Source organism: Sciurus carolinensis, chromosome 13 (genome assembly GCF_902686445.1).
Source record: "Sciurus carolinensis chromosome 13, mSciCar1.2, whole genome shotgun sequence".
Lineage (NCBI taxonomy): Eukaryota > Metazoa > Chordata > Mammalia > Rodentia > Sciuridae > Sciurus > Sciurus carolinensis.
The window spans coordinates 14,268,224-14,340,312 of record NC_062225.1 but is presented as its reverse complement, the minus strand read 5'-3'; positions in this window follow the sequence as shown (position 1 = coordinate 14,340,312).

Genomic DNA, 72,089 nt, shown 5'->3' with positions numbered 1-72,089 from the left:
AATCGCAGTTACAGTGGCCTCTGAGTGCCTGGGTCACTAAGTATAGTGAAACAATTTCCTGGACCTCCCTGTGTAAGCAGTGCACCCACATAATCCATCATAACCACATAATCATTAGCCCACACAGTCAAAGGAATATTCCCTTCTACACCCTAAAGCCTGTAGTGTGTGCAGTCTTGGCAATTCCTGAGATGCCCTGAAGACATCTTTCCAAGTGTTTCTGTGCAAAGTATTTAGCATCTCTTTAGGAGTTGTAATTTCTTTATCAAGCATGATTTCCAAGGCCCCAGATTAACATGCAATTTTCTGGGCAAACTGCAAGTTTAAAAATCCTTTCTCTCTCTATTTTTGGCTCCCGATTCTCACAGTCAACCTGGATAAAAGCTGCCAGCAGCATCAAGCCATGGTTGGATGTTGTGCTGCCTTGAAATTTTCTTCACCAGATTAATTAGTCTAATTGCCTTTAAATTCAGTCTCACACAGTCTCAGGAAATGGACAAAAATTTAGACAAGTTCTCGGCCAAAATAAAACAAAAGTGACCTCTAGTCCAATTCCAAATACAGTCCTCATTTCTCTCTTAAAACTTCTGAGCACAGTTTGCTTTCCTATCTGCATTCTAGTCTCCTGAGCCCCCACAAGAATTGTTGATTAAGCTCTGCTTACAACATTCTAAAGTTTTTCCAGCCTGCATCGCCAACCTTTTCCAAATACTCCCACAAGCCAGTTCAATGGTTCACATATGGTCATGAAGATGAACCCTTCCAGGGCTCTATCTAGGGCTCAACCTAGTAACTCACCTCCTCCACCCTTGCCACACCTGCCTAGAGTTACCACTAAGTAAGTCCATTAAAACTAGAATGGACTGATTAGGTATGGCTCTCATAATCCAATCATTTACCTCTGAATATTCCTGCACTCAGGATATTTTGGAGGACACCTTATATCCAAACCATAGCACCTGGTATCCCTGGTATCTCATCTGTGGAAAGGTCACAAAAGTCTGCCTCTTCAGGATAACTTATAGTCTTCTTATTGACATGGAAGAAATTTTTGTGCATACATTTCTCCTGCAAATAACAGATCATTTGCTGAGGAATGTATCATATTCTATTGAATTAAGTCAGGCAGGGTCAGAGTGATCTCAGGTAAATTACTCATCAAAAGAAAGCATGTGGGGGTCAGTACAACAGCTTTTTTATTGCTGTGTCCAAAAGACCTAACAAAAACAATTTTGAAGGAGGAGTAGTTTATTCGGTGCTCATGGTTTCAGAAGTCTCAGTCCATGGATGGCCAACTCCATTCCTTGGGGCCAAAGATGAGGCAGAACATCATGGAGGAAGAGTGTGGTGGAGGAAAGTAGCTCAAGACATGGTACCAGGAAGCAGAAGAAAACTCCCCTCACCACAGACAAAACGTAAACCCAAAAGGCATGCCTCCAATGACCCATGTCTTCCTGCCACACCCTACCTGCCTATAGTTACCACTCGGTTAATCTCTATGAGGGGATTAATACACTGATTAGGATCTCATAACCTAATCGTTGCATCTCTAAACTTTCTTGCTTTGTTTCAAACATGAACTTTCGGGGGACACCTCACATCTAAACCATAACATCCTTGTCCACAGGACTATCCCTGCAACCTCCTGTTCTCACTGTTCATGACTCTCTGCCACCCATCATTATGCTCTATTGACACAAATGTCCTAAAGCTCTAAAAAAAAATCTGACACTCTGAATATAATGCCATAAATCATGATTGTTGTCTTAATGTATTGTAGAGGTAACTAAATTGTCTTACTCAGTTCTCAATAATAATACCATATATATTGCATATATTATTTGCAGTCATTTTAGATAATGTGAGCTATGTCTCTGTGGCTAATAAGAGACAATCCTGCTTAATTCATCTTCCATTGAGACAAATTTAAACATTTTCATATAGAATATGGGTGAGACTGACTATTTTAAATGGGTTTCCTTAGTTGTATTATTGACACTGTGACTTAGTTTTTCAATTACTTTTATATATGTGTGTGTGTTCTTACCTGATGAAATGACATTAATTCTTGTAACCTGTGTTCAAGATTTTTGCAGTTCTGTAAAATGTACCTGTAATGTCAACCTGATTGGATTAAGAGATGGAAAAGATTAAGAGGTTTCTGGGTGTGTCATGAGGGCGTGTCTAGGAATAATTGGCATGTGAGATGGCGAACTGAAGTGGAGACCCTCCCTAAGTGTGGGCAGTACTATCCAACAGGTTAGAGGCTTAATGAAATAAAAATTGGAAGAACAAAGAAGCAGCAGCAGATGCACACCTGATTCTTCTTAAACAGGTTCCTGATTGCTGCTGCAATAGCCTGAGGACCTCAGACTCACTCCTTCACTGTTCCAAAGTGGACTCTGCCAGTGATCCTCCGGCGAGTTTACAGAAGCCTTCAGTCTCAGACTGGAGTAGTGAAGCCAGAATTAAGGACAGGCAGTTAGTGTAGAAATAGGGGATCGGGTCAAATTGAGGAAATGAAGCCATGAAGCCATCTGCCTCTGGAAGTTGGAGACTGCCCCTGGAAGAATGGAATGTCAAGGATCTCCGGAGCCCGGAGCCCATTGATCACCAAATTTACCTGCCTTTATCAAGGACTGCAAGCAAGGAGCTGCTAATTAATGCCCCCTGGGCCCTTGCCTGCCTGAATCCCCTTGGCCCTCCCCCTGCCCATGGCTTCTCACTTAATGCAAAACCAGGCCTAGTCACTTAGGCAAGGAAGGAGAGATAAGGGGGAGAGAACTGGAGAACAAAAGATACTTTAACCTATAAAAGATGTAGGGTGCGCTCACTTCTGGGAATTTTAGAACATCAGCCATGTCTCCCTTCTTCCTGCCGGGAGAAGTCTGTATTATTACCTTTAAATAAAACCTGCTTCATATGCTTGCCTTGGCGTGCTTCTCTAGTGTTCAATCTGCAACATTAGAAGGAGCAGAACTGTCACCGGTAAACGGCAGTATCAGTAGCATCGTTGATCCCTCTTGTTCTGAGGCTTTAGCATCTTGGACTGCACAGCTCCTGGTTTCTCCAAGTCTCCAGCCTGCAGATGGCCATTGCAGACTATCCAGCTTCTGGTTCATAAACCAATCTAATAAATCCCCTTTTGTTATAACCATACCTCTTGTTGGTTCTATTTCTCCAGAGAATCCCAATCCAGTACCCAAGTTCTAAAGCTGCTGTGGAATGTAAGTTAAACTTCATATGCACATGATAATTAATTTCGATTTACATAATAAGGACTTTGACAGTCACTCTCCAATGCAGATCTGATAGGATTGCTCTTTATAGGCAAGTTACTTTTCTTTGGACAAAGATAATAAAACTACAGAGATTATATTTATTTGTTCAAATACATTAAACAGACTGGATGATTTTGTTCTTATTAGTGTATTTTATCTTTCTGGCCTAAGAGCTAATCTTTCCAAAAATCTTCTGTTGTTTAAAATTAACCAAAGCGGGGGGTCTTCTGATGCTGACTCAAACTGTTTATCACTTCCCTTCAAAATGGGAAAATCCCAGATGAAAGAACTAGACAAAGGACTCACAACATGGAAGCAAATACATTTGGAAAATAATTAGCAGTTTCTTCAGAAGAAATCATTCAGAGACGGGGAAGAAAATCACATAGAGTCACTTGTCAAACCCCACCAAAAATAGAAACTGCTGGGAGGTTATGGAAAGAGAGTTCTTAAGCAAACTAATGTTGAAATCCTTCCCCTGGGCAGGGCTACTAAATATTTCAGAATTTGTCTCCTGGAATAAGCTTCTGACCTCTTATGTTCGAGTTCTGCAAATCGATCCAACCATAAACTATAAACCAGATGACACACAAGCCCCAGTTCCCTCAAGACCGAGGAGATGAGCTAAAGGTATGGGGAGTGGATTGAAAGAGGCTGACTTTGGAGAGGTCTTCTCTGAAATTAAGAACAACTTCCTCATGCTGAGAGTGGAGACTGAAGCATTACAAACACTTCAGGGTGTCGAGGAAGCTGAGGGTGGAGATTTCCCGCCTCAGACCTGTCTAACACGGGCCAAGTCTAAAAGCAGATAATCAAAAAGCAGGCACATTTCCTGGCTCTAGGCTCACTTCACTGCCTCTTTCCTATCTCTTCTTCTTTAAAAACGATGCTCACCTTCAGAGATCGCAAAGATGGAAATTTTGAAACAATAAGCTTCTTCTATCTTCCTTCAAAAGTAGATTTGAATAAAACCTATTTTCTGACCAATTTGACTTTGAATATTTCTGGAGCATTCAGAACTGTAGCCCACCCTCTACTCCCTGGGCAGTACTGGTGCCACCTAGTAACAGTGTATGGAGAAAAAGTCCTACAATCCCACAAACATGGTGACAGTAGTGTTGTGCTGATTATTGAGTGACAGAATAGGAGAAACTGAACTCATTTTTTTCCTACATCTTCAGAGAGATCTTTGATTTGTTTAGGGAGTGTTTTAGTTGGTTTTTTTGTTACTGTGACCAAAAGACTCGAAAAGAACAATTTCAGAGGAGAAAAAGGTATTTTTTGCTCATGGTTTCAGAGGTCTCAGTCCATAGACAACTGGTTCCATTGCTCTGGGTCTAAGGTGCAGCAGAACATCATGGCAGAAGAGGAGGGCAGCTCAGGACGGCCACCAAGAAGCAGAGAGATAGCCTCACTATCATATACACCCTAAAGGCACACCCCCAGGGACTCACCTCCCCTAGCCACACCCTACTTGCCTATAGTCACCACCCAGTTCATCCCTATCAGGGATTAATGCACTGATAAGGTTAAGACTTTCATAACCCAGTAACTTCACCTCTAAACCTTCTTGCATCATCTCACACATGAGCTTTTAGAGGATGCCTCTTATCTAAACCTCAAGGAATCTTCCACCTGCCTCCTATACAGTGGGCTTTCCTGGACATAAATCAGGTTGTTGATTTCTTCCTTGCTTATATTTTTGAGGCAAGAATAGAAAGTATGAGCATGCTGATATTATAGTAGTTGGGTATAATTACATTTCAAATGTCTTCCAAAATTTACATTATGATTTGGTTTGAAAACAAAAAGATTTGGGTACATAAGATGGCATGACAACAGAATATAAATGAATATTAGTGAAGCAAATGTTCACCAGAAGGAAATCCGTACATTTTTAGTCAGTCTCAAAGGCAACATCTAAGCCCTGAGAAAGGACAATTTCCTCAAGTCAATGATGCTGAGTTACATCCTGCGTATGTGATACATAGAAAAGAATTGCTGAGCAAATGTTGAGTGCATTCACTGAGGCAGGAGAAATGTCTAAATCTCTCCAGCTGGAAAAAAGACTTCAACGGAATAAGAGGGTGGATGAAGGCAAATTCATGAACTATATAGGGCTACTTTCATGTATTGTGTCATGGTTGTGGTAGACAGCATTTTCTTTCTATTATGAAGTTTCACAATCAATTTGAAATATTTCCTTGACTGATTTCTCCTTTTCTTCCTGAACTACACAGTAGTTCACCCTTACCTACAAGAAGATAAGTGCCAAGATTCCCAAGGAATTCCTGAAAATGTGAATATTAATGAATCAACATACACTGCGCTTTTCCTATACATATACACCTATGATTAACTTTTACATTTCCACTTCCTTATAGATTCTCTTTGATGTATTTGAGTTGCCAATATTACTACTCTTGCACTTTGGAGTCATTATTGAGTAAAATAAGAGCTACTAGAATTAAAAAAAAATAAATAAAAACTCCCATCGCAGGTGATCTAATAACCAAGATGACCACTAAGCGACTAACAGGTGGGTAGTGTATACAGCATGGATTTTATTTAGGTCTTTGTCTTTGTATGTTGACAGCCCTGCCCTAAGGTATGTCACCCATAACCATGGCTTTGAACACCTTGCTGTCATTCCCAGGTCACTTCCAGACTGACATGGGGGAGGGAGAATAGATGGCACCACCATATATCTCACTCTTCAGAGCTCCCGGTGGGACCAGGCTAAGACCAGATGTCAGTGGAACCCACATCTCTGTCCAGCTTCTTCCTCTGTCCTCTTGCTTCCCTTGTTTGCTTAACTTGTCTGAGAATACCCCCTACATAAATAATTTTCACAAGAATCCCAACCTCAGGCTCTGGGCTCTGCCTCTAAGGAAGCAGAAGTCATCTATGCACTCAGCTCCTCAGGTTCTATCTGCAGCCTGCACCTCCCCACAGAATGTTCTCATCGACATTTCTGCTCAGGTTCATTTAAGCTTACCACTACTAAGACGGAGCTCCTTATCGTTTTTGCTTTACTCACACAGTTCTTCCTGGAACTCTTCACCTCCTCCCTACATGAGACCTTATTAAGTCATTTGCTTTGTCTGAAAGCCTTGATGCCACCTTGGACTCCTCTCTTTCCCTCCACCTCACATCCTGCCAGCTCCTCCTTATCTACAGTTTAGCCCCCTCTCTCCATCGCTCCAGGCCATCGACATCTCTTGTCTGTATTATTATCACAGCCTCCTAACCTTCCTTCCTGCTTCCAGTCTTGACTCTCTTCATTTTCCATACAGAAGACCGGGTATGTTCAAAGTCCGATCCTGTCACTCTTCTACTCACAAGCCCCGTAGGCTGCTTATTTTGGAGAGGCTGTCCACCATGGGTCCTGACATCCTTGTTTATGCTTGCATAGTGTGCTAAACTGAGAGTAAGCAGCTTCTGTAGCTGGTCATATGAGCCACAGAGTTGATCAAGGAGACCAAGGAGTGACTACTGTAACAGCTCCCATTGTTCTGCCCTAGAATGTTTGCTGCTTGCTCAGAAAATGCTGAGCTCTTGGCCATCAGTTCTTTCCCTATAACACAACCTACCTCACGTTCACACATCCATGATGGGCCCTTGTGTAACCTCCCTGGAACTTAGAGTATAAGGAACTAGACTTAGACCAATGTGAAGAGCTGGCTATTGCTTTGCCATGTTTATCTCTGGCCCAGGCGTCTTATGTCTTCTGCCTGCATAAATGAAACAGCAGATGTACTTGTTAGCTAGCAAGTAGGGCAAAGTTCCAGACTCTACACCATTCTTGACACCCATCATATTCAAAGCAAAATCTACTACTGTGCATGATCCCACAACCTGCTCCCCTCTGCTCCTTTCTCCTGCTCTTCCACTTGTCCACACTGAGACAGACACATTGGCCTCCTCCCTTCCCTTCCCATGTAGTTAGCACTCTCTGGCCTCAGAATATTTACAGTTTCTGTTCCCTCTAAATTAGCCCCCTTTCCTAGACATCAGCATGGCCAACTTCCTATAGTCCTTCATACCTTTTCTGAAATACTACATTTCCAAAGGCCTACCCCCTGACCCACCCTGCTAAAATCTGTAAGCTTGAACTCTTATCTCCTTCCTTGCTTTCCTTTTCTCGTTGGTATTTATAATCAGCAAACTTCTTCCTATACAAGTTTACTTATTTAATTGTTCCTGATCCAGTCTCTTTCCACACAACATAAGCTCCAGAAAGTTGCAATTTCATGTACTTCATTCACTGATGTTTCCTCAATAGCTAGACAAGTGCCTGGCTTATAGTAAAATCTCAATATCTCAATAAATGTGTTAAATGAATGAATTTTTGACAAACAATTTTCTAATTTACACATGACAGACTGAAAATTCTTCATCTGAAATGCTTGAACAAGAAGCAATTCAGTTTTTGTCTCCTTTTTTGGATTTTGGAATACTTGCTCATACAGAAGGATGTATAGAGGAGATAAAACCCAAGCAAAACCAAAATTTATTTATATTTTATGCACACCTTACACACAGTTTGAAGATAATTTAATACAACATTTTAATGTGTCTGTTTTAACTGTGACCCATCCCATGAGGTCAGATAAAATTTTTCTTTTGGTTCTGTGTTTTGTGTGTGCATGTGCGCTTGCATGCACGTGTGCGTGTGTGTTTGCGTGTTGATGAAGACTAAGTCCAGGACCTCACGCATGCTAAGCAAGCACTCTGCAGCTGTGCTATTCCAAGACCTAGAAAAGCTTTTTTTTTTTTTTTTTTTTTTTTAATTCTGAGTTGCAGTCTGGCTATGTTGCTCAGGCTGGCCTTAAACTCCTGGGTTCAACCAGGATCCTCCTGCCTCAGCCTCCTGAGGTGCTGGGACTACAGATATGTACCACAATGCCTGACTATGAAATTTTCTACTTGTGGCATCTTGTAGGTACTCAAATTTTTTTTTTTTTAATTTTAGAGCATTTCAATATTTTATTTTTCTTTTAGTGATGCTCAAACTTTATTAACTATGTGGTCACTTTCTGAGGCCTATGAAGCAATAGGACACATATAATCAAAGCAAACACAGTGTTTTCTGTGTGGAATTTACCATCGTATCAATAAATTAGACATTTACCAAACAATCCCACATATGAAAAACCATAAATTGTAAAAAGTTCAGTGAAGAAAAAGTGGAGGAAGTCAACAAGCTGTATTAAATAAGTCCTTCCGCAGTACGAAATGGTTGAAGGAAAGCACCAGCCCAGTCGAGATTTACATTTCTCAACCTATTTTCAGCCAAGTGCAACCACATGACCAGTTCTCACCACAACAGTATCAACGGAATTGATGTATGTCCTCCTGGTTTGGGATTTTGAAAACAGAAATGTGTCTTTTCTACTCTCCATCTGCCATCTGAAACCAGGAAATGCAAGATTCCGGGAGATGGAGGAGGGACCCAATGGAAAGTGCCAGCATTCTTGAGGGCAGCCACATATTAACCAGGAGCACTGGCATGTGGGACAGTAACACACATGAAAAATAAATGTCTGTGATGTCAAGTCTCTGGACATGAGAGCTTATTCACTACAGGAGCTATTCTTAACCTATATAATACACAGTGAGGGAGACCTGCAGGCAAAGTGGGAAGACTTTCCCACTGGGTAAGGCCTTTAAAGATGTCTGCTTCCAGAAAGAAGCAGTAGGGCTTGGGATGTAGCTCAGTGGTAGAGCACTTGCCTAGCATGTGCAAGGCCCTGAGTTCAATTCCCAGTACCACAACAAATTAATTACTTCCCTTACAGAAAGATGGGGTAGACTCTCATTTCCCTAAGTCTTCCTCTAATGACAATACATATAAGACAGAAATGAAAATATTCTGAAAGGTGGAGCAGAAAATCCAGGCCAGCCAGGGACAGTGAGACCCAAGGAACAACATAGTAGCAAGTTCATTGGGTTTTCTTTCATCCTCATATATTCTGAACTAGATGCTAAAAAAGTCAGCAATCCAGAAAATTCAATGAAGACAAGGTATCCAAAGACTTCACTCTCTATCCAAAGGATGATAAAGGGGGAAGTTCAGGAAGACAGGAAATGTTTAGCCCATAACAGCTTGACTCACACCAATGCCCCCCAAATCCTTACAGCCGCAGCCCCAGATCCCTCAGCAAAGACAAAGTGGAGAGCCTGGACTTGCCCAATGACTGCCTATAGTGACGTGCTGCTCACCTCCCAGGACAGAGGTACCAGAAAAGTCTGAGTCGTGAGTCAGGACTTTCCACCCTGCTAGGTAGCAAGGGGCTCCCCATCTCCAAGTCAGTGGAAACTACACAGGGAGGAGTACTGAGAACCCACATTCTGCAAGATGGCATCAGAGATGGTTTGACTGGAGAGGTAGGACTTTCACCACTAACCAGTAGTAATGAGGCCACTGTAGCATATGTTGGCTGAGACCATATGAGAAACAGCGATGAGCCACACCAGTCTCATCCAGCCAAGGTGGAATCAAGGCAAAGTGAGTTCCTGAAACCCCACCCATCCAGAAGTAATGGGGTGCCCTCCTCATCTTGGGAGTGTCCATGAAGGCCGAGTAGGAAACATGGACTTCCAACCCCATCTGGCAGTAAAGAATTAATACCCCACTTCCCCTGTCAGGGGAATGTCAGAGGAAACCTGCTTTAAAAGAAGATTAAAGTTTGAAAGACGATAAAGTAGTGGCACATGCCCGTAATCCCAGCAACTCAGGAGGCTGAAACAGGAGAATTGCAAGTTCAAGACCAGTCTCAGCAAATTAGCAAGGCCCAAAACAGCTTACCCAGACCCTGTCTCAAAATTTTTCAAAAAGGAATAGGGATGTGGCTCAGTGGTTAAGCATCCCTGGGTTCAATCCTCAGATATGTATATATATACACACACATATAAATTTGAAATAACTAAAAGGATAGTGGTAAAAACCAGAAGAATATTTAAGAGACTTCAATACCTCTCTCTCAACAATCAACAGAACAACTGCACAGAAAATCAGGAAGATAAAAGATCTCAACAAAATCACCAAGCAAGAGTACCTACTTGACATTTACAAAATGCAACAACAAAATAAGCACTCTTTTCAAATGCCTATGAAAAGGGATATATATACATATCCTGGATCATAAAACAAACCTCAACAAATTTAAAATAACTAAAATCATGATGCAGTCTCTTTTTTGACCATGATGAAATCAAATTAAAAATGAATAGTATAAAGATGGTAGGAAAACCTTCAAACACCTAGAAACTAAACAACAATCTTCTAAATAACTTGAGTCAAAGAGAAAGTCTCAAGGGAAATAAAAACTATATTAAACAAAATGAAAATGGAAAGAAATATGACAAAATTTGTAGGATGGTGTTAAAGTGGTTTTGAAAGGAAATTATATACACTAATCATATCCATTAGAAAAAAAGGAAAAATTAAAAAATCAGTAATCTAGCCTCCCATCTTTAAAACCTAGAAAAAGAAAAATTAACACAAAGCAAGTATAAGAAAGAAAATAACAAAGAAGAGAGAAGAATTAAACTATATTAGTACATAAAAGCAGAAGGGATGCATACCTATAATCCCAGCAACGTGGGAACCTGAGGCAGGAGGATCACAGGTTCAAAGCCAGACTTGACAAGTTTATATCATCTCAAAATCAATCAATCAATCAATAAGACTGGAGTTGTAGCTCAGTGGTAGAGCCTCCCTGGGTTTAATCCTCAGGACATAAATACATACATAAAAGCATACATGCATACATATAATAAAGATGTCAAACCAACAGTTGAACTTTTGAAATGGTTAAAAAAAAGTCAACCAACCTCTAGCAAGACTGAAAAAAGGGGAAAAAAGAGAAGACACAATTGCCAATATCAGACACTGCAGAGAACAAAAGTATAAGAAGAGAATAAAACGCAAAAATCTATAAACATAAATTCTACAACATAGAAGAAATAGACCAATTATTTGAGAAGTATAAACTAGAACAACTTCCTCAATACAAAATAATTTTGATAGTCTTGTAATGATTAATAAAATTAAATTTGTAACTTAAAGCCACTGAGAAAGAAATACCAAGACCCAGATGTCTTCATTGAAAAATTCCACCAAATGTTTAAAGAATTAAAATTAATCATATACAATGTCTCCAGAAAAGAGAAAATAGTACTTTCCAGTTCATTTTAAGTAAGCATTATCTTGATGCAAAAATCAGACAAAAGTTATGTTTACCCTCACCACTTTTACTCACTCACCATAGTACTGGAAATAAGACAAGAAAATAAAAGGCATACAGATAGGAAAGGAGAAAATAAAACTACCCCATTATGCAGATAACATAACAGTCAATGTAGAAAAATCCAAGAAATCTGCAAAAACTGATAGAACTAAAAAGTGAGTTCAGCAAGATCTCAGGGTACAAGATTAACAAAAAATCAATTGTATTTATATATTAGCAGTGAACATGTGGAAACATAAATTTAAAATACTACTTATTATTGTTCAAAAATACTTTAACTCCCTGTCTAACAAACACATACATGCATACTGAAACTTTTTTGCTAAAAATAAATTTGGTGAGACATAACATGTTCATGAATTGGAAAATTTAATGTAGCAGGAATGCCAGGAATTAAGAGGTAGCTCTATGATAAAGCACTAATCTAGAGTGTATGATGCCCCAGGTTCAATCCCTAGCAACACACACACACACACACAGAGAGAAAAATAATAAGGAATAGCAATTCTTTTCAAATTACTGCAATTTCTATCAGAATCTCAGCAAGATTTTCTATAAATATAGATAAAATTCTTCTAAAATTTTATATAGAAAGATAAACTAGAATAGCTAAGTCAATTTGGAAAAAATAAAATTGGGAGGAATTATTATCCTCAACTGCAAGAGTTACTAAAAGCAATAATAATCAACATTGGGTGGTACTGGCTGAAGAAACAAACATATAGATCAATGGCACAGAACTGGAAATCCAGAAATAGCCTCATGTAATATGGTCAACTGATTTTTGACAAATGCATAAATGCAGTTCAGTAGAGGAAGGACAGTCATTTCAACAAGTCATGCCATATGTACACTCATAAGGACTAAAATGAACCTTAATGTAAATCTTATTTCTTACATAAAATTAATTCAATAAAACTTCTATAAGATCACAAGAGAGAAATCTTAGGGACCTAGACCTTGATAAAGAGTTCTTAGACATGGCACAAAAATCACAATTTTTAAAAACTGAATTAATTTTCAATAAAATCCAAATCTTTTGTTTCACAAAAAGCCAGTTAATGAAAAGGAAAGAGGAAATAGCTGCAAACCACATATCTACAAAAGGACTTATACCTATGATATATAAAGTCTATAAATTAATTTAAAAATTAAATTAGAAATGTGCAAAAGACATAAGGAAACATTTCACTAAGATGTAGAAATGGCAAATGATCTCGTGAAAATAATGTTCAACATCTAGCCATTAGGGAATTGCAAATGAAGACTGTCTTGGTACATTTTTGCTGCTATAACAGAATGCCACAAACTGGGTAATTTATAAATAATAAAAACAATGCTGAAATATCCTCTGCACCTATTAGAATAACTCAAATAAAGAGAGTGAACATACCAAATGCTGGCAGTGATGTGGAGAAACTGGATCTACCATACTTTGCGGGTGATAACTGTAAAATGGTACAACGATCCTGGCTTGGTAGTAAAAATTAAATATACCCTTACCATACAATCCAAACATTATGCACCTTGGCATTTTTTCCTAAAAACTGAAAGCTTACATTCCCACAAAATCCTTGTGAGAAGGTTCGTAGCAACTTTAGGGAAGATCCAAAATGGTATAGTTAGGCTTCCAGTAGGCTATGTTTTTAGTATGTAGCCAAGGTCATGGACACCCTGATTCTGCATATGTACTCAAGGTCATAAACGTTTGCTTGTGAGCATGCACCCACTTATGTAATCAGCAATGTGCCTTATTTGTCTGGACTGCAAAGTAAAAAAAAAAAAAAAAAAAGCCTACGGAAAAGGTTCATGGGCTAATGGAACTGGCTGGGGGCTAAAGCTGGAACTGAGGACTGATAGGGGCTATTGCTGTCTCTGAACAAAGAATGGCTATCACCCCAACCCTGCTTTGCATTTTCTTTCAACTGCTAGAACCCTGAACCTTGCTACCCAGGCCTAAGTCACAGCAGTGGCAGAACAGCAGCTTTATTTGTGAAATCCTAATACAGTAAACAATTTAAATGTATTAAAATAAATGAATTGTTAGACAAACAAAACCTCAACAATATAAAGAAACAAACTATTGATACATGCAAGAACAAATGAATCTTCGGGTCACTGGGTTGAGTGATAAAAAGTCAACACCAAAAGTTACATACTCCGATTTTATTTCTGAAATACTCTAAAATGACAAAATTGTAGAGAGCATAGATCAGTAGTTGCCAGGGTTGGGGGTGGGGAGTGAGAGAGTAGGGAGAGTGGTGGGATTATAAATATACAACAAGCAGCCTTAGATAGTTCTGTATCTCCATCATGGTAATCACTTGATTCTGTTATAAAATGACAGAGAATTAAGCACACGCACTGTACCAACATCAAGTTCCTGGTTGGGTACTGTACTATCAGATTCAATGCTGTTGCATAAGCTCTAACCTTTGGGGAAATCTGGGTGAAGTGTAAGCACACAGAACATCTCAATACTACCTCTGAGATATCCTGTGAAGCTATAATTATTTAAAACTATAATTACTAAAAACTTTTGTGCAAGAAAAACACAAAATATTCATATTAGATACCCTTTGGTAAGTTTGGGGGTTGGATCCTGCATATATGTTAACTTTGCAATAGCCTAAAATACATGTATGAAATTGCTATTTATTGTTAGACTATAACTGAGTTTTCCTCTTTTTTTAAGTATTTATATATTAATAAGGATAACTGCTGGTAATATAATTAATGACTTGAATTTACTCACATTAATGGAATACAATGATCTGAATAATTAACACACTCACACATATATATTTTTTGCAGTAATTTTGCTTGCAAGGCAAGTCATCACTCTTTGACAATTTAACTCTGCACTTCAACTTTTTATGAGCATAGCCCTTTAAAAATCTTATCTACTCATGACAAAGTAGAAAAAGAGATACAAAATGTGTCACATGATGAATGTTATACTTACTTTTTAAGGGGTATTTACTGGAATAACCAAGAAAGAGCAAGGAGCGGTGGACCTAAATGCAATAAACTCTTTTAATGCAATTTTTCTAACTTGGCAAACATTTCTTGAGAACTACCAATGTACAAGACACTCTTAAATGCTCCTTCTGTTCAGCTCTCAGAAATCTTCTCTAACTGAGCTCTAAACCAATGTTATTTAGTAGAACTTTTTGCATTAATGATTTTTTTTAAATCTGTGCTTTCCAATAAGAGTAGCCACATGTGGCTATTGATCACTTGAAATTTGACTATTATAACAAGACGCTAAATTTTTAATTTAATTTAGTCTTAATCTAATCTAATTTTTAAGTTGTATTGCATAATTGCTATTCTATTAGCACAGCCCATATTATTATCAAATAGATTTGGGATACTCATCTCTTTTTTCCTAAATACTTTCCTCCACAGTACATAGAAGGAATCTGTGGGACCACAGGTGTTCACAAAGCACAAACATGGAGATAATGAGTCAAACTCTTCCCTACTGCCTGTCTGTCTGCCTTCCCTCTTTGCTAGCAGAGGCAATCTTCTTAAGTCGGGTATGTCAAATCCAAACTGTCCCAGCCTGCCTCTCAGCTAGGACAGCTGTAGCCAAAGACACATAAAAGAGTTTCCCATTTCATCTCTGAGACACATTTTCCCACCTGATAAAAAGAGAATAACAGGGAAGAAAAGAGCTTTTTCCTTACTCTGGGCTTGGAACAGCTGCAGCCGTCTTGTGACCAAGAGGTAAATAATGAAGAGAAGGAAACTTACCCTGAGCTCAGTGAGCCACTGCATCAACTCTGGATTGATCAATAGGGATTTACCAATTTGTAAGAAAACTAAATCCCCATCGTTCGTCAATATTTCATTGGTTACCATTGTCAAACTCCTGATGGCAGGCAAGATTATATCTTTTCATGAAAGTGAGAGAAGTGCAAGGGCAGAGAGGAGGAGAGAAGGAAAGCGGGAGACGTCTTAAAGAAAGAGCGTCGGTCTTGCAGCTATTCCAAAGTTTCCCTTTGGAATACAAAATGTATGCCACACTCTCAGCTGGGGTGGCAGAGGAAGATGCTAATGAGAATCTCAAAGTGTAGCTAGGGTGATAGGCGAAGGAGACAGGAAACTAGAGAAAATAACAAAGTTCAGATCATGGAAGACCTAGAGTAACATACTGAGGACTCTGGACTGGTATGTAAGGACCACAGAAAAGCATCATATGTTTTAAACAAAGTCATGATCATAATTGCACTTCCAAAAGCTCATTCTGGCTGCAGGTGGAGAATGGTTGGGAAAGTGGTGATACTTAATAAGACACCTCAAAGGAAGTTCCACACCAGGAGAGCATGACGTCGATATGACTTAGTTCCTCAGTGCTAACTGTGGTCACTCAGTTAAGGTATCTTTTAAATCATAGATCAGTGGTTTCAAAGTCAATAAAAATTGTCTAATTTAGCTAGAAAACAAAATAGAATAATTAGGTCAAATATGTCCGTGTTGAAATGTATGATGTGCACAGTTCATCTAAAAGTTATATATAGCACAGTATGACTTGGCTATGAAGTGTCCCCCAAAAGCTCCTTTGTTAATTCAGGAGACAAAGTGATTAGCTCATGAGACCTGTGACCTAATCAGTGGATGAATTTATTTTGGGGATTAATAATTTGGAAGAACTCTCTAGGTGGCACCTGCAGGCAGGCGGGATGACTGGAGGAGGTGCTCACTGAGGGTGTGCCTGGGGATTGCGTCTTGTCGCCCTGGCTCTCCATCACTCCCTTTCTTTCTGGCCGCCACGTCCTGAGCAGCTTTCCTCCACCGAGCTCTTCGGCCAAGATGTCTCTCCACCGCACCTCGGGCCCAGAACAAGGGAATCCACACACCCTGCACAGAACCTCTGAAACCGTGAGCCCCAAGTAAACTCGTCCTTCTCTAAGTTGTTCTTCTCAGGTATTTTGGTCACAGCAATGAAAAACTGATGAACACATAATAAGAAGTATGCTGCATGCTCCTTCAGAAGAGACTCCTGAGTAAGAACGAGGTTTATTAAAGCAATCATCAAAATGGGTGGTTTCAGCTTGAGTAGAATAATAGATCAGTGGCACACAAGAGGCCCCAGAAACAAATTCACCCAAGTTTTGGGCTAGAGGGACAAGTTGGTATAGATCTTGCCATGACAGCATCCTGACCACCCAATTTTATGCGTCCCCCAGTGACACACAAACGTGTGAGTGTCCCTGAGGACAAACCTTTCATCATGGGAATACCACCAACAGAATGACTACACACCCCAACCTTTTTTATTTGGGTCAGACACACTTTCTAACTCCACATTTATTACAGTCGCGGGATTTTCTAAGAAATCAACAGCTTAGTGGCCCAGTCTGAGGAGCATTCTTATTCCTTTTAGTTTTAGGATGAACTACAAAGCCTGTGGACACAGGTTTTGTGATTCTGAATGTAACATTGTGGCTGCAAAAACTGTTGAGAGAGTAACATCTGTGGGTGGAAAACAGAAGTGCTGTGCTTTGTCAGGTGGAAACTATGGAAGCAAGGGTCATACTTGAAAGCAAATTGTATTAAATATAAATAATATTGTTCCTTATTCCTGTTTCTGAAAACCTGTTTGTATCCATAACTGATTATTTTAAAGCAAATTTACTTTTGGGGGGAGATGGGGGAGACACTGGGGATTGAACACAACAGGCATCGAGCTATATCTCAAGCTCTTTTTTCTATTTTATTTTGAGACGGGGTCTTGCTAAGTTGCTTAGGACCTTGCTAAATTGCTGAGGCTGGCCTTGAACTTGCAATCCTCCTGCCTCAGCCTCCGGAGCTGCTGGGATTACAGGTATGCACCACTGTGCCCAGCTTGAAACAAATTCACTTTTTGACCAGCACCACCTTTCCTGTGTCCCAAGCCAACTCTTCTATATCTAACCCTGCAGAAAGCCATGAGTAGATCCCACAGCCTTTTCAATCATTCCCAGTTATTATAATAATTCTGATTTTTCAAGTATTAAAAAATCCAGACTGATTCAATATTAAAGCTTTATCTTGCATCCTGTTCAAGCCTTGTCTGCTAACCTGGCTAAGTTCTGGTTCAGACAGAAGAGCATGCAATGTACCATTCAGGATTATCATGAAGTTATCACAAAAGTGACATATGTAAAGAACTTTTAACTCAGTTCTAGCTAAAACCTGATAAATATTTGTTATTGTTGTTACAATCTAGCTACCATAAGTGTTACAAGATGATAACAATAAAACTTTTCATATTAACTTAGGGCCCCGATTTCAGGACTGAGATCAAATAATGTTAACTGCTGTGTATTCTAAAGATGGGCCAGATGATATGTGTATGCTTATCTATCTATACACGTGTTGAGATGTGTGCATATGTGCATGTTGATAGAGATATATGTTAATATCTATATATCCTTTATTTTGACATGATTGCATAATTGAATCCAAATTTAACCCCACCCTACACCCAACACCTTTATTGTGTATCTGGAGTTTTTAATATCAGCAAGATGTCAGCAGACATAACACAAGCAGAGGGTTATAAAAGCATCTTCCAATTTCCACTTGCCCTCTGTGCTTAGCCTGTGGCCATGAGAAAGACATGGTTTGGCGGACCAGTTGGGGACATGTGTGGAGTGAGCTTCAGCTGTTGGTCATCCCAGCCAAGTCAATGGAGAGCAGGGCACCTGGGTGACCAATGGATGCACAAACGAGACCATCTGAGATGACTGGAGCTGGGGCGAAATTAGCAAACAACCATCTTCATGACTTCCGAGCTAGAAAAGTAAGTGATTCGTGTTTGAACCACTGAAGTTTGGTGTAGTTATTATTCAGCAATAGCTAACTGGTACAGAAATTGGTAGTAGGGGCAAAGCCCTGCCAGAGGAGGGATGTGTGTGTGTGTGCACATGAGAGAGAGAGAAAGAGAGAGAGAAAGACAGAGAGAGGGAGGGAGGGAGTGTTGTTGTAGTTGTCAGATGGAAGCTAGAAACGTGCTGAGGAGCATGTAGTGAAAATGTCACCTAAGGTAAGTCAAAAGAAAAGATTTACCTGATGAACCTTCGAAGTTGGGAAAGGAGACTTCCAGATAAAACATTGAAAACATCAGCTGGTATTGTACCAGCTGGGTTTGACTCAGTACTGAAAGCATGGTATGAATTTTAATAAGAACTGACCTTGTTTGCAGGAATTCAGATGGTATAGAAAGACCTGGGAGCAAGCTGGTTGAAAAATTGTTTCTTACCTCCAATTTCTCCAGCCAAAAAAATATTCCCAGCCTAGGTGAAAAGGTCAAATCCAAGAGTACTGTGAGTATAACATGGCCTCAGATAAAAACCAAAGCAAGGATGTAGACTTAAGCTGGGTTTGAGACCTCAGAAGAATTAAGTCAACGCCTGCTAGATCTTCCTAGTGGAATAAAAAGACTACTAGGAATCCTAACAGCATCGCCCCGCAGCAGACCAATGTGCCCAAAGTTGTGGAGATTATGCCTAGAGAGAGAGACTTCTCCAAAAGAATTGTAGGAGCAGGTTTTGACATATGTTGAGGAATAAATTCAGATACATTACAAATCCACAAAAGTTTTCTCCAGGTTTAAGTGCCAGCAGTAGGGATAAAAGTGTACAAGGTATGAAAATCCCTCTGGGCCACTGATTTTCATAGGTAATAGGATGAAAGAATCATTCAAAGAGCCTGTTTTCCAACCCTCTTTATATTTGGCTGAGAAAGGTGATAGAAAAGGAAGGACAAGACAGAGTCCGTGGTGGGCTCCCCAGAAAACAGAACTGAAGCCTAATTGAGAAGAACATACTCCTCTCCCACGACAGGGAGACCTGACCCCACTTTCCAGCAGTATTTTAGAATTTCTGTCAACCAGCTGCAGCTCCCTTCTTCTCATTCTTGTTTCTGGATGAGTGTTCATTGTAGTTATGTTTCTTCTCATTACCTGTTGAGACGAAGTATGTAGATATATTTGCTTTTAATCTATGCTCTCTCCATCACGAGAAAGACATCTGGACCTGATGTAGACTATGCATTGTTGACTTTTGAGCCTGGTGCCTTGGTTGGTTAGGACTTTGGGGTGTTGAGGGCAGGGTGGGTGTGTTTTTTAGGTAGGAAGGAAGTGAAATATTCCTGTCATGAGATTAACTATGGTATTGCAAAAACGGGACCAAATGCTTCAGCCTTCTCTGGTCTGAGCCCTTTACCAGATATCTCAGGGTGGCCCCGGATAAATTAAAAGTCATGATGACTTCAGAGTGGGCAAAGAGAGAGCAAAAATCCCTCATGAGCCTTGGAACTCCTGACAGCTTAAATTACTGCAGATACAATTCTCCGAACTTCAACACTTCCTCTTGGACCAAGAGACATTTCACAGGGACAGTTTGTTCCTGGAGGACACTTTATTGAATTTGTAAAATTTGTAACTAACCTGATTTGGGCCACTTGCTCCACTTTACTTGAGTGCACAAAGAATGTGAGGCTGCACACTCTCCCTTCTCCTTTCCTTGTTATAAAACGCTCTTACTGCTTCCCCTCCCTGGAGCATTCGATGGGTTTCTAACTGTACCAGTGTTTCCCAGTTTGCAAATCTATTTGTCGCCCAGATAAAATCATCTTTGGCTTTACTTTACTCTCACCTGTGGTCTGATGGTCACACCCTTCAGCTTACCTGCTGCTCTTGCTGACATGTGATTCGCTTGAGTCAAGGGAGTGATAGCCCTGCTGTGACGGAGACTCCTAGCTTAGCCTGTGCCATTGCTGGGGGACTGTGGAGTGCAGTAAGCCCAGAGCACCCCAACCACCAGTCACCCTCGCCAGCTCTGCGAGTGAGCCCTGTTGGCATAAGAAAGTTCAGCAGCTGGCCCCCCATTGGCCCCAGATGTGTAAGCAATAAATGCTTATTATCGTTTGTCATTGGGGTTTTGTGGTCATTTGTTATGCAAAATTGTTGCCACAACATGAAGCTAACATAATCAAGGAGTAGGAGATATTTTATTTCCACTTTATGAATAAGGAAATGGGCATTTTTGAGAGGTATGTAGTAATTACCAGTGAATATCAGAGTCAGATGTGGCCCAGGTATGGCACTCTTAACACAGAGAGCCTCCTCGGGACCAGGGTCATGTTCCATTTGTGCGGTCAGGTCTCAGGGCTAAATGAAGGGTGAATGTACACAGAGGTGTCACAAATGGTTGCTGACATTCTAACAGCACATGTCCTTCTCCTACTGAAGACTTAGGATGGAGAAAGTTCCACTTTAAAAAAATACATAATGACAAGCTGACCCTAAAATTCATATGGGAATTCAAGTGACCCAGAATAGCCAAACAATCCTGAAAATGAAGAACAAATTCAAAGGATTCATACTACCCAATGTCAAATCTTACTACAAAGTGACAATAATCAAGTGTGGTGGCAATGGCTTAAGGAAACCATGCGTACATCAGTGCAAACAAATGAGGAGCTCAGAGGAAAACTTTCACATTTATAGTCAGTAGTTTATCAAAGTTGCCAAGTAAATCCAAGAAGAAATAGTCTTTTCAACTAATGATGCTGGTTCAAGTGGATATCTACATGCAAAAAAAGAATGAATTTGAACTTTTACATCATACGGAAAAGTAATTTAAAATATTTTATAGATCTAAAAATAAGAGATAAAACTATAAAGTTCACAGAAGTAAACATAAGAGTCAATTCACAAGACCTGGTTTAGGCAATGGTTTTTAAAACATGACAGCAGGAAAGGGAAAAAAAATAGATAAATTGCATGACATTAAAATTAATGTTTTTGCTTCAAGAAGTACTATTAAGAAAGTAGAAAGAGCTCATGTGTGAGACAATGCAAGGAAGTTTAGAGGCGAAATGATTGGGTTACAAGAGTCTTAACCTAATCAGGTATTAATCACCTGACAAGATTAACTGAGTGGTGACTATAGGCAGGGGTGTGGTTGGAGCAGGTGGGTCTGGGGGTGTGTTTTTGGAATTTATATTTTGTCTATAGTGAGGAGAGCTCTCTCTGTCTCCTGGTGCCATGTCCTGAGCTGTTTCCTCCACCACTCTCTTCCACCATGATATTCTGCCTTATCTCAGCTCAGAGCAATCTAGTCTGCCATCTGTGGACTGAGACCTCTGAAGCCATGAGCCCCAGATATACTTTTCCTCCCTAAAATTGTTCTTGTCAGGTCTTTTGGTGATAGCAACAAAAAAGCTGACTAAAACAGTCCAGAACAGACAAATATAAAGAAATAAAATGGTTGCCTAAGACTGAGGGTTTGTGGGAGTGGGGAGTGACGGCTAAGAGGTACAGGGTTTCTTTTGAGGAGTATGGAAATGTTTGAGATAACGTATGATGAATGTGCAATTCTTAATATGGTTTTTAAAAAACAAGGAATCATACACTTTAAAAGGAGGTTTTATGTCATGTAAATATATTTTGCTAAATCTGTTTTATAAAATTTTAAATAAAATCTAGCAAAATATGCAATCAAAATCTTTTCTAGAAAAATAGCTATTAATTAAATGTATATAGAATCAAACCTTCTCATTGTCATATTACATCTTGACCAGGTAGTTTTATAGGTAATTCTACCAAATGCTGACTTGTCTATTAAACAAGTCATTCAATAAATGAGAAAAAGTAAAGCCGTCTACTTTATTTCATGATTCTAATAAAACTTTGATACAAGTCCAGATACAAAGAGTTAAATGAAAACACTTATTGACAAACATAAATGCAAAAATATTAAAGTATGAACTATGAATTCTATTCAAAACAAATTCATCATGTAGTGACATTTTGAGGGGAAAAAATCTGAACTTTTCTGTTAATGCTTTAGAAACAAATGCCTTATGACTCACTGACAATACATTTTGTTGTTGTTGCTCTAACAGAACACTTAAGACTAGGTGCTTAAAATGAAAAGCAGTTTCCTTAGCTTACAGTTTTGGAGGCTGTTCAGACTCTAGTGAGGGACACCTGTCTGTGTCACAACATGGCAGAGAAGCAGAACGGCAAATAGCCACATGCTGGAGAGGCCAAGTACATGCAGTGAACTCTCTTTACACCAACATGCTCTCCCACATGTGAAAACTCACTTCATTCAGACAGCATTAAAACCTTTTGGTGGTAGCTCCAAATTACCTAACCACCTTCCACAAGGCCCCACCTCTTAAGGTCCCATCACCTCAACACTGTCACCCTGGGGACCAAATCTCCCCCATATGAACCTTGGAGGGGCACAGTCAAGCCACATCCAAACTGCAGCACCCACCAATTTCACTCCTAGTGACGCAGGACAGATGAGGCTGAACATCCGAGGAATTCCCAGGAAGTGTGTTTATTTAAACTGCCATGGTCCAGAGTGGCTTACGCCTAAAAATCTCTGGACTCCAGATCTGGAAATTTGTTTAGATTTATAACCAGTGGGGTGGGTGGGAAGGATTCATATAACAGTGGGTGGTTACTTGGAGATAAATTTTGTCCCATATTCTTACACAAGTCAAAGATTTTCACAAGTTTTTACCCAGAAAACAGAGATAGTATCATTTGCACAGCAACAAGCTTGATTGTAGACCTAGCTTTTACAAGAAAGAGAAACCTGGCCTTTACAAGAAAGAGGAAGGTCCAAATCACACTGAGCTCTCTGCAGAAATCCTGCTGACATTCTTTGTAAAATCTTGTTGACAAGAGATCTTTTGAGGGTTCTCCATTTCTTTTTGAGACTACCTCACTAGGTATATACCCTAAAGAAATGTGTGCTTGGAGAGAGGTGCAAGAATATTCACAGCAGTAGATATCACAGCAGTAGGTATCATAGCACAAAACTCTAAACACCAATGTTCACCTACAAAAGAATGAATAAGTTGCAGTAAAGTTATACAACAGAACACTATATAGTAATAACATTTAATGGGCCACAGTTACATGCAAAACAGGAATAAAACTTGCAAATAAAACATTGATTGAAAGAAACAAGATAGGGCCTAGGGATGTAGCTAGTGGGCAGAGCACTTGCCTAGTGTGGGTGAGGCCCTGGGTGCCATCTCTAACACAGCAATAACAACAAGAAAAGGAACAAGATGGAAAAGATAAGTCCTGTATGAGTTCTTTTATGAAAGTTCCAAAGCAGGTAAAACAGCTATTCTGTCTAAAATTTACATGTAACTGGTAAGTTATATATAAATGCAAGAAAAAATTACCATAAAATCTAAGATAATGGTTCCCCCTAGAGCAGTGGATGGGCGTACTGAGTAGTAAAAAGCACACTGGAAGTTAGGGGTAGAGGATGGGCAGGGGCTGGAGATGCTCTATTTCTTGACCTGGATGTAGGCACTCCCCACCCACAACAAAAGCCTATCAACCTCTGCGCCTCTAGTTTAGGCCACAATTTAAAATTTTTAACCCAAAATATGTATTAAAAGTATTTAATGTGTTGCAAAGAAATGTGGTGGCCATTTAATGGATTAGAAACAAAATTTTCATTACTGGCCTGAGTCACTCCAATATCCCAAGTCAAACAGGTAAATCCTAAGACAAAGACCCCATCATCATCTTGTTCTGGAAGAAATTCTTCCTCTGAAATATTAGCACATTTTTAAAAGGAAGGACTGAGATTGTGGTCCAGTGGTAGAATGCTTATGATAAATATTCTTTATTCTCTCTATATATATTCTATATATTCTATATTCTATATTCTCTCTATATATATAGATATATAAATATATAAATACATATATATACACATACCAAATTTAAATTAATAGGGAAATTCCTACATTAACAGAAAGCAGATTTTGTATTTAAAGTCAACAAAGTTATTTATTTTGTTTCAATTATCTATCTCACAAATAAAATGCCAAAAAAATAATACATAGGAAAAGAAATGAAAAAAAAACTAGAGAGAACATTTGATAAATAGAACCCCTTAAGAACAAGATAGAACAAGAGAACTTTTTAGACAACTAAATTTTAATCAACTCCCCTTCTACTCAAGATTATTTTTAAAAAGCAGAAAAATGATAATAAATAATCAAATTTTCAACCTATCAGACATATGGAAGGTCTATAACAATAGGTTTGTCAAGCATCAATACAATTTTTATGACAATTCTAGAAAAGTTGAAAGAAAATTTATCTTATAGCCTTCCCTACATGTCAGATGAGAATAGAAAAATTAGATTCAATCATTTATTTTCATTTTTATCAAATGCTTAAGCTCTTCTGGGTAATTACAAGGCTGTCAGCATTGTTGTTTATTTCTGTTTTGGAAGACTGTGATGTAAGATACATAGTCAGAGCACTTACTACCTAAACTGATTATCAAAGTTGTTCAAGCCACAGTCTCTGGTTTGAAACAGGATGAAGATCACATAAATTAGGCATTCCAATCTCATAACAAAGCATTTGCTTTCCCCCATTTTCTTTATCTATATCCACACAGAAGCACACATACATATGGCTTTTCTTCATTATTAAGTCAATATAGTCACCATAAAATGTAGCTAATCATCCAGAAATTCATTCATTTCATTACTTTGCTGGAGGGTCAAAATCAACCATATGTTTGGTTCTATAAGGCCAAGCATAAAAGAAGTGGGATCCCCAAACACCTTGGTATTTGTAATTATTTGTGTGGGCGCTGGGAGGAAGCGCCTCAAATACAATTATGGAGTTTGATAAGAGTTTACATGGGGCGTAAAAACTGACAATTACGACTCCCAGTAGTCTTAGACTGATTTAATAAGATTTAATGACTCTAGCATTTGTGCATTCTAAAATAGAAATGGTAATGTGGCTCAGATGTTCTATGGAGTAGGCTAGGAACTAGTAGATGCTGGTTTCAACATATTCTGTGAGAGTTCCTGCAGCTTTTCTATTGGCGATGTGTATTCCCTCATAAATAAATGAACAGTTGCTTTCCAGAACTCCCTTCAATACTTTATATTCCTCTTACTTCCAATTTTAAAACATTCGGCTGCTTTTCAACCCCTTTGGTGATTCTTGTCTTGTGAGCCTCACAACAGCTTTATCGACTCGATCATTCTCCAAAATAGAAATTACCCATCAGACCTACGGCGCTACTTCCTTCTCAGTCCAAGGACAGGCCTTAACTCTGTCCCACCTTCAAAATGTCTTATTAACTCCTTTTAAAGCAAGAAAATCCTCACCAGAGAGGTCTACCATGAACTTCATCAGGAAACCAAGGAAAAGAGATGTTTCAGCAGTGATAAATTTCTGGTACCTTCCAGGGTTTAAAACGGGGTGGAGAAGGGCAATTACATTCCGGGGACTCTCAATCATACAGTCCAAACTGTCATATAGGTTTGAGACTCTTCTTTAGTCCCCAAAACTTGACAACTTCACAGTTTCATTGGTTTCTTTGGATTATCTTGGGAATACAACATCCTTTTACAACATTGTCATTATGGAAAAATATTCTTGTTTTTAAACAAGAAATTTCTAAGCCATATTTGGTAGGTACCAGCCCATGGCTAAGTTAGGGATCACTTGTTTGTCATTCTAATTGGAGCCCTAAATTCTTTGTGCACACAGTAAAGATACAGTCCTCCTGATTTCTAGGATCAGCCCTCAAGAACACAGACACGATATAAAGGCAAAAGTGAATAAATGTATTAGCCACAAGACACATGGGGAGCGAAGGTAAAACACCAGTCCTAATCTGAGTTAGAGAGCAGAGAAGCACATCAATTCCCTTTAACAAGAAAGGATAAAGCTGAACAGTAAGCCGACTGGACAGAATGCATGACGGAGAGCAGAGGCCACATGCAACCTAAGGTCATGGTTCATTGGTGACACCAATCGGCCTCAGAAATACCTACTCACACATCATTTGAACCTCCGCTTGCAATGCAATCTCACTTTCCTTCCAAGTGTGAGTCATGTGATCTGGGAATAATTAAGAATTTGACTGAGAGGAGACAAGCAGGAGCCCTGGTTCTTGGGTCCCTCTTTTCTACCTGTATTTATTTTGAGATCATCTACAGTAAGAGTCTGAGAGTTTCGCTATTCCAGCTTAAAAAGTAGGAAGCCATTTTCTCTTTGTTTTTGTGTTCCGGTGAGAATAGGAAAAAATCAACCTAACATAAAATGAACATGAAATCCTGAAAGATACTCACCATGTAAATACTAACCAGCAACTGTCGGGGTTTCGGCCGGACCCCTGGCCCTAGGTGGAGCCTGGCCAAGATGGCGCCTGGCAAGCTGCCAGTGCGGTTGAAAAACTGCTATTCTGCACGTATACAACTAACTTCACCTTGAGGAAGTCTCAGTAATTGGTCAGGGCCTCTGCATGATTCTTGCGTGATTCTTAGGTGCTTCAAGTTATACCCATATACGTCTATCTTCTCCCCACATATCATGAATATTCTAATTAGTTGATATAACCTATATAAGTGACAATAACTTCCCTAGAAGAAGAAGAATCTGCTGTTAATAAAGAAGTTTGCCACCCATCACGTCTCCGGGTCGTTCTTGCTGGCGAGAACGACAAGCAACCAATTTAAGATTTAAAATCTACACAACTAAATATTTCCTTCCTTCTAGTATTTACTCATTAGTATAATAAACATTTCTCAAGCACTTAATATTTGTCTATAACATTTGAGCTTAAGTTCATACAAAAGAGAAAATGAAACACACAACTGTATAAAAGAATCACAGACACTAACAAATTCAAGACAATATATGTTTTCCTTTTTTATTCCTTGAAAATAATTATATGAAAAAGTGTTCAACATCTCTAGTAATTAGAGAAATGCAAATTAAAACAACTCTAAGATTTCATCTTACTCCAATTAGAATGGCTATTATCAAGAACACAAACAATAATAGATGTTGACATGGATGTGGGGGGAAAGGCACAATTTTACATGGCTGGTGGAGTTGTAAATTGGTGCAGCTACTCTGGAAAGCAGTGTGGAGAATCCTCAGAAAACCTGGAATGGACCCACCTTTTGACCCAGTTATCCCACTCCATGGTTTATACCCAAAGACCTAAAATCAGCAAACTACAGTAACACAGCCACATCAATGTTTATAGCACTTCAACTCACAATAGCTGGATTGTGGAACCAATCTAGATGTCCTTCAACAGATGAATAGATAAGGAAACTGTGGTATATATACACAATGGAATATTATTCGGCCATAAAGAAGAATAATATTATGGCATTTGCAGACAAATGGATGGAATTGGAGAATATCATGCTAAGTGAAATAAGACCCATCCCAAAAAACCAAAGGCTGAATGTTTTCCCTGATAAGTGGATGATGAAACATAATGGAGGTGGGTGGGTGGGGGTGAGAGAAGAATGGAGGAACTTTAAATTACATAGAGGGAAATGGGGGGGGGTATGAAAACTAGTGGACTGAGACAGACATCATTAACCTGTGTACATGTATGATTACACGAATGATATGAATCTACATCCTGCACAACCATAGAAATGAAAAGTTGTACCCATTTGTGTACAATGAATCAAAAATGCAGTCTGTAAAAAGAAAAAAAGAAAAGAAAAACTGCTTTATTGAGATATAAACCACATATTATTCACTCATTTAAAGTGTACGAATCATTGTTTCTTGGAATATTACTTTATTGATTTTTTAAACTATGGTAAAATAGAAATAATATAAAATTTTCCATCTTTAACCATAATGAAGTATAGGATTCGGAGGCATTAATTATATTTACAATGTTGGGCAGCTACTACCACCATTCCCAAAACCCTTTTCATTACTTGAAACGAAAGCTCTGTAAGCATCAGGCAGCACTTAACACTGCATCCTCCCTCCTGAATCCCTGGCAGCTCCTAATCTATTTTTGGTTTTAGGAATTCACCTATTCTAGGCGTGTCATGTAAGTGGCACCATACACTATTTGTCCTTTTTAAGGTCATACAATACTGAGAGTATTGGAGGAAAAGAAGTGGTACACAGGGTCAGTCAAGAAAGAGGCGAGTCAGTGAGTTGGAGTGGAAGAGAGGACACTTGGGTGAGAAGGACCAGTGATGGGCAGGAGCCATGCTGGGGGGTGTGGGCACAGGGGTGGTGACAGATTGTGTCCCCACCTAATACAGTCATGGGTCACACAGCCTGGCTCTGAGGAGGAGCTGCTCATGGTATGATCATCCACCATCCAGCAGAGAGAAGAAAGCTTTCGTGGAACGTTTGCCTAGGTACACACCTTATCCCACTCCATCCCTGCCCATTTATTTTTTTCTAAAAGAGAAACAAACTACATATTCAAATGCAGCTCATGTGTCTGAAAATAAAGCAAATCAAGGAACACAAAGGAGGTTTCTCCATTTATCAACAACCACAAAAATGTACCTATTGAACATTTTATGTGTCACATGTTATTTGGGGAGCTGGACATGACAGGCACCTTCCAGTCTAGAAGATAGACATTAAATAGGAAAAAGAATGAGTCAATAGACCATTTCAGACTGGGATGATAGTTATGCAGAAAATGAGACATTATGACTCCCTGGACACAAGGAGTCACTGGTCACACTGGGTGGCCAGGGTAGATCCTGGAGAAGATATGACACTTGAGGTGAGAGTAAAGATTTAGGGAAGCATGTTCCTAGGAAGAATAAGAAGTTCCCACAGCAGTTATGAGCCTCCACCTATCAGATAAACAGAGAGAGACAACAGTGCATCCGGTGGGGTCGGAGGGCAGCCACAAAGGTGGAGGATCTTGTGATCAAATTTCATGTCAGTGGAATGATTCCATCCAACTTCAAAGAATGACATTTAGATAGGGCAAGCCTGTGAAAAAATGTACAATTTTGAAGATCATTGTCTGGGTTTCACAATGAAAACTCTGCTCAGCAACAGAAGCAAGACATGAATCTAATGTAGGTGTCGTCTGAATGACCCTAAGAGAGAGATGACGGTCGCTCAGAGCAGAGGGGTGGTAGTGGATTTGAAGAATGGGGGGATGAATTTTTGAGGCCACGTGGAGGGGAACTGCTGATAGAGTGGAGGGAAAGGAGGTGGGAAGAACAAAGATGGACTGATGATGAGACCACGGTTTCTGATCATGCTTTAGCTGAGGCACTAGGGTAGGAGGATGGAGTAACACCAACCCGTTGGAAACCTGTAGCCACCTGTGTGCCTGTGTACAGTAGTTGTCGGATTTGAAATATCAACAAAACATCCAAAAAATAGGCAGAGGGAACAAAGAGAAGGGACATAAGATGGGAATAGGAAAGAGTAGAATGAAGCAGACGTAACTTTCCTATGCTCATATATGAACCCGTGACCCGTGTAACTCCACATCATGTTCAGTCACAAGAATGGGATCAAACTGTAATGAATTGCACCCCCATGAATGTATATGTCAAAAATCACCCTACTGTCATGTAGATTTAAAAACAACAAGTTTAAAAACATGTCAATAAGCACTTGCTATCTAGGAGGAGATCAAAGGAGTATGGAAATTTTCCCAAAACTCTAAGACATAGAATAACTAAAATTATGGACAGATTAAGAAGAAATACAGGATTTCCATTTTAAAAAAATTACTGACATGAATTTCTAGAAAAATGTGAGAATCCATAAAGGTAAATTGGACTCTCAAAGAGCATTTGCTAAGCATCCCACTTCCAAGAATCTCCACCTCAGAGCTGTGAGACTGGGCTGTCATGGTGGTCACTTCATGGGGCAAGGGGAACAGAAGTCAAAGTCCAGGCTTGCCCAAAGGAGAGATTCAATTAGCAGTCAGCCCCATGTAAATCAGTGACCACCATAGCTAACTCTTAAAATACAAAAATAGCCCAGGATACTCTTGCAACCAGAGTTCTTAACACCTGGATCGCATAGATTTTAAGCATGGATTAAGATCATCCACAAACAGGTAGTGTCACCAAATACCCAATAGAGAAATGTAAATTCTCTTTGGAAAACCGTACCTTCATCTTAGACCTCATATTAATCCTACAAATAATACTTACAAGACAATGACCAACACAAAGTAGAAGATAATCAAGAATACACACTGACATATACACACATGCATATACATAAAACAAAGAAGAAAGAATAGCTGGGGGGACACAAATCTATGAAGACCTGACTTTGAAGTTATTAGGTGTTACAACTATAAAAACTATTTTTAAAAAATTAATGTACATACTCAGCAAAAAGCAAATGACAAAGAGAGGGAAAATAATGCAACTCACAGCATAGACAAAGAGTTAATATCCCTACATGAAAAGAACTCAATGAAATATGATAATACCATTTTCCAGTAGGAAAATGGGCAAATGATATGAATGCACAGGTCAAAGAAAAGACAAATGATTCTTCAGACCTATGAAAAGCATATTCCCACTCCTTAAAAGAGAAATGCAAATTAAAAGTATATTGAGAAACTACTTTCTTTTATCATACTGGCAAAAATCCAGAAGTTTCATAATAGTGTTAGCAAAGCTATGGGGCAATAGATCTTCTTATGTATTGCTGAACCAAGGCTAAATCATGTAACTTTTGTAGGAGTAATTTGAATATCTGTGAAAATATATGTGTACCCTCTGATCCAGTAATACCATTTCTAGAGATTTATCTTAGAGTTAATCCCTTATTGGTAAAAGGATATCTAATCAAATCTGTGTGTCTTAGTAGCACTGTTTGTAGGGGCAAAAAATTGGAAACTACCTAAATCAATAGGGGATAGGTTATTAACTTGTGGTTTATATACACAATGAAATAAAAAACAGTTATGAAAAATAATAAGGAGGTTCTGTGTGTACTCATATTAAGTGAAAAACAAAAGTTAAATATAATATGTTACAATTTTACAAAGGGGTAAAAGCATGTGTGTGTAACTTGTGAATAAAGAACACAGGTGGAAAGAAGATTTTTTTTCATTATATACCTTCTTATATTAATTTATTTTGAACAAAGTGAACATATTGTCTATCTAGGAAGAGGGATAGGAAAGGGGAAAAATTGCAGAATAAAACTGATGAAATTATGTTAGATACACGTATGAATATATCACAGAATTCCACTTTTAAGTATAACTATAAAGTATCACTTAAAAAAACAAATTAGGGGCTGGGGTTGTTGTTCAGTGGTAGAACACTTGCCTAGCATGTATGAGGCACTGGGTTTGGTTCTCAGCACCACATAAAAATAAATAAATAAAATAAAAGTATTGTGTTTACCTACAACTAAAAATATTAAAAATTAATTAATTAATGTGCAAATCAAGTTTGCAGATAACAAACTATTTTTAAATTATATACATGGTCTGGTCTGGGAAAAATCATAATTTCTATAATTAAAAATATAAAAATAAAAAATAAGTTTGTAAAACATGGCTTTGGCAGCAGATTAGACAAAGCTGAAGAATAAATGAATTGCAAAATGAGTCTGAAGAAACAATTGCAAATACAGAGAGATAAAAATGAGTGTAATGGTTAATTTGAATTGTCAACTTGATTGGATTAAGAGATGCCAATGAGGGCTGGGGAGATAGCTCAGTTGGTTACAGTGCTTGCCTTGTAAGCACAAGGCCCTGGGTTCGATCCCCAGCACCAAAAAAAAAAAAAAAAAAAAAAGAGAAAGAAATGCCAATAATTAAGAGGCCTCTGGGTGTGTCAATGAGGGTATGTCTAGGAATATCTAATAAATCCCCCTTTTAAAAAATTATTTTAGTTGTAAATGGATTTTATTTTATTTACTTACATGTGGTGCTGAGTATCAAACCCAGGGCCTCACACATGCCAGGCAGGTGCTCTACTACTGAGCCACAACCCAGCCCCTTTTTATAATCATACTTCTTATTGATTCTGTTCCTCTAGAGAACCCTGACTAATACAGAAATTGTCACCCGGAGTGGCTCTGGAGAAACGGAATGGTAAGGATGAATTTCCTCAGTTGGTTTTGTGGGTTTTGGAGTTGGTTGTCTAAATTGGTTAGACCTAAAGTTATTAAAGTCTCTCCTACTGGTACTGTGGAGAGCACTGATAATCCATGGTGCAAACTGTTTAAAGAGATCCGTAAAGTAAATGCATCTGATGCTCCCAGTTTGCTGCTTATAAAAAGCAAGGCATTTAGTGATACCTTTGAACAGATCTGGAAAACTAAGAAATATGATGATGTTGATTGGTTGCTTCTGGTTTCGCTGGACAATTTAACATAGGAGAATGATGAGCTCAGAAATTTGGTTTCTCAGCTGCAGGTGTGCATAACTGATCTGAAAGCTCCTGAGTGTGTTCTGAAGGAGACTCCTCTGCCTAGTAGTCATAGGGCTGAGGTTGCTGAAAACCAAACACTAACCCTCATCCTGCAATTGGCTGAATTAAGATGAAAGTTTAACTCTTAGCCTCAGAAAGTGTCTGTGGTTAAAGTAAGAGCACTGCTTGGAAAAGAATGGGATCCTACAAGTTGGGATGGCGGTGTATGGGAGGAGTCTGAAATCCCCCAGGGACATTGAACTCCCATATTCTGATGAGTTTATCTTGCCAGAAGTTGTTAAGTCCCCACCCTTAGCCACGACTGAGGCATCCCTACCCCTACCGGACCCTCTGTGGCACTGCCTTCTCCACCTTCCCTGGAGGGAACTAATCCCGCTTTGCATATGGAAACAGTAAAAACCTTCTGTGATTCAGTTACTCAGCATGAAGATGTTGGTATTACTGAGAACCCACCCTCACCACCCACTTTTGCCTTTTGCCGCCAGGCCTATAACTAGATCCAAATCTATGCAGGTCCCTAGAGGTGAGGTACAGAGTGTGACCCACAAGGAGATACCCTCCGAAGGAACTTCTTGAGTTTTCTAATTCATACCAGCAGAGGTCTGGGGAACATGTGTGGGAATGGATTTTAAGGGCATGGGATAATGGTGGAAGGAACATAAACTTAAATCAGGCTGAATTTATTGATATTGGTCCATTAAGCAGAGATTCTAGATTTAATGTAATAGCTCACAGTGTTTAAAAAAAAAAAAAAAAGTACTAATAGTTTGTTTGGCTGGTTGACTGAAGTATGGGTCCAAAGATGGGCCTACCATAAATGAGCTGGAAATGCCTGACATTTCTTGGTTTACTGTGGATGAGGGGATTCAGAGGCTCAGAGAGACTGGAATGCTGGGGTGGATCTGTCATGAAGGACCTTCTCCATACTCGAAGGGTCCACAAGATGTGAACTTCACCAAAACTTTAAGAAACAAATTTGTGAGGTGGGCACCAGCATCCTTGAAGAGCTCTGCTGTTGCTCTTCTTTGTATGCAGACCTTACTGTGGGAGCAGCAGTCAATCAATTGGAAGACTTAAATTCAGTGGGAATGATTGGATCTCGGGGAGGAAGGGACCAAGGGGCAGCCCTCAATCTCCAAAGACAGGGTGGTTGTGGTTCATAATGGACAGCAAAGGGGAAGAAAATGGACACAATGTTCTGACTCATGATCTCTGGCGTTGGCTAATTAATCATGGTGTTTCTGGAAGCCAAATACATGGAAAACCCACCAAATTCTTACTTGACTTATATAAGCAGAAAAATTCCGGGGCAAATGTATAAAAGTCTGCCCTAGGTCATAAAAGCAAAGAATCACGGCCTCTCCACCACTTCCCAGATTTGAGTCAATTTACTGATCCCGAACCCCTTATATGAAGGGGAGGCCAGGTCCCCTTGAGGAAGGACCCTGGTATAGTACCAGAAAACTTCACTGTTAATCTTTCTCCCATCCTTCCCCAAAGAGACCTTAGTCCCTTTTACTAGGGTAACTATGCATTGGGGAAAAGGCAATGATCAGACATTTCAGGGACTACTAGACACAGGCTCTGCAATGACATCGATTCTGAGAGACCCAAAACATCATTGTGGCCCTCCAGTAAAAGCAGGGGCTTATGGAGATCAGGTGATCAATGGAGTTCTGGTCCAACTTACAGTGGATCCAGTGGGCCCCCAAACTCATCCTGTGGTGATTTTCCAAGTTGCAGAATGCGTAATTGGGATAGATATACTTAGCACTTGGCAAAACTCCTACATTGGTTCCTTAACCTGTGAAGTGAAGGCTACTATGGTGGGAAAGAACAAATGGAAGCCTCTGAAGTTGCCTATACCAGGGAAAATGGTGAATAAAAAACAATACTGGACTGGGGATATAGCTCAATGCATAGAGTGCTTGCCTGTCAAGCACAAAAGCCTGGGTTCAGTCCCCAGCAAAAAAAAAAAAAAAAAAAAAAAAAAGCAATACTGCATTCCTGGAGGGATTACAGAGCTCAGTGCCACCATAAAGGACTTGAAGGATGCAGGGGTGGTGATTCTCACACATTCCCATTTAACTCTCCTATTTGGACTGTGCAGGAGATGGATGGTTGTTGGAGAACGACAGTTGATTATCATAAGCTTAATCAGGTGGTGACTCCAATCACAGCTGCTGTACCAGATGTGGTTTCTTTGTTTGAGCAGATTAATACATCTCCTGGTACCTGGTATGCAGCTATTGATTTGGCAAATGCTTTTTTCTCCATCCCGGTGCATAAGGACAACCAGAAACAATTTGCTTTCAGCTGGCAAGGCCAGCAATATACCTTCACTGTCCTTCCTCAGAGGTGTGTCAACTCTCCAGCCCTGTGTCACAGCTTAGTTCATAGAGATCTTGATCATCTTTCTCTCCCACAATGCATTACACTGGTCCATTGTACTGATAACATTTGCTGATTGGACCAACTGAGCAGGAGGTAGCAACCACTTTGAACTTGCTAGTGGGTCATTTGCGTGTCTGAGGATGGGAAGTAAATTCCACTAAACTTCAGGGGGCCTTCAGCTTCAGTGAAGTTTCTAGGAGTCCAGTGGCGCCTGTCAAGATCTGCCTTCTAAAGTGAAGGATAAGCTGTTGCCTCTGGGCCCTCCCACAAATAAGAAAGAAAGCACAATGCCTGGTGGCATCCTATTTGGATTTTGGAGGCAGCACATTCCTCACTTGGGTGTGTTACTTCAGCCCATCTCCCAAATGACTAGGAAAGCTTCTTGTTTTGAGTGGGGTCCAGAACAGGAGAAAGCTCTGCAACAGGTCCAGGCTGCTGTGCAGGCTACTCTGCCACTTGGGTCATATGACCCAGCAGACCCAATGGTACTTGAAGTATCAGTGGCAGATAGGGATGCCGTCTGGAGCCTTTGGCAGGCCCCCATATGTGAAACACAGAGGAACCCCTTGGGATGTTGGAGCAAGGCCCTGCCACCATATTCAGACAACCACTCTCCCTTTGCAAAACAGCTCTTGGCCTGCTACTGGGTCTTAGTGGAAACTGAATGCTTGACATGGGCCACCAGGTTACTATGCGTCCTGAACTAACCATTATGAACTGGGTGTTACCTGATCCACCAAGCCATAAAGTTGGACATGTGCAACAGCACTCCATCATTAAGAGGTAGTGGTACTTAACGTGATCAGGCATGGGCAGGACCTGAAGGTATAAGTAAATTGTATGAAGAAGTGACCCAAATGCCCATGGTTCCTACTCCAGCTGCAGTACCTTCTGTTCCTTAGCATGAACCTATAGCTTCCAAGGGTGTACCTTATGACCAATTAACAGAGGAAGAGAAGACTAGGGCCTGGTTCACAGATAGTTCTGCATGATGCACAGGTACCACCCTGAAGTGGATACCTGCAGTACTGCTGCCCCTTTTTGGAAAAACCCTGAAGGACAGTGGTGAAGGGAAATCTTCACAATGGGCAGAACTTTGAGCAGTGCATTTGGTTGTGCATATTGCCTGGAAGGAAAAATGTCCAGATGTGCAACTATACACCGACCCATGGGCCATAGTCAGTGGTTTGGCTAGCTAATCAGGGAACTGGAAAGAACATCATTGGAAAATTGGTGACAAGGATATTTTGGGGAGAGGTATGTGGATAGACCTCGCTGACTGTGCAGAGGATGTGAAGTTATTTGTGTCTCACATAAATGCCCACCAAAAGATGACCTCAGCAGAAGAAGATTTTAATAATCAGGTAGATAGGATGACCCAATCTGTGGATAGCAGTCAGCCTCTTTCCCCAGTCACCCCTGTCATTGCCCAGTGAGCTCATGAACAAAGTGGTCATGGTGGCAGGGATGGTGGTTATGCATGGGTTCAGCAGCATGGACTTCCACTCACCAAGGCTGATTTGGCTGCATCCACTGCTTAATGCCCAATTTGCCAGCAACAGAGACCAACACTAAGTCCCCAATATGGTATTATTCCCCGGGGAGATCAGCCACCAACCTGGTGGCAGGATGATTATATTGGACCACTTCCATCATGGAAGGGGCAGTGGTTTGTCCTTAGTGGAATAGACACTTATTCTGGGTATGGATTTGCCTTCCCTGCATGTAGTGCATGTAGTGCTTCAGCGAAAACAACCATCCGTGGACTTACAGAATGCCTATCCATCGTCATGATATTCCACACAGCATTGCTTCAGACCAAGGAACTCACTTCACAGTCAAAGAAGTGAGGCAATGGGCTCATGACCATGGGATTCACTGGTCTTACCATGTTCCCCACCATCCTGAAGCAGCTGGTTTGATAGAACAAGGGAAAGACTCTTGAAGATGTAGTCACAGTGCCAGGTAGGTGGCAATAACCTTGCAGGACTGGGGCAAGATTCTTCAGAAGACTGTCTATACTCTGAATCAGCATCCACTATATGGTACTATCTCTCCTATTGTTAGAATTCACGGATCCTGGAATCAAGGGATGGAAATAGGAGTGGTACCGCTCACCACTAGTGACCCACTAGGAAAGTTTTTGCTTCCTGTCCCTGCAACCTTATGCTCTGCAGGCTTAGAAATCTTAGTTCCAGAAGGAGGAGTGCTTCAGCCCAGAGATACAACAATGATTTCATTAAAATTGAAGTTAAGACTTCTCTCTGACCACGTTGGGCTCCTCATGCCTTTGAGTCAACAGACTATTGTGCTGGCGGGAGTGATTGACCCAGACTACTAAGGGAACACTGGACTGTTACTCCACAATGGACGTAAGAAAGCATATTCCTGGAGTGCAGGAGATCCCTTGGGGCATCTCTTGGTATTACCCTGTCCTGTTTTTAAGGTCAATGGGAAACTACAACAACCCAAACCAGGCAAGACAACAAATGTCTCAGACCCTTTAGGAATGAAGGTATGGGTCACAACCCCAGGTAAAAAGCCAAGAACTGCTAAGGTACTTGCTGAAGGTAGAGGGAATACAGAATGGGTAGTAGAAGAAGGTAGTCATAAATACCTAGTATGGCCATGTGATCAGTTACAGATTATAATTGCCATGGATATTTCTTCCCTACTCCATTAAGAATATGTTTATGCATACTTACACATGCATTAAGAGGAAATGTTTGTTCCTCTCCTGTTATTCATCTTGTAATGTAGTATTGATTGACTTAAAGTCAGTAATGTTTCTATTTTTTCATCTATTCTGGAGAGAGAACTACTATGTTTTCAGTTGTACAAAGGATAGTTATGAACTGTTAATGTGTTGATTTGGAGATAAAGTATGATGTAAAGAGTCATGTTTGGATATCAGGTTGACAAGGGGTAGACTCATAATGGTTCATTTGAATTGTCAACTTGATCGGATTAAGAGATACCAATGATTAAAAGGCCTCTGGGTGTGTCAATGAGGCAAGTCTAGGAATGATTGGAATGTGGGATAGGAACTGAAGTGGACCCCCTCCCTAAGTGTGGGCAGCACTGCCCAATAGGATGGAATAAAAGCTGGAAGAACAAGGAAGCAGATGCAAGCATGGCTCTTCTTGAACAGGTTCTTGATTACTGCTTCAATCGTCAGATTCTCGCTTCTTCACTCTCCCAAGGCAGACTCTGCCAGTGATTCTCCAGGTAGTTTCCAGAAGCCTTGGTCTCAGGCTAGGGTAACACCATTGATATTTTTTGTTCTTGGACTTCTGCATCTTGGACTGCACAGCTACAGATGGCTATTGTGGACTATCTAACTTCTGGTCTTGTAAGCCAATCTAATAAATCTCCATTTTATAATCATACTTCCTGTTGATTCTGTTCCTCTAGAGAACCCTGACTAATATGATGAGAAAATAAAAAATAAGAAAAACCACAAAAAGGAAGGTCTAGCACACTTTTAATTGGCATCAAGAAAAGACAGGAGGAAATGGGAGAGAGGCAAAGTTTAAAGAGATCGTGTCTGCACGTCTTTGAAATTAAGAAAGAATACATCCGTTTGCCTTACGGACCTTGACCTTGTTCTAGAATTGGTTGCTTATCTAACTGGTATTCAAAATCTTTTATTTTCTCATAAATGTATTGAAAGCTATAAGCTTCATTCTGAGAACTGGTTAATTCTATTCCACATTTTTTAAAAATGTAGTGCTTATAATTTTATCAATTTCTCTACTTCTTTTATTACTCATGCATTATTTTGAAATGTATCTTGTCTTAAACATTTTCAAAAGTATTTGAGGATTGAATCCTTTCTAGTTATTTTCTAACTTTATTGCCTTTCTGTCAGAGAAAAAGGTTGCATGATATCAACTCTGAAATTTGTTGAGACTTTTTTGATTATAGGGCGTACTTCTTTAAAGTTCCACATACTCTTGAAAAAATTGTGTGCTTCAAGTGCAAAAATCCTATGTAAAATTATTAGATCAAAGTTGACAACTGTGTTTTTTTAAAACTAAGTTTTTTAGAAGTTTGAGACATCATTTTCTGAAAGAAATATGTTACATTCCTATCATCATGTGGTGTTGTCAATTTCTCCTATTATTCTGTCAGTTCTTGCTTTAGAAGTTTGGAAATTGTGCTTTTGTAGGCACACAGTCACCATTGATATGACTTCCTGGGGGATCTTTTGTTTCCTATAGAATGTTTCCTTTTTCCTCCCTTATTTTTATCTTATAGTCTCCGTTGATTGATTTGTATTTATTCGTGACTTTATTTTAGTAGTTACCTGGCATGTATTTTATTGTCTCTTGTTTGTCCAAACTTTTACATCCTTTTTAAAATATTCTTCTTGAAAATATCAAATAGGTAGATAATAATCAAATATGTTCATGTCCACCATTTAATTTCTCTGTCCATTCATATAATTTATGATTTTTGTATATTTTAACTTATTTCTGCCATATTGTTCTGTGTGGTCCTCATATACCTATTTTATCCACTTCTTTTCCCTTCATTTTTCTCTAATCATTTATTAATTATTCATTTGTTTTTATTGTTTACCCATAATATTTTTTTAATTTTTTTGTTGTTGATGGACCTTTATTTTTACTTATTTGTTTGTTTATATGTGGTGCTGAGAATTGAACTGAGCGCCTCACACATGCTAGTCAAGAACTCTATGACTGAGCTACAACTCCAGCCCCTGCCCATAATATTGCATACACACTTAAATTTGTACTGCCAAACAAATACAAAATTAATCAACATCTCTAGTCCTTATCCAAACAAGACAAAAACTTTGATAATAAATTCCCCAAACTTTTGCCTCTCTTAAACCCCAACTTATATGACTAATATTGTGTTATTCCCATGTGACCTATGAACACTCACACACACACACACACACACACACACACACACACACATTTTAACTGTTCTCATTGCAATGATCTTACTTTATAGTGGATGAGCACTTAATTATGCCACCGTGTCCTACACATTTTTTGTTCACTATTGCTTCTTTTTTTAAAATTTATTTTGATTCATTGTACACTTGCATCCTGCTTTTCCTTATGAATTCACTGTTACTACCTAAATACATTGTTTCACATATTTCACAGTAATCTTAACATCTGCATACCTGAAAATGTTACTATTTTGTCTTATCCTTAAAAGTTCATTCATCTGGCAAGAATTCTAAATTCACAATATTTTCCCTGAGGACTTTAAATATATTCTCCATTGTCTTCTTTTGTCTTTTATTTTTGTTGAAAACCTGCAGTTTATCAGACCATTGTTTCTTTACCAGTACTATGATTTCTATCTGGTATGTTTTAGAACTTTCTATTAAGGTTTTACAGTTTTGTTACAACATTTCTAAGTGTATTTATAAATTGTACTTATTCCACCCTACTTATGTGAGAGTTTCTTCATTTCTAGAAAGTTCTCAGCATTCTGTATGTGAATATTAACTCTATCATTCTCTCTCTGATCTCAGCTCCAATGAGAGGTATATTGAATCCAATTTTGTGTTCATTTTTTCTCAATTTTTCTTTTCTCCTTTTTGACTTGTTATCTCTCAGCGATGATTTCTGAACCATTTGTTAAGGCTCTCTTCCATTTTGCTGATTCTTCCTTAAGTTTTGTGTGATCTGTTAGTTAGCCAATCTAATAAGAAGTTCCAATTACTATATTTTAGGCTATTTTTCATGTCTCTTTGTTCTGCCTCACTCTTATTCTTACATCATGTTTGCTGTTTTCTCCTTTGTCTCTTCAAGCAGCTTTTAAACACACTTATTTAAGTTGACTTCATATTTTTCTATTACCTCTTCTCCCTTTGTTATGCACTTACCACCTTGGGGGCAGGGGCACCATAGCCCGATTTTCATGGAACCAACTATTTCAGTTACTGTGTCATTCTTTCCTAGGACCTTATTTCACATCTGAGGCTCTCCATAAGCTTTCTTTCTCTGCATAGACTTCTCTGCATAGTGGTTTACCTATTGCCTCCACACAAACTCTATTGCAGACCTTGGTTTGCCATCACTGGAGGAATATAAATCGTTTTTTTGTTTTTTTGTTTTTTTTACAGACTACATTTTGATTCATTGCATACAAATGGGGTACAATTTTTCGTTTCTATGGTTGTGCTCGATGTAGATTCATACCATTCGTGTAATCATACATGTACATAGGGTAATGATGACTGTCTCATTCCACCATCTTTCATTACCCCGCTCCCTCCTCCCTCTCATTTCCCTCTACATAATCTAAAGTTCCTCCATTCTTCTCTTATCCCCCACCCCAACCCCCATTTTGTATCATCATCCACTTACCAGGGAAAACATTCAGTCTTTGGTTTTTGGGGAATGGCTTATTTCACTTAGCATGATATTCTCCAATTCCATCTATTTATCTGTAAATGCCATAATATCATTATGGCTGAATAATATTCCATTGTGTATATATACCACAGTTTCTTTATCCATTTATCTGTTGAAGGGCATCAAGGTTGGTTCCACAATCTAGTTATTGTGAATTGAGCTGCTATAAACATTGAAGTGAGGAATATAAATCTTGAGTCCAGCAATCTAATGTTTCACAGGATTGAGGTTCTAATCATAGATGATTCTAGTTTCAGCTGTGGTTGGGAGTGGTCAGTTTGCTCTTTACTATGACTTAGGCTGGTAGACAGATCCCCAATCCCTATGCACAAACAGGCAGCAATCTCCCAGTCCATGGTTTTCATAGAGGAGCTCAATTTGTATTCAAGTTGTCATCCAAAACTTGTTCCCCAGTCTTATACATGTGTCAGAGGCTCAATGTCTGGGGCCACTGCCCTGGGGCCAGCTCAGGTTAGCTCATCTCACTTCTAGAATTTGTCTCCTTGATCTTTGCAACTTTAACAGCATTTTTAGATATTTTAAACAAAATTTCTTGGCATTTGGAACTGAAAAAGCAATTTGCTCTATGTAATCCACCAATTTGACTAGAAGTCAAGAACTCTTTAAAAGAAATACTCACTTTAAGTCTCGAAGCATCTCTATCTCTATGTGTCCCGACTTGACACAGAAATATGAACATATCTGAGTGAAACCGATCTCTGGTGTCTGCTCCGACCCATTGATATGGGAGTCAACGAGCCTCCTTATTCATACCTTATTCAGAAGGTTAAAGAGAAAGCTGAAGCAAACAGCAATGGATACATTAGAAAATAAATTGTGGTGTGGATTTTAGGAACGCAGACTGGACCACCAACTTTTTTGACAAGTATAGCACTGGAAAATAAAATATTGTCTACATTAAAAGAGATAAAAATCCATTGGACCAAGCAACCAAGCAGTGATCCCCTCCAGGACGAAGACTTTGGAGGAGCTGCCCGTTTCCTGTAAGCCAAAGCAAGGCAAGGCAGAGCAGAGGTGTCCCTGGAAGGAGAAAGAACTGGAGACTGGCAAGTTCCCGTGTCACCAGAACAGCTCCTACAAAGCAGAATGTGCACTGACCAGCACCTAGCTTGAATTAGGCTCTCACTAGATAGATGCTGGCAGCTGTAATGAGACTGAGGGCGTTAGGGTGAGAGAGGTACTGAGCATGCAGCTCTTAACAAGGACAGAGAGAAATGGCAAAAATGCCCCATGGGGGTTAAGAGCAGGTGAAGCGGAACCAAGTGGCAGAGGAGATGGGCCACAGCCTAGACAGCTTTGGGGGCCCACAGAAGACAGTCTGACCACATGAAGTCCCAGTTCTATGCAAATGGGAACTTTTTAACCAGAGAAATTTAATTCCAGATTACAAAATGCCTCCGTTATACCAGAGATCAGGGAAGGCCTAACATCACTTGGCGGAAAATTTCAGTAAAATGAAAGAAACGGTCACAGATTTTTAGGAGAGGCCGCGACAAACAGAAGTTGAAATAATAACAACGAGGGAGGACCCCAAAATTTGACAATTCCACATTACCCTCCTGCGTGGCCACAGCCACTATACCAGGAAGTCTTGGTTATCCCATTTTTATAAACAAGGAATTGAAACATGAAGTTAATAAATTAAGGTAACCGGTTTAGAAGGATCCGAATCTGAACTCATAGCCACCTTATTCCCAAGGCAGTGTTTGTTTGATACCATTTCCTGTGTCATCCCCGCTCCGCCCCGGGCAGTACCTGTGTTATACTCACTTTCTTGTTTATTGTGATTGGTTTTAGCTTCTGATACCAGTGATCAAGGAACACATGTTCAAATTTTGCAATCACTTCCATCTTATGTTTTTATTTTTTATAATATGGACAGAAATATGAAACAAGGCATTTCCTTGGCAGTGAGCTTAGAGGACACCCTTAGTGGTAATTTCTTTGCCTTTTGTTTCCCATCCTTTCTCCAAGATCCATCTTCTGTAAGTTCTTAGGGGACAAGGATTTTGTGGGGTTTTTTTTGTTTTTTGTTTTCTTTCTTTTTTTTTATTGTAAACAAATGGGATACATATTGTTTCTCTGTTTGTACATGGAGTAAAGGCATACCATTGTATAATCATAAATTTACATAGGGTAATGTTGTTTGATTCATTCTGTTATTTCCCCCCCACTCCTCCCACCCTTCTTTTCCCTCTATACAGTCCTTCCTTCCTTCCTCCATTCTTGTCCCCCTCCCTAACCCTAACCCTAACCCTAACACTAACCCCTCCACCCCCCATTATGTGTCATCATCCACTTATCAGTGAGATCATTCGTCCTTTGGTTTTTTGAATTTGGCTTATCTCACTTAGCATGATATTCTCCATTTTCATCCATTTGCCTGCAAATGCCATAATTTTATCATTCTTTATGGTGGAGTAATATTCCATTGTATATATATACCACAGTTTCTTTATTCATTCATCAATTGAAGGACATCTAGGTTGGTACCACAATCTGGCTATTGTGAATTGAGCAGCTATGAACATTGATGTGGCTGCATCTCTGTAGTATGCTGATTTTAAGTCCTTTGGGTATAGACCGAGGAGTGAGATAGTTGGGTCAAATGGTGGTTCCATTCCAAGTTTTCTAAGGAATCTCCACACTGCTTTCCAGAGTGGCTGCACTAATTTGCAACCCCACCAGCAATGTGTACCTTTTTCCCCACATCCTCGCCAACACCTGTTGTTGCTTGTGTTCTTGATAATCCCCATTCTAATTGGGGTGAGATGGAATCTTAGTGTAGTTTTGATTTGCTAGAGATGTTGAACTTTTTTTCATATATTTGTTGATTGCTTGTAGATCTTCTTCTGTGAAGTGTCTGTTCATTTCCTTAGCCCATTTGTTGATTGGATTATTTGTATTCTTGGTGTAGAGTTTTTTGAGTTCTTTATATATTCTGGAAATTAGCACTCTATCTGAAGTATGATTGGCAAAGATTTTCTCCCACTCTGTAGGCTCTCTCTTCACATTGCTGATAGTTTCCTTTGCTGAAAGAAAGCTATTTAGTTTGAATCTATCCCAGTTGTTGATTCTTGCTTTTATTTCTTGTGCGATGGGAGTTCTGTTAAGGAAGTCTGATGCTAAGCTGACATGTTGAAGATTTGGACCTACTTTTTCTTCTATAAGATGCAGGGTTTCTGGTCTGATTCTGAGGTCCTTGATCCATTTTGAGTTGAGTTTTGTGCAGGGTGAGAGATATGGGTTTAATTTCATTCTGTTGCATATGGATTTCCAGTTTTCCCAGCACCATTTGTTGAAGAGGCTATCTTTTCTCCATTGCATATTTTGGGGACAAGGATTTTGACTCACTACTCTTATGTCCCTAGCACCTTGCCATCACCTCTCACAGAGTATGCATTTGAAAATATTTTATGAATGAATAAATGATCAAGGGAAAGATTTGTGTCATCCAGTAATTGCTGAAGGAGGTTTTTTAGAATGTCTAGTTATAACTTACATTCTGGGAGTTACTAGATTCCCTTTATTTATTATGTGATTTTTTTCCAACACTTTCAGATTTAATGCATTTTGTGCATATACAACTGATAATAAAGGGTATAACTTTTCTTTCATCCTTGAATGACAGTTCTTAAGTGGAAGAGACTTTCTTTATAAGGTAGTCAATCTAGGCCTTTTACCATTGGTAAAATTTTGACTTAAAAATTCTGGAGAGTTTAAATGATCTGCTGAAACTCACAGGGATAGATAAGAAGGGAGTTAGAGGGAGAATTTAGGTCTCAGAGTTCTCAGCATGGGGTTCAGTCTGTCTCCCAATCATGAATTTCCCAGTGTTCTCCATTCCCCACAGAAAACTTGTATGTACCTCTGCTGAGTGCAATAAATATTCATTAGATTCAATTAAATGTCCCAGTGCACACAGACAGGAGGAAGACCAAGTTCTGCCAGCAGGGATTTAACCTGCATTAAAATTGCCAAAATAATGTTAGAATCATTTGCACAAGTGAACACACACACAGACACAGAGCAAGCCAATATTTCAGTATCTAGCTGCTGAAGATTTATGATCATGGAAATGTTTCGAGTTGAAGCTTCACCCTTGAGCAACAAAAAAATTTATTTTCTCTGCACATTCCCGGAAGTAGAACAGCAGGGATAAGATGAGGACCATCAGTCTCTCTAACGATCCCCTGGAGAGCTCTGGTTCTGGCGACTGTGCTCCCCTAATGAGAGCAGCACCCAGACCTGTCTACCACGAGGTACGTGTCACTGAAGTCAGGCAGTCACACGAGCTCCTTTCCAATCCCTCCCCCGCCCTCTGGCCTGTGGGCTCAGAGTGCCTGCGTGAGAGGACCAGGGGCTTGGCAAGCAGGATGCTCCAGTCTGCCTCACCTCGGCCTAGAGTGCAGTGCCAACCCCACGGAAGACCACGTCTCTGAGCCAAGTTATGATCACAGAGAATCGGCCCCTGCAGAATACAGAAATGAGCACTGGTCAGCTCGTTCCAGAATGACTGCTGGAGAAAGAACCACAATCAAATGTTCTTCACTAACTGGTCACGTCTTCATCATTCTGCAAGCTCTCCCTTTGTACAATTTCATTATAAAGTCACTTTTCATGCAATATTTTAAACAAAATCTTAATAAGTTTCCATTAAACTTGAATAACAGCATGATATATTTCCATGAACTCTTATTTTATCCATGCTTGTGGTTGTAACTCATTTAATGTGTGCTAAAGGGAACATACAACTAATAATATCTGATTTTCCCTTTGGGGTTAGGATTTCAGAACATTAAAAACAGATCATTTTACTCCCCTGGGGTCAAAGTCTAGGCTAAGAATGTTTTCAACAGTGGAAAGTAAACTAATCAGAAAAATAGGCCAATTTTCCTTCTGCCACGCAAGCATCTCTAAATAGAATGACGTTTCACTTAAGGGCTTGGTAGATGATTTCAATAGAAATATCTTTGCAGGCAGGTTCCATTCAGCAACCCACACTGTTCTCATGAAGACTGCTGAAGGGCTGTGGAAGAGACAAGCTGATGGCGGGAGAGTAGCTCCAGTGGGCTCTGCAGGAAAGCCACCACCTTAGAATGGATTCACACCTTGTATGTGAACCTAGATCTCTCCAGGGAGGCGAAAAGAACAAATCTCTACCGATATCAAAAGCAGTGACAAAGGCAAAAAGCTCAGAGTAGGGCTTTATAGATTCCCAAATCCAGGTTGGGAGCAATTACAACCGTGAAGCAGATAACTGAGCTACTAATAGCAGGACTGTGTATCCACACCCTCTGACTCACAGACATTTAGACCAAATGAGCATGCATCCGGGGGAGCATGCACTGAGAACATTCTAGCAAGGAGTGTCTGCTTGTGGAGCATCTGCTTCCATCATCTGTGCACCAGCAAGTTCCTCCTCAGCTCTCTGGCAAGGGAAAGGTGGAGAGAAAGAGGAACCAAGAGCTGGAGCAATGCAAATAGGAGGATTTGATGCGGACACGGGGATATTTATGAATTACAGCATCTTGACAAGTATGGATGTTAAGTTCCGTGAACAAAGAAGACACACTGTTAGGCAGCACACTCACAAAAATAAATGGGATTGAAAAAGTAAGATGAGGAACAATGTGTGCTCATATGTGTGGTGCATTCATCTGAGATCACAATTTTTTGTAAGAGGGTTGTTAATTTTAAAACTATTTGTATAATAATTTGTACTTGTATAATAATGTGTATTTGGGTGCACCTCTAGGTGTGTATTGGTAAATGGACAGAAGCCCTCAGAGAAAAGAGAGAAGAAAGCAAACCAGGCAGCCACCATGGAGATAGCAGAAGAGAGTAGAGGGTGTGCACACATCTGCATGCACACACATACATACATGTCCACATACTCTCACGAAGTGCACACACATGTGCATGTGCACACACACATCCATGCACACATGTGTATATGCACACCCACTTCTATTTGTTCACATACACTTCACCTCACTATAAATAAATTAGATTGGTATGAATTATAGATGTGTATATGTGTGTGTGTGTGTGTGTGTGTGTGTGTGTGTGTGTATGCATAAAGCAAAGCATGAAGACGCTTCATTAAAAATGCTTAGTGGTGGCTATCTCAGAGGGTGGATTCGCTTTCTTCCTTATACATTCCCAGCATTGTTTGAATACTTAATAGTGCACAAATGATATATGAATTCTCACATACTATTTGCATAATTACAAGAAAAAGTACTTTCATTGTGAGAAAGCCTTGCCCCTGAATTGTCACCATTTCAAAGCACTAAGGAAATAGCTGCCAAATGTAACACAGAGTCACGTCCCGCCTATGTACCAACTTCCCCCACAGTCTCAAAACTCGAATCTCTTCTACCTATCTACCTCCCAGAGAACTACCCATTTTATCAGTCTCAAAGTTTCATCTATAATGTGAAATTCCTTATAAACTGAAGCAAATATCTATACCTGAGTAAATCCAGCTGCACATGATAATTTCTCATTCAGCAAAGTGGAATCATTTCCAGAAGTCCTCCTCCCTGTCTCCCCTCCTGTCCTGATGCTCACCCTTGCCCTTCCCTTCTTAATTCCTTCTTGGCACTGTTAACCCTGGTGGTTCTGTTATGGCCAGTCTTAAACACCTAGATTTTTTTCCTAAAGCAATCTTTAGCTTGATATCTGTCTTTTCAAGCACTTCTTAATTTTCTTATAATTATCTCTTTATCTGTGTATCTATTCCTTGGGAGCCCTTAAGGACTAAATAGTGTTCCCTCAAAACTCTTATGCTAAAGTCCTGACTCTGGGGACCTCAGGGTATGACTGTATTTGGAGAAAGAACCTTTGAAGAGTTGCTTGAGTTAAAATGAGGTCTCTAGTGTTTCCAGATCCAATCTGACTGGAGTTCTTTTGAGAAGAGAAAATCTGGGCACACAGAGACAGCAGGAGGCACACATGGAGGAAAGACTGAGGACACAGTCAGGAGGTGGCCGTGCCCTGTATGCCAAGGAGAGAGGCCTCACCAGAAACCAACCACGAACACAGCTTGATCTTGGACGTTCCACCTCTATAACTGTGAGAAAATGCATCTCTGTGGTTAAAGCCACACAGGCTGTGGTGTTTTCTTAATGCCACTGAGCAAACTAATGCAGGTGCAGCATTGTGCCTCAGCCCCGACCTAGAAGTCCTCCTTCCTCCGCTTCCCTTACTCCATCCCACAGAATGTCCCAGCGAATCCGACTGGTTCAACCTTCCAAATATCTCCCAAGCATACCTTTTGTCACTACTCACTCACCTTCTCTGAGCCGCCACGCCCCACCGCCCACCCCACAGCAGTGCCTGCCCCATCCATCTCCAGGCCACCAGCCCCGACGCCACAGCTAATCATCAGACAGAGGTTGTGAACCATAAATCAGACTTAGCATTCCGGGGGCCTCTAATTTCACTTAGGATAAACTCTGAACTCCTTCACCTGTCCTGAGATTCTATGTGGTCCTTCCTCCATGAACCTGTAGCACCATCCCCCATGATTACACTCAGCCATACCATCTGTTTCCCTTGGCCAAAGCACACAGCTGCTCCTGCTTCAGGGCTTTGAACTGGCTGTGCCCGCTGCCCTGAGCCCTCACCCATTCCAGGGATGGCTAATTTCTCTTCCCTGACCACCCAATCTGAAAGGACTCCCTAAAACCTTCCACACTTTCTACTCCTTCCATCTCTTTTTTTTTCTTTCTTTTTATTTTTCTTGCCTGGGAATTGAACCCAGGGGTGCTTTACCACTCTGTTAACATCTCTAGCCCTTTTTATTTTTTATTTTGAGACAAGGTCTCACTAAGTTTCTTAGGGTCTCACTAAGTTGCTGAGGCTGGCCTTGAACTTATGACCCTCCTGCCTCAACCTCCCAGCTTGCTGGGATTACAGGCCTGAACCACCATGACCACTGTTTTCTTTAAGTACTGATTTCCATCTGACATTATTGATCAGTCTGCCTACTTGCTAATTTTTTGCCTCCTACCACTAAGACGCAAGCTGCAGGAACTCATGCATTGTGGACTGCATGAATGAGGGAGTTCCTGGTAAGTGTTCCACTACGGCATTCATGTTTATGCAAAGCACCAGGAACCTAGTAGGTGCTCAATGATTGTTCACAGTGTAAAACAGATGAATAAAACCATGTGTCAAATATGTGAAAATTACATCTTTAATGGAGATGAATAGGAGCCTACTAACTGAATGTTTTCTTAAATAGATCATTTGTCTTTAAATTCCATTCTTGCTTAATCTAAATTCTAAATTACCGATCAGATGCAATCAGTTTGGATCACACTCATGAGCACCATTACAATAAAGGTTTCCTTTTATAAAATCTTTGTGGGAAATATTTCCGGGCCTCCTCATTTAGTGATAGGGGCCTTAGGTCTTATCCAAAAAGTTTTCCAAAAATATAAAACTAGGAGTTATGCTTACAAAAATTTTTATTATATGACATCAATTTTTATTATATAATACCAATTGTTTTTATATTAATTTAAAAAAAAGGGTACAAAACATAAATACGACATGGTCGCCACAAAGAAGCACTTACAATATCAGACAGCAAGAGAACCCAGGTGACCATATAAAATAAGCCTCACTTTCCTCTCCCTTGCTGCAAGGAGTAGCACAGTTTGCTTAGTGATGCATTAGTGGACTTCCTCAGAAAGCTGTAATTCTCCAAATAAAAAGGTACAGATTCACCTGATTCATCATGAAGATCCACTGTGTGCTTGGAGGTAGTGCAAGCATTGTGCCACTGAGTTCCAAAGCCACATGCCAGGAAGGACATGGCAGGGAAGTAGGATTGTTCCTTGGCTGGCCGCTGCCTACAGCTGCTGCATCCTGGGCTCTCTGCCTCCAGAGCGATCGTGAGAAAAAAAGCTTCCTGTTAGTTCAGCTTCTGCAATAATGATTCTGTAACATGCAATGGAAAACAATCCTGATAGAAAATAACGTCCACAAAAATGAATAGGTCCATTTCTTTATCCCACTGTTTTCACTCAGCGCTGGTTTTGTGTTGGAAACCGTGCCGGGACCTAAGTGAACACAGAGGAGAACAAGACACATTGCTTCTACCCTTCTGGAACTCTGGAACTCCCCATAAGAGTAGGAGAACGAAGCATTTCACAAATGAATTCCGAAAGAACAACTCTGAGTCCACTCATTTTTTTCTTTTCTTTTCTTTTTTTTCTTTTTCTTTTTCTTTTTTTTTTTTTTTTTTTTTTTTGAGACAGAGCCTTGCTACGTTGCTGAGGCTGGCTTTGAACTTGCAATCCTCCTGCCTCAGCCTCCTGAGTCACTGAGATTACCAGTATGCACCACCGTACCCAGCTCTACACATCTTTTAATGTTTCTTTCTTTCCCTTAGTTTCCAGTGGTTTGCTCCAGACGTTCCTTCAGAGAAGGAATGCAAAGAAGGAGAAACAATTAAGATGCTGCAGTTTTAAAAAGTTTGTTCATAGCATATTTATTGAGAATGACTATAAACAAAACATGGTAGTAGGTTTGGTGGAAAGTAAGATGGGTCGAAGCATGATTCTTATTGCCTGCCCCACTCACTCTCCCCACCAAGATTCAGCAAGCAGCTGGAAAGATAATAAGCTATACAGTTTATATCACCAGAAAGGCACAGTTAAAGGTTTTTTAGGAGTTCAGAAAATAAACACCAATCTTTTGATGGGCATAGTGGAGGAACTGACATGCATATTTTGATCGATATCTAGGAAAGAGGGAGAATCAAGGAAGTCTTTTAGGAAGAAGAGCCAACTAGCCTTAAAGTATGGGTCACAGTGGCCATGCTGGGATGTGGGGAAAAGAATTCTGGCTGGAGAGAATATTGTGACAGAAGCCCTGGATGTGGAAAAGTTGGGCCTGGATGTGGGTATTTATTTATTTATTATTTATTTGTTCTTTTTAGGTGCACATGACAGTATACATACATGGAGTGTGACTTCCTGCTCTCTCGTGGTTGTACATGAAGTGGAGTTACACTGGCCGTGCATTCACATGTGAACATAGGAAAGTGATGTCCCATTCATTCTACTGTCTTTCCTATTCCCATTCCCCCTCCCTTCCTTTCATTCCCTTTCCACTAAGCCAGTGAACTTCTATTCTTCCCTCCCCGCTACCCTTATTGTGAGTTAGCATCTGCATATCAGAGACAACATTCAGCCTTTGGTTTGGGGGGATTGGCTTATTTCACTTAGCATGATAGCCTCCAGTTCCAAGATGCTGTTTTTTAACTTCCAAATATGGATCACGCTCATAGGGTAAAAAGAATGGTGATCCAAGTGATCAAAAGTAAGAGAAGCAGGGATTTTGAGCTACAAAAATAATATAAACAGAGCAGAGGAGAGGCAAGAATCCACCCTGCCCAGCGAAACAAGATAAGGGGTTTGTAGGGTAGGTGGTGGAGGGAAGGTGGTGGGGGAAATGTGGGCAGATATTAGGAGCTGGTACAAGCAGATCCTGGAGAACAGGTAGAGAGAAGGGAAATAGCCTGAGGGAGAGCATGGGCTCTACCTTCCAGGGAGAAGGGAATCTGCTGACCAGCCTCCGTTCAGGTAAGTTCAACACCCAAAGGCAGATTTGTGCATTCTTGCTCAGGAGGAAGGCTTGCTGATCACAGCTGTCTGCTTATCCCTGTGGGTCATCCCAAAGGTGGCTGACTTCCCTAAACACCATCAGGAAGGCCTTCAGAAAGAGGTCTACTGTGTATGGTTGCATGGGTTGTGCCCTGAACAACTTCAGAGGGATCGTTCACACCGACGACACTGTGCGTGATGCCTCCCGCGGTTGTGCAGTAAGGTATTCCTGCCCATGAGAAAGCCCCTTCCTGATACTTCAGAACACTTAAGTGCCCTTCTCCAAAAAGCATAGTGTATGAGACCCGTGTTTCCAGAAAGGCAAAATGGTATAAAAAGAGAAGAAAACTCTAAATATTGGAACAATATAAATCACAGTAATGGAGAAATCCATTATTGTGGAATAGACTTCTGAGTCAACACTTCTGGGGTGATAAAGGTCAACAGACCACTCTCCTCCCTGGCGTGGACATTGAACTTGTCTCTCCAGACTGCTTGCTTCTCCCAACTAAGACCCCATGTCCCACAACACACCCCAGCCACCTGCCCTTAACAGGAAAGCTACAGAACTAAACAGAAAGTACTGGAATCCTGGTGACAAAGTGACCAGATCCAGAATGAGTACCTCATGGAAGCTACAGACTGAATGGTGGCTCGGGAAGCTCACATTCCACATTAGACGTTTCCAGGAAATTGCTAAGAACATTTGATGACCAAACCCCAGGGTGCTGAGGTTCCCCTTCCTAAGGGAAGTCTGTCTTGGGGGAGTGCCTGCTCTGCTTGGCCCATGGAGGCAGCCACAGGAAGTCACAGGAAGCAGGTTTGCCCCCTCTGCCTCTTTCATGTTCCTCCGTCGCTGATGTTCTCACCTTAGTGTCCACTGGGCTGTGCTTGTGACCTCAGCCATGGACCACTGGTCCCCTCTTAGAAGGCTCCACCTTCAGGATGCCACCCTTAGAATGCTCACAATGGTTCTGAGCCCACCTCACACCCCAGCACATAATAGGCAAGTCCTCTCCTTCATAAGCCCTGTAAGGATATCATTTACATAATAGAAATAAGGATAACAAAGTTACTTCTCCTGAACCAATTTCACATTGATTCAGGTTACTCTTTGATTCACAGCTGTCTTTGACCTGACACTATTGACTCCATGAAGGCAGCAGGTTCAACTAATTGCTCACCAGTCTGTCTCCAGGACCTGTATGTAGCACAGATTATCCTCCACTTATAATGGGGTCATGTAAGACCCTAATAAGTTGGAAATATCATAAGTCAGAACTCCATTTAATGCACCTACTGAACATCCTGTCTCAGTTTAGCCTACCTTAAATGTGCACAGAATACTTATGTTAGCCTACAATTGGGCAAAATCACCTAACACTGCATTAGTCTGTTTTCTGTTGCTGTGAGAAAAAAACCTGAGAAAATCAATTAAAAGGAGGAAAGGTTTACTTTGGTTCACGGTTTCTGTCCATAGTCAGTTGGCTTCATTGCTTTGGGGCCTGTGGTGGCACAATACATCATGCTGGGGAACATGTGGTAGAGCAAAGGGGCTGAGTTCCAATATAACCTTCAAGGTCATTCCTCCATGACCTAATTTCCTTCCACCAGGCCCCACATCCTAAAGCTTCCACCATCTCCCAATAGCACCACTGGTGGGGGACCAAGCCTCTACCCTAGGTGCCTTTGGGGAACATTTAATATCCCTGTCATGAGACACACAAAGCCCATTTTATAGTTGTGTTGAACATCTCATGTAATTGATTAAATACTACACTGAAAGTAAAAAACAGAATGATTATATGAATATGCTTTCACAGCATCACAAAGAAAGGCGAAAAATCCTAAGTTAAACCATGGTAAGCCGGGGTCCTTCTGTATCTCCGCCATTGAATGCTGGTCCTAGAAAGCACTTCTGTCTTGTTTTATATGCCAATAAAACACTGATTACTTCTAACAGTCTCATTTGGAATGACAGCTCACATTATGTTCCAGTAATCATATAACATTAGTAGTTCACAATGTTTAGTTTGTGTAATGTTCTTGAAAAGATAATAGAAGTCTTCTAACATAGCTCTTAGAGAGCTTTCTTTTCTGTGGACACAATGATAAAAAGAGCAAAGAATAAAAACTGCATCTTCACTACATTCAAGCATCACCAGAGGCCCAGCTGGCCCATTATCACTTTACAAGTCTTACCGAGACAACAGGGCTCTGAGCCCTATAACGGTAAGCTCCTTCTAACCAGGTTCTTACCCCCAGCCCGACTGACATTCCGGGCTGGATAGTTCTTTATGGTTGAGGATAAATGTTTGGCCGCATCCCTGGCCTCTAGCTACCAGATGCCAATAGTCACCCTCCTCCTAATTATGACAATCAAACACGTTTCCAGGCATTGTCAGACGTCCCCTGAGTTGGATGGGCAGGAGAGAGGGTGAGAAATGTTCCCACTTGAAAATCGCTGCTCTGCCCAGGAACTCTGGTAGGACCTCCTGTCCAGCACAGGTCAGGCCCTCTGCTTGGAAGGGCTCCCAGAAGCACAGTCAGCTTTCATCTTCATCATCGTCATCAGATGATTTCCCCACCTCAGTGACCCCCCGCAACAAACAGCCCACCTTCACATTCCACCACTTGGGATGATCATGTATCCTGGTATTTTTGTCACACTCTGCAGAAAGCGACTTCTGAATCCAAGTTTTCATTATTTCAAATCATGCATCTTGGGGAGAAGAAAGGCAATCATATGTCTGAGAGATGCTCTTTGCAAAGGAGGAAAACCACCCAGTACACTGCTTTCTCAAATAAAGGCAATTGCCTAAAAGAAAGAGAAGAGATGAGACCAGGGACTTGGAGAGTCTCCTCCACAGGCATAGGTTCAGAGGCTGACACATAGGTATATAACAAAGTTTTGTTGTTTTAAGAATTTTAGAGAATAGGATTCAATTCAAGTCAATAAACCAAATGAAAATGAAAATTGCTTATGCTAAAATTATTTAAATCTAAAACTTATATATGGCTGGGAAATCAAATCAGCATCAAATTTCCATGTTCATATCTCTTAAGATTTTTGGAATCCCAAAGTGAGGGCAATAAGTCACTTGAGAAAGTCATCGCCTCATACACGAGTTTTGTTTGTTTGGTTTTGCTTTTTGTTTATGAGGGAGAAGTATTTAAGATTTTCAATGTGGAACAACCTATGAATTTGGCATAAAAATAACTGCATTTGGGGAAGAGATGTGTATTTATTAAATTAAAATATTTTAAAAAATGGTCTTGTTTAACTTGGTCAGTAACTCATATGGGGTTACTATAGGGTTGTTTCGGTCAACCTTCAGAACAAAAGAAAGAACAACAATGATAGCTACCATGTTTCAAGCACCTTATTTGATTTTTTTAAATCCCCACTTATCAATCTCATAACCATCCAAAAAAGTCAGCAGGAACAATTTGAAGAAGTCCCATTTTACAGATAAGGAAGTCAACACCACTATAGATTGGTTGTCTATCTTTGAAGCTGGGCCAGGTGGGTCTACTCCACAGCTGATGGCCCAACCCTGGTGCTAAATTTGAGACACTAGGGAGGCATGTGTCTACCAGTAAGTGAGCATTGTGACTCTAATGACGGAGCAAATAAGACCAGAACCACATTATCCATCTTTTTTCCTGCCCTATTTGCCCACTGTCAATACAGCAGGACCTGGAGAAAATCAATCTCAGATAACTGAACACACGAATGGATTTTCTTCTAAACTGTCGGTTCTTAGACCCAGTCTCTGTGGAAGAGATGAGTCTATACCATTCACTGGAGAAAACGCTCTCTAAATCCTTGGTCTCGTGCACTTCTTCTTTCAAGCATTCGCCTTTATTCTAGAAAGTGATGCCTGGGTGATTATCCTTCTTTGTAAAGAATTCTTTCTTAAGTAGAGGAACATCTTTCTTCACCAAAAGCATGTGATCGGGAGAGCCTGTCTGAACAGAGCAGGCTCCGAGTCCCGGAGCCGCTGCAGTGCAGTGTACTCCTGCAAAGAACCAGCGGAGAGCCTCGATCTGCAATCAGCCTCAGGGATAAGGGCAGGGCAGCCGGAGACCTCTTCAGGCGGCTCTGCCCACTCCGGCTGCGGGCTCTCTTCATGGGGCGATCCAAGATGGCGGCCTAGAGGGAGACTGCACCTCCAGTCGCTCCACAACCCAGGAGTTAAGAAGGGGAGGCATTGAGAGACTCAGACTGAAGTGGAGCCACGGGTGAGTCTGCCCACTGGGTAAAGCTCGGCCCGGGTGGCAGGCCCAGATAGAGGCGGCTTATCGGAGCCGGGCAGGGCAGCTAGAGTCATCCACAGGCAGTCCTGCGCACTCCGGCGGTGGGCCCCGCCCACACAGCCAGCTTCTCCAGGTTCTCGGAACGGAACTGGCCCGCTAGTGAGAGCCTGTCTGAACAGAGCAGGCTCCGAGTCCCGGAGCCGCTGCAGTGCAGTGTACTCCTGCAAAGAACCAGCGGAGAGCCTCGATCTGCAATCAGCCTCAGGGATAAGGGCAGGGCAGCCGGAGACCTCTTCAGGCGGCTCTGCCCACTCCGGCTGCGGGCTCTCTCCACGGGGCGATCCAAGATGGCGGCCTAGAGGGAGACTGCACCCCCAGTCGCTCCAGAACCCAGGAGTTAAGAAGGGGAGGCATTGAGAGACTCGGACTGAAGTGGAGCCACGGCTGAGTCTGCCCACTGGGTAAAGCTCGGCCCGGGTGGCAGGCCCAGATAGAGGTGGCTTATCGGAGCCGGGCAGGACAGCTAGAGTCATCCACAGGCAGTCCTGCGCACTCCGGCGGTGGGCCCCGCCCACACAGCCAGCTTCTCCAGGTTCTCGGAACGGAACTGGCCCGCTAGTGAGAGCCTGTCTGAACAGAGCAGGCTCCGAGTCCCGGAGCCGCTGCAGTGCAGTGTACTCCTGCAAAGAACCAGCGGAGAGCCTCGATCTGCAATCAGCCTCAGGGATAAGGGCAGGGCAGCCGGAGACCTCTTCAGGCGGCTCTGCCCACTCCGGCTGCGGGCTCTCTTCACGGGGCGATCCAAGATGGCGGCCTAGAGGGAGACTGCACCCCTGGTCGCTCCAGAACCCAGGAGTTAAGAAGGGGAGGCATTGAGAGACTCGGACTGAAGTGGAGCCACGGGTGAGTCTGCCCACTGGGTAAAGCTCGGCCCGGGTGGCAGGCCCAGATAGAGGTGGCTTATCGGAGCCGGGCAGGACAGCTAGAGTCATCCACAGGCAGTCCTGCGCACTCCGGCGGTGGGCCCCGCCCACACAGCCAGCTTCTCCAGGTTCTCGGAACGGAACTGGCCCGCTAGTGAGAGCCTGTCTGAACAGAGCAGGCTCCGAGTCCCGGAGCCGCTGCAGTGCAGTGTACTCCTGCAAAGAACCAGCGGAGAGCCTCGATCTGCAATCAGCCTCAGGGATAAGGGCAGGGCAGCCGGAGACCTCTTCAGGCGGCTCTGCCCACTCCGGCTGCGGGCTCTCTTCACGGGGCGATCCAAGATGGCGGCCTAGAGGGAGACTGCACCCCTGGTCGCTCCACAACCCAGGAGTTAAGAAGGGGAGGCATTGAGAGACTCGGACTGAAGTGGAGCCACGGGTGAGTCTGCCCACTGGGTAAAGCTCAGCCCGGGTGGCAGGCCCAGATAGAGGTGGCTTAGCAGAGCCGGGCAGGGCAGCTTGAGTCTTCCCAAGGTAGTCTTCCACACTCCGGCAGTGGGTTCTTCCCACATGGCCAGCTGCACGGTGCAGGCCCACAGTGAGAGCATTTCCGCACAGAGCCAGTTCCAAAACGTGGAACCAGTAGGGGGCTAGGGGCAGTATTCTTCGAATGAGCTGCTTTATCAGATTCCTCCAAGACATCAGGCTACTGAAGGCTGGGAGGTGATACACTGGAAATCTACTGGGACACTATAAGCCAATAGTGGAAAACTGCAATATCTCAGGGTCCCACTGACAACTGACCATTATGAGAAAACAAGGGAAGAAAATGTCCCAAACAAACCTAGATACTACATCAATAAAACCCAATGACAGCACAGCAGAAGAAATGTCAGAAAGGGAGTTCAGAATGTACGTAATTAAAACGATCAGGGAAGCTAATGAGGAGATGAAAGAGCAAATGCAGGCATTGAAGGAGGAGATGAAAGAGCAAATGCAGGCATTAAATGATCACACCAATCAACAGTTAAAAGAGCAAATACGGGAAGCAAGAGATCATTTCAATAAAGAGTTAGAGATACTGAAAAAAAACCAAACTGAAATCCTTGAAATGAAGGACACAATAAACCAAGTTAAAAACTCCATAGAAAGCATAAACAATAGGATAGAACACCTGGAAGACAGAACCTCAGACATTGAAGACAAAATATTTAACCTTGAAAACAAAGTTGAACAAACAGAGAAGATGGTAAGAAATCATGAACAGAATCTACAAGAACTATGGGATATCATGAAAAGGCCAAATTTGAGAATTATTGGGATTGAGGAAGGCTTAGAGAAACAAACCAAAGGAATGAACAATCTATTCAATGAAATAATAACAGAAAATTTCCCAAATCTGAAGAACGAAATGGAAAACCAAGTACAAGAGGCTTATAGAACTCCAAACATACAAAATTACAACAGACCCACACCAAGGCACATTATTATGAAAATACCTAACATACAAAATAAAGACAGAATTTTAAAGGCCGCGAGAGAAAAGAATCAAATTACATTCAGAGGGAAACCAATAAGAATATCAGCAGATTTTTCAATCCAGACCCTAAAAGCTAGAAGGGCCTGGAACAACATATACCAAGCCCTGAAAGAAAACGGATGCCAACCAAGAATCTTATACCCAGCAAAACTTACCTTCAAATTTGACGATGAAATAAGATCCTTCCATGATAAACAAAAGCTAAAGGAATTTACAAAAAGAAAGCCAGCATTACAGAACATTCTCAGCAAAATATTCCATGAGGAAGAGATGAAAAACAACGATGCAAATCAGCAACAGGAGGCGCTAGCCTAAAGGAATAGCCAAATAAAGGAGAAACCAAATCATGTCAAAAACAAATATGAGTCAATTGACTGGGAATACAAATAATATCACAATAATAACCCTGAATGTTAATGGCCTGAATTCATCAATCAAAAGACACAGACTGGCAGATTGGATTAAAAAGAAAAATCCAACAATATGCTGCCTGCAAGAGACTCATCTCATAGAAAGAGACACCCATAGACTAAAGGTGAAAGGATGGGGAAAAACATACCATGCACACGGACACAGCAAAAAAGCTGGAGTATCCATCCTCATTTCAGATAATGTGGACTTCAAACCAAAACTAGTCAGAAGGGATAAAGAAGGACATTACATGCTGCTTAAGGGAAGCATAAATCAGCAAGACATAACAATCATAAATATCTATGCCCCGAACATTGGCTCATCCACGTACATCAAACAAATCCTTCTCAATTCCAGAAATCAAATAGACCACAACACAATCATACTAGGCGATTTTAACACACCTCTCTCACCACTGGATAGATCGTCCAAACAAAAATTGAATAAAGAAACTATAGATCTCAACAACACAATCAGCAATTTAGACTTAACGGACATATATAGAATATACCATCCAACAAAGAATGAATACACTTTCTTCTCAGCAGCACATGGATCCTTCTCTAAAATAGACCATATTTTATGCCACAAAGCTACTGTTAGTAAATACAAGAAGATAGAGATACTACCTTGTACTCTATCAGATCATAATGGATTGAAATTAGAAATAAATGACAGAATAAAAAACAGAAACTTCTCCAATACCTGGAGACTAAATAATACACTATTATATGATGAATGGATAACAGAAGACATCAGAAGGGAAATAAAAAAATTCTTAGAAGTAAACGAGAACAAAGACACATCATATCAAAATCTCTGGGACACTATGAAAGCAGTACTTAGAGGAAGATTTATTTCATGGGGTGCATTCAAAAAAAGAAGTAGAAATCAACAAATAAACGACTTAACACTACAGCTCAAAGCACTAGAAAAAGAAGAGCAGACCAATACCAAAAGTAATAGAAGACAGGAAATAGTTAAAATCAGAGCCGAAATCAACGAAATCGAAACAAAAGAAACAATCGGAAAAATTAATAAAATAAATAGTTGGTTCTTTGAAAAAATAAATAAAATTGATAAACCCTTAGCCACACTAACAAAGAGAAAGAGGGAGAAAACTCAAATTACTAAAATTCGGAATGAACAAGGAAACATCACAACAGACACGAGTGAAATACAAAACATAATTAGAAGCTATTTCGAAAATCTATACTCCAACAAAACAGAAAACCTTGAAGACATCAACAAATTTCTAGAGACATATGAACTACCTAAACTGAACGAGGAGGACATACACAACTTAAATAAACCAATTTCAAGCAATGAAATAGAAGAGGTCATCAAAAGCCTACCAACAAAGAAAAGTCCAGGACCAGATGGGTTCTCAGCCGAGTTCTACAAAACCTTTAAAGAAGAGCTCATTCCAATACTCCTCAAACTATTCCATGAAATAGAAGAGGAGGGAACCCTACCAAACTCGTTCTATGAAGCCAATATCACCCTGATACCTAAACCAGACAGAGACACATCGAGGAAAGAAAATTTCAGACCAATATCCTTAATGAACATCGATGCAAAAATTCTCAACAAAATTTTAGCAAATCGCATACAAATATATATTAAAAAGATAGTGCACCACGATCAAGTGGGTTTTATCCCAGGGATGCAAGGTTGGTTCAACATTCGGAAATCAATAAATGTCATTCACCATATCAACAGACTTAAAGTTAAGAATCACATGATTATTTCAATAGATGCAGAAAAAGCATTTGATAAAATACAGCATCCCTTCATGCTCAAAACACTAGAAAAAATTGGGGTAATGGGAACATTCCTAAACATTATAAAGGCCATCTACGCTAAGCCCATGGCTAATATCATTCTAAATGGTGAAAAACTGAAAGCGTTCCCCCTAAAAACTGGAACAAGGCAGGGATGCCCTCTTTCACCGCTTCTATTCAACATCGTCCTTGAGACTCTAGCCAGAGCAATCAGACAAACCAAAGAAATTAAAGGGATACGAATAGGAAAAGAAGAACTCAAACTATCCCTGTTCGCTGATGACATGATTATATATTTAGAGGAACCTGGAAATTCCACCAGAAAACTTTTAGAACTCATAAGTGAATTCAGTAAAGTAGCAGGTTACAAGATCAATGCTCATAAATCCAATGCATTTTTATACATAAGTGATGAATCTTCAGAAAGAGAAATTAGGAAAACTACCCCATTCACAATAGCATCGAAAAAAATAAAATACTTGGGAATCAATCTCACAAAAGAGATGAAAGACCTCTACAATGAGAACTACAGAACACTAAAGAAAGAAATTCAAGAAAACCTTAGAAGATGGAAAGATCTCCCATGTTCCTGGATAGGCAGAATTAATATCGTCAAAATGGCTATACTACCTAAAGTTCTATACAGATTCAATGCAATTCCAATTAAAATCCCAATGATGTACCTCGCAGAAATAGAGCAAGCAATTATGAAATTCATCTGGAAGAATAAAAAACCTAGAATAGCTAAAGCAATCCTCAGTAGCAAGAACGAAGCAGGGGGTATTGCAATACCAGATCTTCAACTCTATTACAAAGCAATAGTAACAAAAACGGCATGGTATTGGTACCAAAATAGACAGGTAGATCAATGGTACAGAATAGAGGACATGGACACAAACCCAAATAAATACAATTTTCTCATACTAGACAAAGGTTCCAACAATATGCAATGGAGAAAAGATAGCCTCTTCAACAAATGGTGCTGGGAAAACTGGAAAACTATATGCAATAGAATGAAACTAAACCCCTATCTCTCACCCTACACAAAACTCAACTCAAAATGGATCAAGGACCTCGGAATCAGACCAGAGACCCTGCATCTTATAGAAGAAAAAGTAGGTCCAAATCTTCAACTTGTTGACTCAGGATCAGATTTCCTTAACAGGACTCCCATAGCACAAGAAATAAAAGCAAGAATAAACAACTGGGATAGATTCAAACTAAAAAGCTTTCTCTCAGCAAAGGAAACTATCAGAAATGTGAAGAGAGAGCCTACAGAGTGGGAGAATATCTTTGCCAACCATACCTCAGATAGAGCGCTAATTTCCAGAATCTATAAAGAACTCAAAAAACTCTACACGAAGAATACAAATAATCCAATCAACAAATGGGCTAAGGAAATGAACAGACACTTCACAGAAGAAGATGTACAAGTAATCACCAGATATATGAAAAAATGTTCAACATCCCTAGTAATAAGGGAAATGCAAATCAAAACTACCCTAAGATTTCATCTCACCCCAATTAGAATGGCGATTATCAAGAATACAAGCAACAATAGGTGTTGGCGAGGATGTGGGGAAAAAGGAACACTCATACATTGCTGGTGGGGTTGCAAATTAGTGCAACCACTCTGGAAAGCAGTGTGGAGATTCCTCAGAAAGCTTGGAATGGAAACACCATTTGACCCAGCTATCCCACTCCTTGGCCTATACCCAAAGGACTTAAAATCAGCATACTACAGAGATACAGCCACATCAATGTTCATTGCTGCTCAATTCACCATAGCCAGATTGTGGAACCAACCTAGATGCCCTTCAGTTGATGAATGGATAAAGAAACTGTGGCATATTTATACAATGGAATATTACTCCGCAATGAAGAATGATAAAATTATGGCATTTGTAGGCAAATGGTCGAAATTGGAGAATATCATGCTAAGTGAGATAAGCCAATCTCAAAAAACTAAAGGACGAATGATCTCGCTGATTAGCGGATGAGGACATATAATGGGGGTGGGACGGGCTAGCATTAGGTTTAGGGTTAGGTTTAGAGTTAGGCTAAGGAGAGCAGTAAGAATGAAGGAAAGAAGGACTGTGTAGAGGGAAAAGAGGGGTGGGAGGGGTGGGAGGGGTGGGGGGGAGGGGAAAAATATAATAAACATCATTACCCTATGTAAACGTAAAAAAATAAATAAAGAAAAAAAAAAAAAGAAAAAAAAAAAAAAAAAAGCATGTGATCGTAATGACCCAAAGTGACTTTTTTGAATGGCCTTTTTTTGTTTTTGTTTTTGTTTTGTTTTGTTTTCTCTCTGAAACAGTTTTATAGTCGTCCCTTGGTATCTGTGGAGGTCTGGTTCCAGAACCCCCCTCAGATACCAAAAATCTGCAAATTCTCGAGTTCCTTATATAAAATGATGTGGTATTTGCATAGAACCTGCAGATATTCTCCCATAAACCTTAAATGCTCCCTAGATTACTTATAATACCTAATATAATGTAAATGCTGCGTAAATAGTTGTTCAACTGCATTGTTTTAAGGAATAATGACAAGAAATAAAGTCTGTACGTTTTCAATGCAAATGCAATTTTTTCTGAGATACTTTCTATCTGCCCTAGTTGTTTAATGCTATATTAAGCACGCTCCTCAGTAAAGAATAAAAAATTTTTAAAAAATCTTTTTCCAATTCTCTTAATAGTTTCAGAATGGAGTCTATAAATTCCCTTCAGAGGAGAAATTCAAGTACTTTTTAAGTCATAGGATAGATTAGATTTGTTTTTGTTTGATTTTACTTAGATATTGGGATTGCTTTGAAGAACACCAACAAAATCTAATTCCTCTGAACATAAGAATTAAGGTTTCTTGTAACATTTTAAACAATGAGTGAATTCTAGGAAATTTGATTCAAAAATGAGCAAAAATTGAACATGTAATTTTTATTTTTAAGTAGTATCTTACCCATCTATCACTTCTAAAAAATAGGTTTTAAAAATCACAACATCGCCACCTAGTGGCCTGCATAGAAGCCATGGAATCGGTATTAGGAAGGTAGAAAATTTCTTTAAATCCTATCTTAACCAGGCAGGGTATATATAATAAATACATATATGCACAAATAAGTAGGATGAATTTTGCCATATAACCACCTCACTATATGAGATGGATTTAATATGTCAATAAGTTTAAGTCACTTCATAAGTAATATGGAATGTTTGCAAGTTTACAAATTTTAAAATGGACTTGATGTATCCCAACTGGAATTCTAGCTCATATTGCCTCCACAGATAGCTTATCCTGCCTATGACAACTAAATAGAATATAAAATCATGACATTTGGGAATTTAAAGAGTCTTTACAGAATATCTCATCCAGGCTATACTTTTTATTGATCAGCCACTTAGTCCCAGAGAGGTGAAGTAGCAGCCAGACCCATACATGAAGGTAATGGCAATTAGAAATGAAGCCCATCTCAGGAGTGTTCATCTAATGAACTTCTTTTTTTATTATTATTTTGGTACCGAGGATAGAACCTAGGGGCGCTCAACCACTGAGCCACATCCCCAGCCCTTTTTATTTAAGACAAGATCTCCCTAAGTTGCTTAGGGTCTCACTAAGTTGCTGAGGCTGGCTTTGAACTTGCAATCTTCCTGCCTCAGCCTCCTGAGCCACTGGGACGGCAGGCATGCACCACCACGCCCAGTTCATTTGGTGAACTTGCACGTGCATCTATTTTTACAATGCCTTTCATACCAATGCCTATGATTAAGTCAGGTCTGAATTCTCTTTTCTGGCTTCCGGTGCCCACACCTCATTCTTCATATCAGTGCTTACACACTCAAAAGACTATAGGATCCAAACGCGGACAAACGTAGCAGAAGCCATAGGGTGAAAGACAGCAGGGAGTGGTGTGAACTGCGTAAACTGGTCTGCTAAAGCATTTGTCAGTGTTTGTCATTTACTTTTAAACATTTCAGAATAGATAATATGACACTGGGTATGTTAGTTCAAGCTAAGCAGTTGCTTGAATTGACAATATGAAGGTCTGGGGTGAGCTGCTGCTGACTTCCTGACCAGCAGCCCACACTCTGAAAGCAGCTACTACAAATGATCTTGTTACTCAGATCTCAAATAACACGCAAATCTTCTAGTAATCATACCTAATATCAAGAAGAGGTGTCAGTGGAACAAAAGATAATGCTCCTGTTATAGCAAGATGGAAATTAGGAATGGGCTATCCTTGGCAAAGATAAATATATTCAAGATAAATGGACTGGCCCCTGCCTCCCATGCATTAGTGGGGCATAAGGATAGACCTCTAACCTTTGCCCTTAGGATAATAACCACTTTGCCTCTAAGGAAACCTTGTTCAGCCATCAGTTGCCCAATGCTAACTCTAAGACTGTAGACTTCTGCCCTGTAATGTCATCATGCCAAACTTGCATAAACCTTTCAAGGCAGGAGGTGGCCTGAGACCCAAAAGATGGAGCCCAGAGGCTGCAGTGAGCTCACAAGAGAGATTGTTGCCTGCATGTCAAATGGTCATTCCAATAATGCAAATGTGTACAGCTGAATGTTTTTCAGGCCTGCTTTTATTAGCACATAGTAGTGTGCAGCATATATGAAGGTATAAAGGAGCCCCCCCCCCCACAAGGTCAAGGAATATTAGTTCTTTATATTCTCTGCAGAGTCTACACTGAGATAGACATCTAGTAAAAGCTTAGTAAATGATCCCCCAATTAGACAGATAGAAACTGATAATTCCAGAACTAAAAAGAGAGTTTCAGATTTTTCTCATTAGAATGAGGACATCTGCCTTCTATTTTGTCATAAGGATTAACCTCATGTCCCCAATCAGTCAATTAATAATGATGCGTTATTCACCTAGTATGTGACAGGTATTGTACTACTTATTAGGAATACAATGATAAACAAAACAAACAGGTCACTGCCCTCATAGAGCTTAAAACTTAAATCAAACCTAAGCCAATATACATTTTGAAGCTACGAGTGTTTTCATAGGCTTGAATATCAACACATCTTTTCCTACTTCCAAATTAATTTTCTTATTATTGTATACAAATGGGGTACATGTTGTTTCTCTATTTGTACATGGAGTCAAGGCATATCATTTGTGTAATCATAAATTTATAAAGGGCAATGATGTTTGATTCATTATTTTTTCCCTTCCCCCCCACCCCTCCCACCCCTCTTTTCCCTCTATACAGTCCTTCTTTCCTCCATTCTTACCACCCTCCTTATCCCTAACCCTAAACCTAACCCTAACCCTAACGCTAACCCCTCCGACCCCCCATTATATGTCCTCATCCGCTTATCAGCGAGATCATTCGTCCTTTAGTTTTTTGAGACTGGCTTATCTCAGTTAGCATGATATTATCCAATTTCATCCATTTGCCTGCAAATGCCATAATTTTATCATTCTTCATTGTGGAGTAATATTCCATTGTATATATATGCCACAGTTTCTTTATCCATTCATCAATTGAAGGGCATCTAGGTTGGTTCCACAATCTGGCTATGGTGAATTGAGCAGCAATGAACATTGATGTGGCTGTATCTCTGTAGTATGCTGATTTTAAGTCCTTTGGGTATAGGCCAAGGAGTGGGATAGATGGGTCAAAAGGTGGTTCCATTCCAAGCTTTCTGAGGAATCTCCATACTGCTTTCCAGAGTGGCTGCACTAATTTGCAACCCCACCAGCAATGTATGAGTGTACCTTTTTCCCCACGTCCTCGACAACACCTATTGTTGCTTGTGTTCTTGATAATCGCCATTCTAATTGGGGTGAGATGAAATCTTAGGGTAGTCTTGATTTGCATTTCTCTTATTACAAGAGATGCTGAACATTTTTTCATATATCTGTTGATTGCTTGTACATCTTTTTCTGTGAAGTGTCTGTTCATTTCCTTACCCATTTGTTGGTTGGATTATTTGTATTCTTGGTGTAGAGTTTTTTGAGTTCTTTATAGATTCTGGAAATTAGCACTCTATCTGAAGTATGAGTGGCAAAGATTTTCTCCCACTCTGTAGGCTCTCTCTTCACATTACTGAGAGTTTCCTTTGCTGAGAGAAAACTTTTTAGTTTGCATCTATCCCAGTTGTTGATTCCTGCTTTTATTTCTTGTGCTATGGGAGTCCTGTTAAGGAAGTCTGATCCTAAGCCAACAAGTTGAAGGTTTGGACCTACTTTTTCTTCTATAAGATGCAGGGTCTCTGGTCTGATTCCAAGGTCCTTGATCCATTTTGAGTTGAGTTTTGTGTAGGGTGAGAGATAGGGGTTTAATTTCCTTCTGTTGCATATGGTTTTCCAGTTTTCCCAGCACCATTTGTTGAAGAGGCTATCTTTTCTCCATTGCATATTTTTGGCCCCTTTGTCTAGTATGGGAAAATTGTATTTATTTGGGTTTGTGTCCATGTCCTCTATTCTGTACCATTGATCTACCTGTCTAATTTGGTACCAATACCATGCCGTTTTTGTTTCTATTGCTTTGTAGTAGAGTTGAAGATCTGGTATTGCAATACCCCCTGCTTTGCTCTTTCTATTGAGGATTGCTTTAGCTATTTTGGGTTTCTTATTCTTCCAGATGAATTTCATAATTTCTTGTTCTATTTCTGCAAGGTACATCATTGGGATTTTAATTGGAATTGCATTGAATCTGTATAGCACTTTAGGTAGTATGGCCATTTTGACAATATTAATTCTGCCTATCCAAGAACATGGGAGATCTTTCCATCTTCTAAGGTTTTCTTTAATTTCTTTCTTTAGTGTTCTGTAGTTCTCATTGTAGAGGTCTTTCACCTCTTTTGTGAGATTGATTCCCAATATTTTATTTTTTTCGATGCTATTGTGAATGGGGTAGTTTTCCCAAATTCTCTTTCTGAAGATTCATCATGTATGCATAAAAATGCATTGGATTTATGAGCATTGATCTTGTAACCTGCTACATTACTGAATTCACTTATGAGTTCTAAAAGTTTTCTGGTGGAATTTCCTGGTTCCTCTAAATACATAATCATGTCATCAGCGAACAGGGATAGTTTGAGTTCTTCTTTTCCAATTCGTATCCCTTTAATTTCTTTGGTTTGTCTAATCGCTCTGGCTAGAGTCTCAAGGACGATGTTGAATAGAAGTGGTGAAAGAGGGCATCCCTGCCTTGTTCCAGTTTTTAGGGGGAACGCTTTCAGTTTTTCACCATTTAGAATGATATTGGCCATGGGCTTAGTGTAGATGGCCTTTATAATGTTAAGGAATGTTCCCAGTACCCCAATTTTTTCTAGTGTTTTGAGCATGAAGGGATGCTGTATTTTATCGAATGCTTTTTCTGCATCTATTGAAATAATCATGTGATTCTTAACTTTAAGTCTGTTGATATGGTGAATGACATTTATTGATTTCCAGATGTTGAACCAACCTTGCATCCCTGGGATAAAACCTACTTGATTGTGGTGCACTATCTTTTTAATATATTTTTGTATGTGATTTGCTAAAATTTTGTTGAGAATTTTTGCGTCGATGTTCATTATGGATAGTGGTCTGAAATTTTCTTTCCTCGATGTGTCTCTGTCTGGTTTAGGTATCAGGGTGATATTGGCTTCATAGAAGAGTTTGGGAGGGTTTCCACCTCTTCTATTTCATGGAATGCTTTGAGGAGTATTGGAATGAGCTCTTCTTTAAAGGTTTTGTAGAACTCGGCTGAGAACCCATCTGGTCCCGGACTTTTCTTTGTTGGTAGGCTTTTGATGACCTCTTCTATTTCATTGCTTGAAATTGATTTATTTAAGTTGTGTATGTCCTCCTCATTCAGTTTAGGTAATTCATATGTCTCTAGAAACTTGTTGATGTCTTCGAGGTTTTCTGTTTTGTTGGAGTATAGATTTTCAAATAGTTTCTAATTATGTTTTGTATTTCACTCATGTCTGTTGTGATATTTCCTGTTCATTCCGAATTTTAGTAATTTGAGTTTTCTCTCTCTTTCTTTGTTAGTGTGGCTAAGGGTTTATCAATTTTGTTTATTCTTTCAAAGAACCAACTATTTATTTTGTTAATTTTTCCGATTGTTTCTTTTGTTTCAATTTCGTTGATTTTGGCTCTGATTTTAACTATTTTCTGTCTTCTACTACTTTTGGTGTTGGTCTGCTCTTCTTTTTCTAGGGCTTTGAGCTGTAGTGTTAAGTTGTTTATTTGTTGATTTCTACTTCTTTGTTGAATGCGCCCCATGAAATAAATCTTCCTCTAAGTACTGCTTTCATAGTGTCCCAGAGATTTTGATATGATGTGTCTTTGTTCTTGTTTACTTCTAAGAATTTTTTTATTTCCCTTCTGATGTCTTCTGTTATCCATTCATCATATAATAGTGTATTATTTAATCTCCAGGTATTGGAGAAGTTTCTGTTTTTTATTCTGTCATTTATTTCTAATTTCAATCCATTATGATCTGATAGAGTACAAGGTAGTATCTCTATCTTCTTGTATTTGCTAACAGTAGCTTTGTGGCATAAAATATGGTCTATTTTAGAGAAGGATCCATGTGCTGCTGAGAAGAAACTGTATTCGTTCTTTGTTGGATGGTATATTCTATATATGTCTGTTAAGTCTAAATTGTTGATTGTGTTATTGAGATCTATGGTTTCTTTATTCAATTTTTGTTTGGAAGATCTATCCAGTGGTGAGAAAGGTGTGTTAAAATCGCCTAGTATTATTGTGTTGTGGTCTATTTGATTTCTGGAATTGAGAAGGATTTGTTTGATGTACATGGATGAGCCAATGTTCGGAGCATAGATATTTATGTTTGTTATGTCTTGCTGATTTATGCTTCCCTTAAGCAGCATGTAATGTCCTTCTTTACCCCTTCTGACTAGTTTTGGCTTGAAGTCCACATTATCTGAAATGAGGATGGATACTCCAGCTTTTTTGCTGTGTCCGTGTGCATGGTATGTTTTTCCCCATCCTTTCACCTTTAGTCTATGGGTATCTCTTTATATGAGATGAGTCTCTTGCAGGCAGCATATTGTTGGATCTTTCTTTTTAATCCAATCTGCCAGTCTATGTCTTTTGATTGATGAGTTCAGGCCATTCACATTCAGGATTATTATTGTGATTTGATTTGTATTCCCAGTCATTTGACTCATTTTTGATTTTTGACATGATTTGGTTTCTCCTTTATTTGATTATTCCTTTAGGCTAGTTCCTCCCGTTGCTGATTTGCCTCGTTGTTTTTCATCTCTTCCTCATGGAATATTTTGCTGAGAATGTTCTGTAATGCCGGCTTTCTTTTTGTAAATTCCTTTAGATTTTTTTTATCATGGAAGGATCTTATTTCGTCGTCAAATCTGAAAGTAAGTTTTGCTGGGTATAAGATTCTTGGTTGGCATCCGTTTTCTTTCAGAGGTTGGTAAATGTTGTTCCAGGCCCTTCTAGCTTTTAGGGTCTGGATTGAAAAATCTGCTGATATCCATATTGGTTTCCCCCTGAATGTAATTTCATTCTTTTCTCTCACGGCCTTTAAAATTCTGTCTTTATTTTGTATGTTAGGTGTTTTCATAATAATGTGCCTTGGTGTGGGTCTGTTGTAATTTTGTATATTTGGAGTCCTATAAGCCTCTTGTACTTGGTTTTTCATTTCATTCTTCAGATTTGGGAAATTTTCTGATATTATTTCATTGAATAGATTGTTCATTCCTTTGGTTTGTTTCTCTAAGCCTTCCTCAATCCCAATAATTCTTAAATTTAGTCTTTTCATGATATCCCATAATTCTTGTAGATTCTGTTCATGATTTCTTACCATCTTCTCTGTTTGGCCAACTTTGTTTTCAAGATTAAATATTTTTTCTTCAATGTCTGAGGTTCTGTCTTCCAGGTGTTCTATCCTATTGTTTATGCTTTCTATGGAGTTTTTAACTTGGTTTATTGTTTCCTTCATTTCAAGGATTTCAGTTTGTTTGTTTTTTTCAGTATCTCTAACTCTTTATTGAAATGATCTCTTGCTTCCCATATTTGGTCTTTTAACTGTTGATTGGTGCGATCATTTAATGCCTGCATTTGCTCTTTCATCTCCTCGTTTGCTTCTCTGATTGTTTTGTTATGTACATTCTGAACTTCCTTTCTGACATTTCTTCTACTGTGCTGTCATTGGGTTTTATTGATATAGTATCTAGGTTTGTTTGAGACATTTTCTTCCCTTGTTTTCTCACATTGGTCAGATGTCAGTGGGACCCTGAGATATTGCAGATTTCCTCTGTTGGCTTATAGTGTCCCTATAGATTTCCAGTGTATCACCTCCCAGCCTTCAGTAGCCTGAAGTCTTGGAGGAACTTGATAATGCAGTGCTTCTGAAGAAAGCGGCCCTTAGCCCGCTATTGGTTCCAGGGCTTGGAGATGGCTCTGTGCGGAAAGGCTCTCACTGGGGGGCCTGCACCGCGCAGCTGGCCGTGTGGGAGGAGCCCACCACTGGAGTGTGCAAGGTTACCTGGGGAAGACTCTAGCTGCCCTGCCCTGCTCTGATAGGCCACCCCTAACCATGCCTGCTGCCCAGGCCAAGCTTCACCCAGTGGGGGAAGACTCACCCCATGGCTCTATTTTGGTCCGAGTCTCTCAATGCCTCCTCTTCTTGAATCCTGGGTTCTGGAGCGACTGGAGATGCAGTCACCCTCTAGTCCACCATCTTGGATCGCCCCGTGGAAAGAGTCTGTGGCCGAGGGGGCAGGGCCGCCTGGAGAAGTCTCTGGCTGCCCTGCCCTGATCCCAGAGGCTGCTTGCAGGTCAAAGCTCTCCGTTGGCTCTGGGACTTGTGGCTGGCTCTGTGTAGAAAGGCTCTCACTGGGCGGTCTGCTCCGAGAAGCTAGCCTTGAAAGGCGCCTCCCACCGGAGAGGGCTGGGCTACTTGGGGAAGTCCCTGGCTGCCCTGTCCTGTTCCCTGAAGCCGCTTGCAGG